The following is a 72,089-nucleotide window of genomic DNA, read 5'->3' on the forward strand; positions in this document are numbered from 1 at the left end:
GGCATGAAATTGGTTTTAATACAAACGGGATTCAGCTGTCATGATGGGTACAAAGTGCCAATGCCAGGGCAAAGAAGCATTGCCAGAGTAATGCTTCCAGAAATAGGAAACAACAAGGAAGTCAACCTCAAGCAAACAAGAAAAAATAATGTACTCTCTTTCCTCAGTATTTTAGTTTCCTGTTACATGCTTACTGGCAAAGGTTAGTAGGAAGCAGCTGACAAAGCAGAAAAGTGGTTTGCAGAGTCCCAGGTGCAGCCTCTCAAGATGAGTAGAGAAGGTTGTGCTTGGAGCTGAAAAACCATAACTTAATAACCAATATATCTTAACAATATAAGTGACTTACACAGCAAGAAAACAGATTAAAGCCGAGACTTTAGCATTCTTTCTGCGTGTACTGAAGTAGCTTCACTTTCCTCTATATCAATGAAAGGAGAACAGAACCTGCAGTTTTTGGCAGCACGTATTATATCAAGTACATGCCAGATTGTGGAACTCAGTCACCTCATCTGCTGAAAGTGTGAGATTGTATCTAAACTTTCTAGACCATACGGAAATAATCCAAAGATAAAATTTTGAAATGAGATAAGCACTACAGAGTATCTTAAGCATAATTTAAATCAAGAGAATTAACAAAATAGGTTTTCCTAAGAGGTCATTTTTACTTCATCTCTTCTCCATACAAATCCTGAAGGCTCCCGTCTGAATTGTGTGGCGGTTGATTAGTAAGATAAGCTGACTTCACCAAGCCTACAAGTGGCATATTACTTTGATCAATGTCTAATATGTGGAATCTTTATTTAAAAGCCTGAAAGAATTCTCAAGAACAAATGTGGTCCTGTCTACTACTTTCAGGAAGGGCATGTGTTATATCACCATTTTAATCAATTAGCACATTTAATTCTTGGAAGGTTATGTAATATGCTTAAAATAGGGCATTACAATTTTTTTTATTTTGTAGGACATAAAATTAAATAATTTAAATTGTCCTTTGTTACCAGTTTTAGATTCTTATTTATTTAACCAGATAAGTTATGTAAGTTACCAATTCATATTTATATCCAAGAAAATCACAAACATGCTTACTTATGCCAATAGTATGCTAGAATCATCTTGTACTGACTTACCATATATGATTGCTAAATTTTCAGAAAATTTTCAGAATGTGTTGAACTCAGATGTTATTAATGGTTAAATTATATAAATTTGCAATTAAATAAATTATATTAAAAACAAAGGTAATAAATACCCAAAACTTAATACTTTCTATTTCTCTGCAGTTTACAATTATCTGTGTTTTTGAGGTAATTACGCCTGTTATATCTGCATGGTGGGATTATTATAAATGATGCGCTACTGAATATCTCTTCCCAGCTCTATATTCAGTAATGTCAAGTTGATAGATTGGCACTCAGCTATGGTGAGAGAATTTACACCTCAGAAATTGGCAAACACTATAAATCAGGACTTGATTTATTATTTTATTGATTATCTAGAGCAGAGGCTGACAAAAAACATCCTGTGGATCAAACATAGTCCAGAACCTCTTCTCACACATCTCTTTTTAACACAGCGATACCCATTTATTTATGTATTATCTAGGGTTACTCTGGAAATAACAAAGATGGAGTTGAGCAGTTGTAACTCTATGGAAACTATCAGATATGCTGACCTAAGGGCTCTACCCTTCCCTTTTCCCTCCATCTAGCATAATTTTGCCCTAGATATTCATGTTGTTATCCTTCATATTCCTCTGCTCAGATGTTATCACTGAGGGTTTTTTTCAGATCATGCTCCCTAAATAATATTATTTTCCCCTTTCTCTGTCCTATTTTTCTGACATATATTTATTTGCATCACAAACAGACATTATTGTATTTGTCAACTATTCTGTATTCTTTTTCCTCACCCACTAGAATGTAATCTCCACAGGAGCAGAGGTTTTTCTGTTTTGTTCTTCACGGTATTTCTCATGCTGATGAAGGCCTGGGAACTAATAGCTGCTCAACAAATTGTTGGAAAGAAGAAACTTAGGAAGTTAGGAATGGAGGAAGGGAGGAAGAAAAATTTTCTTTAATGTTATCTGTCCAATGCTTTTTAACCAAAAAATATATATCATTTTGGAGAGAATCCAGACACATTCTGACTCATCCTTTTAATTCTCATTTTCACATCTTCTTTGTTTCTAATGCTCGGCACTGTGATTATATGTACCCTTGAAGCAATTGAGTTTTTTTATATTCTCAGTTTTTGATGGAAAAATTAAGTTCTTGCCTAAATCAAAACTAAAAAAACATTGCCATTTATCTGCTAGCATCCTTTATATTAGATAAAATATAAGTACTCTAAGATAATTCACACAAGAAACTACTCTTTGGGAGCAGCCAGCTATATTTTCCTGATAATTTTTTAATGCTTACTGTCATGAAGGCTATAGTAATATTGAATATAAAACACTATATTGACAATAATTGTTACTAAAAAATAATTTAGTGGCTTAAATATTGAGATTTACCTCCCTGAAAGCAAAGGTGTATATCTATGATAATCATTGAAGCCCCACTGCCCCGGGGATTCTAATTCCTTGACAACATCTGTGCTTCAATTTGTTGTCTAATGTCAGAAGGATGACCATATCTATGACAAATTTCAAATTAAAATAATTATCCTGGGTAGATTTTCATTCTTTTACATTAGATTGGAAAATATAAAGATGTGGGCATTGATTTATCTATCCCCAGGTAGGCTTAATATTACATCCTTCTAACACAAGCTAACAAATTTATATTGAGTGCCAGATGTTAGGTGTTTTATTAGACACTGGAGTAGTATAATGGTGAATAATGTACAAAAATAGTAGCTAAGATTTATTGAGTACTGTATACCAGTTACCCTTCTAAGTGCTTTGCTTGTATTAATTGATTTAATCTTCAGAAAGGAAAGAAAGCTAGCTTCTCTTTGCTTATTGTGTCTTTTAAGTTTTCAGTTATCTACCTCAAAATTCAATATTTTTCACTATCCAAATTATTCTCCTGATCCTGGATAGCAGAAAACACACACAGATACATTTACTGCTCTCAAAATTATATTATTATTGTTATGTAGGAATCACTTTCTTAATGATCTCAAGGTTATTAAAATCTGATGGTATCACTAGTCTTAAAATTCTGTTGTTATTACCTTCATTAACGAAGCTGTGTAAGGAAATCAAGGCCCAAAGAGAAAGATTAGAATAATAGCAACACCTAGATAGCACTTACTGTGCTCCATCCTCTGTTCTATATTCTTTAGCTATATTAACTCAGTCTTCACTGAATAAACTCATTTGAGTCTCAAAGAAACTGTTTGAGGCAATTACTACTATCATCCCCATTTCTGAGACTGTGAAACTGGGACTGCAGAGAAGTAAAGTAATTTACTTGAGGTTACACAACAAGCGAATGGCAGAGCAGATTGTTGAAGCCAGATAACCTGGCTCCAGGATGAATTGCTTAAGAGAAGATTTTTAATGTACACAGATAATGAGAAGCTAGAATGATAAGGGAGAAAGATAAGAGACTTTAGTTTTATACACACATTGATTTAATCTCACTCATGTACTTTCAAGCTGTGAACTACCCAGCAAGTAGATTAAGCATGCTAGGACTCGATATCTACATATGTAAAAGAGTGACAATTGAGGGTTGTGGTGAGATGAGAAATCACATCTGATAATCCAATACCTGATAACACAATAAATAATTTTAATAATTCACATTACCTTTTTTGGATTTTGCTAGAGGATATTTGTATATATAATAATATACAGAGATTTTCTTTTTGATTTAACTTTAGCTGTTTTTAAAAATATGAAAACAAGTAGAGCTTTTTAATAATAAATTATGAATGAGAACACAGAGATAGTCCATTACCTAACAATATTAATAAAGTTGAAAGTGTGAAGAATTCTTAGAAAGTACCTTTTAATTATGAAGCGGTGTTTCTAAACTTTGAGGAAACTTTGTAGTTTTCTCCTTTTAGAGTTTGTTTCCCAATATGAATAACATGAGATAACTAACCTTAGAACTCATTTAGAAATATTCAAATTGATTAAAAGTCACAAGCAGTTACTTCAACTCTTGTACCGGTGTTTATTCCTGACAACATACAATTCCTTCTCATAGAATATTGGGAATTTGCTCCAAGTAATTTAAGCAGAAGAGAGAGAAAGACAGAGGGGCGTGGGGGAAGAGAAAGAAGGAGGAGAAGGAAAAGGAGGAGAAAGAGAGGAAGAGGAAAAGGAAGAGGAAGGAGAAGGAGGGGAAAAGGAAGAGAAAGAGGTAGGAGGAGGAGAAGAAGAAGAAGGAGAGAAGAGAAGAGAGAAGAGAAAGAAGACAGAGGAGAGAGGAAGAGAGAAATATTGGTTGAGCTCAGTCATGGTATTTAAAGGAGTATGCAGCCATGTAAGAACAAAGAGAAAGCCTGGGGACATGATGTCTGTTAAGTACTTAACCCTGGTTAATTTAATGAGAAAAACCCACAGTCATCTTTTTTTCATCTTCTTCGGTGGTGGAAATTTAGAACATGTTTTGTGTTACATTCTCATTCCACAAAATTTCCTTCATATTTGAAGATAATACAAATGACAAATGCCAGATGAATTTCTCCACATGTGCACTTACCATGTTGTAGTATGCAGCTTTCACTTTGTTACATTCAGATTATTTGCTTCTATTTATATACTATGACAGGATGAAATGAGCCAAAATATAAGAAGTATCTACTATATCTATCATAGTAAATAATGGTTTTACATTGTTAAAGAAAAACATTTATATCCTTGTTGAAGGACGGTAAGGCAGGCTTTATTCAGGACTATGGCCATAGGTATAGGAATTACTGCGATGGGGTTTTGTGTAGGAGAGAGAGATTGGGCTCAACTCTGAATACAACAAAGAAAAGTGGGAATTTATAGCCAAGAAGCAGATTGGGGAGGGTTAGTGGATGGAAAATTACTAAGATGAAACATAGGGTAAGGGAGATTTTGGCCAAACCAACTAACAGAATTCTTGCTGAAGGCAGGCTGGGGTGATCAGATATCACCTGATAGATGGTGGGGGATGAGGAATTTGGTCAGATAGTGAGGGTGAATAGATGTTAAGGGTGGAGGATTCTGCCTAAACCAACTTAGCAAAATTCTCCGGCTCTTAAGGACGTGCCAATAACGGGGCTTAGTTGAAAAAGGGCTCAGAGGAAACTGACTAGAGTTTGGTCAAGGAAATAATTTATTTTAAAGTATTTCTTAATATTTCTCTGTCTTCTTCAATAGCTTCCTTACATCTCAACATAATTTTTGGGAGGAAAATCAGTAATAGTAATTTCTTATCTAAATTCAGTTGACACAGTGTTGCCTCCAATTACCAGCTTCATGAAAGCAGCTTGAAATACAATATTTTTCTGATGATGAACAGAAAAAGCTTCTCAGCAGAAAAGGTTCAGTGCACTTTGCACATTCATACGCACATTTAATGACAATGAAGGTGTCACTTGATTTCAGAATTTTAAGTTATCTTAGAGGCAAGTGGAATGTTTCAATACAAGTTTAGCATTATAGCATATTATTTATTATAAACTCCCAAGAAACAAGCCAGTTTCTCTACTGCTGAAAGAGGAAAAGCAAGCTTAGGATTAAAGCTTCCTTTTCATCTCTCCTCAGATTTGTGTCTATATTTCTTTTACCCTTCCATTTTTCAAGCAGCTTCTTCTAGTCTGTATTTAGAGAAACAGCTGGCCGTTATTTTGTGTCAGTAGCCCCATGAAGTAGCTATGGGGTTTCTAGAAAAAAAAAAAAAGATAAAATTTAAAAAGTAGTTCTAAGTGTGTTTGCCAGGTGACAGCTGAACTGTTTACAAATTAAAATTTTAGGATGGCAAAAATTTATTAAGATTTGAGGGTGGACAGTTTTCCAAGAACTAGTGATGACAGTTACATAAGTATTTAGACATATTCATAGATTTAATATGTTATTTGTAGCTGTCACTCTAGAAAAGTTTACATGCTGGGAAATCATGAGCCTCATGCTAGAACCTGCAAATTTTCTAAGATTAAAGCAAAGCTCTGGATTATTTCTAATTCATCATTCTACCATCTGTTTAATGTGGATTTATCACTAGTTACTGGCTTGGAGTAATTAATCTTTAAAATCTCTATTCAATCTGAACAGTGATCTGTAAAATTTTATCCATCAAGCAGCTGTAGGACTCCTATAACTCATCCAGCATCATACTTAATACAAATTCAAACCAAAAACAAAAAGGATTTATATCCAGTTGTGGCCAAATTGTAGCTCATTGCTATAACTTGTCCTATGAATCTGAGGATTGCAAAAAGAACAGCTGCATGGGCAGTGCTACACTTTTCTTATTAACCATGCTCAGTTAAAAATTTCTGGAGAGGAGGTTTTTATCTTAAGGGGCTGATTGACTATGGCACTGATGTAAATTTACTTAAGTTGCAGATCATGGTTATAACACTAGGCCCCTAGTTGTCTGATAATAAGATCTCAATTTTTTGTTGATACTCAGAGTGTATCATCCCTAATGGTCCTAACAGTTATGAAGTTCTAAGATACTATAATTATTTTTATTTTTCCTCTTTTATATTTTGCTTTGTAGTATGCACACATAAAACAACAGGTTTTCACTTGTCATAAAGTCCATTATGTAAATATACTTATATTTGTATAGTATTCTATCATTCCTGTACATTTTATATTTAGGTGCCCATATTATCTCTGAGGATGTGAACTCATATTTGTTCCTAGGCTAACCAGTTTTAAAAACCAAGGCAGGGACTTCCCTGGTGGTGCAGTGGTTAAGAATCTGCCTGCCAATGTAGGGGACACGGGTTAGAGCCCTGGTCTGGGAAGATCCCACATGTCATGGAGCAACTAAGCCTGTGCGCCACAACTACTGAGCCTGCACTCTAGAGCCCGCGAGCTACAACTACTGAGCCCGCGTGCCACAACTCCTGAAGCCCATGCGCCTAGAGTCTGTGTTCCGCAACAAGAGAAGCCACCACAATGAGAAGCCCACACACCGCAATGAAGAGTAGACCCTGCTTGCTGCAACTAGAGAAAGCCTTCATGCAGCAACGAAGACCCAACCCAGCCAAAGTAAATAAACAAATAAATACATTTTTTTAAAAAGTAAAAATATTGATAGTAATAGACTGAGTATACTTGTTGAGATATATGAAGCTGTGAAAATCAAAGATTGTCAAAGAAGGTAGTAAAAGATACAGAAGGGTTTATTTTTGAAAAGAGATATCATCAGACTGAACCTAAATGTAGAAGGGCAAAACTGAAGGAGGACAAGTTTGAAGTTTTATTAAATAACAAAAGAAACAAGTATACTGCTTAAGAAAATTCTAGTAAAATAAAAAGAGGACGTCACTTGTAACTTATGAAATGAAAGGAGAAATAAATTTCATGACTCCAGTTTTATGGAATGTAAAATATAATTAGATTCTAGAAAAACATAGGTAGACTCAAATATCATAGATATATCTTGTACAATTTAGGAAAGGTAGGACTGTTCATAGGAGGACTTAACATTTCATGTTTGTTACCTCATAAAGACCTTTTCAATCATTGAAAATCCCCTATTCCATCTGATCTACCAGTTTGTCAGTCAAGGTGCCCAGGCAAACTCAATTTAAGGTGTACATGTTGAAAGGATATTTCTATTTCTATGTTAGTTAGGATTATTTTTGTTGAATGCAGAGATAGCTTTAGTAAATCAGGGAATTTCTTAGAAGTTGATGTTTTTTCTTGAAGGATATGTTCTACTAAGGAAAGGGCATCAGTTCTGCTGGACTTCAATAAGACCTGGAACAAGAGATTTGAAAGTTCTCAGCATATTTTCTTCTCTCATCTCTGATTTTCTGTGTGACTCAGACATGTCTATATATTTGAAATGACTATGGTTTCTGAGCTTCAGTCATTGACCTGGAGGAAAAAAACCTCAGGAAAGAGCTCTACATGACCTAATTTTGTCTGGTTTCTGTGCCAAGAAAATGTGGTTAGCAGAGGGTCATTTTACATAAAATGGTGTTTTTATTTGGTAATTATTCAGATGGAGGAGAGTGTGCATTCTCTGAGAACTTTAAATGCCAAAGAGACAAACCTTAAACAATGATGATACAATATATTTTGCAATCAGATAGGAAAACATAAAAATTGAAATTATACACTGGAGGTGATGGTGTGCAGAAATGGATGCTCTTCTAAATCCTAAACCATGGGATAAATTTCTAGCACCATTTCAGTGTTGTCAACACTATATATTACAAGTGAAAATTATCCTCATACAGTTAAAAATTATTAAGAAATCTAATTATAACCCAAAGAATAAATGGGCATAGATTATCAGCAACTCACTATAGAAATGTAAATGAGAGTAAATGCCCCAAATCATTCATGACTAAAGATATGCAAATTAAGACAAAGTGATATATCACTTTTTAATTAAAAAATTAAAAGCCATGGGATATTCTTGTTTGGTCCTCACCAAGCTTGCTCTCGGGAGAGCTGCACTCTAATATTTTGGGGAGTATATTTTTGTTCAACTTTCTGGAGGACATTTACTCTTGTAAACCAAAATGTACTGTTAAAATATATCTTTCAGACAAAATAGCAAAATTTTCATATTTTAAGAAGTGTTATGTTGTTTATAATAGAAAAAAAGCTAAAAGGAAAAAAAGTAGTGGATTTGTGAAATAAATTATGATAGTATTACATGGTGGAATATTATACAATGAAAAGGAGTGTTTACTTTCACTAATATGGAGAAAAGAGAGGGAAAGAGATTAACTCCTTAACCACAAAAATATTTCATTCACTTTGTGATAACACCTAAGACCTTACTTTTTTCCCAGAAACTATACCAGCCTGAAATCCTTTCAAGCTCCCATTATCTGATCATCTTCCCACTACATTCTATAATACCCTCATGACAAATAGTTAACCTCATTGGGAATTCCCAACTGGAATTCCATTGGCTCCATCTCTTTTTAGTATCCACAACTTTGTTTTTATCTTCTTCTTTACCAAATTTAGATTTCAGGGCTCATAATTATAAATGTGCCCTTGCAGATATCCTCAAATATCTCTTCTTTCTCTCATCTCTCCCTCACTCTTTTTCTCTCATCTCCTCTCTTTCTAATTTTATTCACAGGGTGAAATGTCAATCCTGGATTAAATTTTCTATACATTGTCCATGAATTCACCTTAGGAACTGACCTTGCTGAAGTAAATCTCACAACTAGGGCCCAGTGATTTTATTTTAAATTCATTATCTCAACAATATCTAATCTATGTTGGTTGCCTGATAAGCTGACTTCCCTATGATCTGATACGCCTATGTTATAACTTCTCCTTTTTCCTGAAACTTCCAATTATATATATTTTGCCAATAACCTCTACTCATATTTCCTTAAGAAAATGAAAGCTATTACATGGACTTATCTGCATATTCCTAATGTCACATGCAAAAAACCTACTTTTTTCTTTACTTAATTTCTGCCTTCCCTCTTGTTACAGTGGAATATTTTCATGTTCTTATAAATTATGAATTTTTCTCCTTGAGCCATTTCTCACACACTCTTATTCTCTCAAAGACCCCTTCCCTCAGTTATCCTCTCTATCCCCACACAGAGCCAACCTCTTATTTTATACGCCCAAATTCTTATAAATATGTCATCATGTTCTATTAAATCTCATCTTGGAAAACAAAACAGAAAATTTTTATCCCACATATCTCCTATTACTCACTCATTAAGTTGGCTCCCACTCCAGACAAATCTTCAAATAAGCTTTCTGTATTAGCTATCTCTACTTCTTCACATACAGCCATTGTTTCAAAAACAACAAACTGGACTTTTTTTCCACACTTCTTATCACTAAAATTCTTTATTCCAGGTGCCCAGCAACTTCCACAGTGCTAAATATATATATTTATTTAGAATTTACGTATGTATTGAGATTTTCTGCCGCTTTTAATATTGGTGGCTACTCCATTCAATTGAAGGCCTTCTTCATCTGGAACAATACCCTTCTGATATTTATTCTCTCACAATTCCTTTTTGCTCTTTGCTTCCATTATTAGATCTTTCTTCTATTCTTAATTCTGTATATGGAAGCTTTCCAAGGATTTAACCTGGGAACAGTTCTTTTTGTTTTGTCGAAAATATTTTCCTGTGAGATTACTACAAACGCCATTGCTTGAAATAGTGTTAAAAACTGATATTTCTCAAATGTATCTTGAGCCATTATCTCTCATTTTAGTTGCATACTTTTTCATTCAACTATCCATTTGATGTATATTTCTACCTGAAACTGTGTTGAAAATTTCAAAAATAATATATCGAAAACAATATTCCTGATTCTCACAGTTGAAAATGGCACCACCAACCCTCCTGACTCAGCACATAGATTATTTCCATTCCTTCTTTCCCCACCTCTATTTCTTTATTAAGTTCTATTCTTTTTATCCCCAGTATATGTTTTAATACTGATTATCACTGTTGATTTCCACTGACATTAATTATAGCCCAAGTCACCATTATCTATTATTCCTCCAAGTTTATCTTCCTTCTTCCAAGTTGTTTTATGTTTTCCAATAGATTCCTCACAGAACAATAGGAGTAACCTATTAAAACAAAAACAACAGAAACACACTATATAGCTTCATGATTAAATGTGTGCTGTGGCATATCACTGATAAAATCCAAACTCTTTATCATGAATCATAAGACCTTGCTTGCATGATGTGGTTCTGCCTTGCCCTTCAACCTCATGTAATACTGTGTCTCTCTTTACGGCTCTGCTGACACTGGGAGATTCTCTTTTCTTCGAACATGCCAAGACTTTTTGAATTTAGGGCATTTGCATACTGTTTCCTCTAATGCTATTATTCTTCCATTATTTCTTCACAAAGTTGTCTCATTTTTCTCCTTGAAGTCTGTATCATTTACTCTGTTTCTACCTTCAAATAATATAAACTTTGTTCCAACTGGCCTGTAAAATAAGAAAATCGATTAGCCCATATATTGGAAGTTCAAATGGTATGCTGACTTCAGGATATTTTATTCTGGTGGCATTGGCTCTAGTTCTCTGAGGGTTACTTCTGGGGGGTGACTTTGATCTCAGTGTTTAAGAATGGCTACATCATTTCCAGGCTTCATAGCTGCATTCCATAGTATCATACATGGAGACAGGTTCTTTTCTGCTGTTTCTATATTAAGATTTTGTATTTTTAATATCCTCAGAAAGACAACTTTATTCTTTAAAACTAGAATTCGCAATCTTTCCTGAGTCAATGCCTATAGAACAGGAAATAACAGGAGCTATTTTAATTAGTCCTGTATCATCTGTCTCATTCCTAGGTACTGTTAGCATCCCTCCATACATATAAGTTGTGGTTATGCAAATGCAACTCAGAGTATTTTCTAAGTGAAAGAGAGATGGTAACTACCATCTCTTCTGCAAGAACTCGGTTCAAGTATCCTATTTTCAGATACCATCTGTGGTCATTCCAGCTAACACAGCTACCTTTATCTTCCTCACTGCTCAAGAAGATGCATGAAGGTAAAGACTTGTTAACTTCCATAACTTCTTCAATGCCTGGCACATATTAGATGCTATGTAAGTTTTCTATTGCTGCTCTAACAAATTATCACAAACTTAGTGAATTAAAGGGGCACAAATTTATTATCTAACAGTTCTGGAGGGCAAAATCCAAACTGTATCTCACTGGGCTAAAATTAAGGTTTTGGCATGGCTATGGTCCTTTCTGGGGACTCTAGGGGAAAATACCTTTTTTATGTCTTTTCCAGCTTCTAGAAGCTGTCCACATTCCTTTGCAAATGTCTCCCTTCTACATTCAAAGCCAAAAATGGCAGTTGAGTCTTTCTCACAATGCTATACCTCTGGTTCTGACTCTACCTCCCTCCTCTTCCATATTTAAAGGAACCTTGTGATTAAATATGGCCCACCCAGAAAATTCAGGATAATCTGCTTATCTTAAGGTCAGCAATCTTAATTCATCGGCAAACTTAATTCCCTCTTCCTAGGTGACATAGTACACTCACAGTTTCCAGGAATTAGAATGCAGACATTCTTGGAGGGCTATAGTCTGCTTCCCACAAATGGTAAATTAACATGTAAGCTATGTAAATAAACAAAAATTTTAAAAATACTAATATAGTAAGAAATATGTGGTTTAAAGCAAATTAAAAGGTAACAAAAAAAATACTCATAAATTGTCAACTATTAAATTTGTTGCTTAAAATTGTGTTAACAAGGCAACATCACTTATAGAAAAATATATTAAATAATGACTGTATGTTGCAGACAATGCATCTCGAAATTATAAGGTGTTACTTATAATAATCATTGAAAAAGTGAAGTGTACAGTTCTAGGAAAACACCTAAATTAAACAGCTAGATATGCAAAGCTCACTAAAGTGCTATCAGAAAACTAAAGAAGATAACTTTCAGGAAAAAGACTGTCATTTGTTAAATCAAAATTGTGGATAATTTGGTATTATAGATGCCTAAGATGAATATTGACATGCAGATGAGGCAGGGCTTCCGTGGTGGCGCAGTGGTTGAGTTCGCCTGCCGATGCAGGGGACACGGGTTCGTGCCCCGGTCTGGGAAGATCTCACATGCCGTGGAGCGGGTGGGCCCGTGAGCCATGGCCGTTGAGCCTGCGCGTCCGGAGCCTGTGCTCTGCAACAGGAGAGGCCACAACAGTGACAGGCCCGCATACCGCAAAAAAAAAAAAAAAAAAATGAGGCAGAAGCAGAGGCTTAGATTGAGGAAGAGGCAGGAGCTGAGGAAGAGAAGGAGGAGGGAGAAAGAAGAAAAGGGGAGAAAGAAGAAGTGGAGAAAAAGAAGTCACAGAAGCAGCAGTGGTAGAAAGAAGAGTACATGGCAGCATGAATTCTAGAGAAAATGCAAAATAAGGCAAAATCCAAAGATGGCCTTTATGTGTATTTATTTTATATTGAACAATTGACTGAATAATGTGATGGGAAATAGAGGGGAAATGATGAGAAAACTGCATCTTCTTCTAACAACTTTGGGTTAAAAGGTAGGGATTGTAGAGCTAATATCAAAGCAGGTTAATTGTTAAGATACTACAGATTACTTCAACATCAGAATTTATATAGAGGGAGACATGTTCATGGGTTTACTATAAAGCAACTATGAAGACAAAGGCCAGTACAAGTTGAAGAAAGGAGAATCATACCAAGTTCTAATAAATGCTACGCTCAGAGAGAGGAAGATAGAACTATTCACCAGAAGTCTGTGGCTCCTGAATCACAAAGAAAACAGTTATGAGACTAGATGAACTTCAGTTTTCTGTCTCCCCAGATGCACTTCACTTCAGACTTATGTGCATCTATACTGCTGAAAGTTGCCTGTTTCCTTCCCATATGAACAGATTGCCCCATTTTCAGGCTATGGTTAACCTGTTTCAATTCTATATCTCAGGGTCTTTGACACATATTTTTGTTCTTCCTCATATGTTAAACTGTTCTAAATTGTCCATTTTCCTATCAAAATGTATGATCTATTCCAGGTAAAGTCTCTCCCATTGTAGAGGAAACCTAACCAGGAGAGAGTGAGATAATATATTCAAAGTACTGAAAGAAAAAATCCTGCCAAACAAAAGTACTTACCCAGCAAAGCTGTCCTTAAGAAATGGAAGAGACAGAAAGACTTTCCAAGACAAAAATGCTGAGGGAGTTCTAGACCTGCCTTACACGAAATCCTTAGAGGGAGCTCTTCAGTTGAAATGTAGGATTCTAATTAGCAACATTAAAACATATGAGAGAATAAAATTCACTGGTAAAAGTAAGTATATAGTCAAATTCAGAATACTCTAATACTGTAATAATGGTATATACATCAATTTTAACTCCAATATAAAATTTATTTTAAATAAGTTATAAAGTTATTTAAAAAACTATACCTAAAATAATTTGTTAGTGGATATGTCATATAAAAAGATGTAAACTGTGACAGAAATGACAAAGATGTAGCAGATCATCAGCAAATATCATAATTGTACCTAAATTATCACTAATCTAGGTATGCCCAGAGTTTGTATCCTTCTCTTTCATATAGCTCAGCTTCTTACTTACACTTGTAAACTTTCATATGAATGAACAGTCATAACATACTGAATAATGACAATTGGGACATTGTTAGTGAGACAGGAGGTTGAAAATGCATTATTTTAGCAGATGAAAAATAGAGCTCTACTTTAGGAGAGTCATTACCATTATTTAGGACAATATGTTGGCAGGATACATGGAGGTGGAAGATGAGGTCCTGAGACTATTGACTAAAAGAAAAATGTGAACCAAAAGAGTTCACTTTCATGAGGAATTGACACTTAGATGAGGAATGGAAGAGTGCAGAAGAACTCTGTGTGTGTGTGTGTGTGTGTGTGTGTGTAGGGGAGTTGTAGATATGAGAGAGAGAGGTAGGTAACATGAAAGGGGGCAAGAACCAGTAGGTGGAGAACATTGGCAAAATTCACTCCCAGAGATGGTATGACCATGGTATTGGAAGGATGGAGATGTCTAATATGCAATTTTAATTTGCTGCATTTTCTGTAATGTGAACTCTGATTCTCTGAACTCTCAACAAGTCTGATGCTCACAACTGTAGTGACTTGGAGTATAAAGTAATAAGGCAGAAAGAGGAAAAATGAATGGTTTTGTATTCAGCCCTCTAGTTCTGATGACCATGCTGATGAGCATCCTTTTTTCTACAGGGAAAGTACGTCCTGAAGGTTCAGTTCATGACCATCACCAAGGTGAAATTTATCTACCACTGAGCTAAAGAGTTACAATGAAGCTGCAGTTTGGGAGTAATTTAGGATATTATGTGGGTCAGCCTCCTTTTCTCAAATACATTAGGGGGAAGTGAGATTAGAAAAGGAGAAGCTAACATCTGGATTACAGTGATGTAAGCACTTACTTGCAGATGGAGGGTGATTTAATTATTCTAGGAATTCCTATCTCTGTCGATACAGTGCAGTTAAAATTAAAAAAAAAAAACTTCTATGTGATTTAGAATGCCTCATAGAACTTTATTTTTTTTAACATCTTTATTGGAGTATAATTGCTTTAAAATGTTGTGTTAGTTTCTGCTGTATAACAAAGTGAATCAGCTATACGTATACATATATTCCCATATCTCCTCCCTCTTACCTCTCCCTCCCACCCTCCCTATCCCACCCCTCTATTTGGTCACAAAGCACCGAGCTGATCTCCCTGTGCTATGCAGCTGCTTCCCACTAGCTATTTTACATTTGGTAATGTATATATGTCCATGCTACGCTCTCACTTAGTCCCAGCTTACCCTCCCCGTGTCCTCAAGTCCATTCTCTATGTCTGCGTCTTTATTCCTGTTCTGCCCCTAGGTTCTTCAGAACCTTTTTTTTTTTTTTTTTAGATTCCATATATATGTGTTAGCATACGGTATTTGTTTTACGCCTTCTGACTTACTTCACTCTGTATGACGGTCTCTAGGTCCACCCACCTCATTACAAATAACTCCATTTCATTTCTTTTTATGGCTGAGTGATTTTCCATTATATATATGTGTGTCACATCTTCTTTATCCATTCATCTGTTGATGGACACTTAGGTTGCTTCCATATCCTGGCTATTGTAAATAGTGCTGCAGTGAACATTGTGGTACATGACTCTTTTTGAATTATGGTTTTCTCAGGGAATATGCCCAGTAATGGGATTGCTGGGTCATATGGTAGTTCTATTTGTAGTTTTTTAAGGAACCACCATACTGTTCTCCATAGTGGTTGTATCAATTTACATTCCCACCAACAGTGCAAGAGGGTTCCCTTGTCTCCACACCCTCTTCAGCATTTGTTGTTTGTAGATGGCCATTCTGACCGGTGTGAGGTGATACCTCATTGTAGTTTTGATTTGCATTTCTCTAATGATTAGTGATGCTGAGCATCCTTTCATGTGTTTGCTGGCAATCTGTGTATCTTCTTTGGAGAAATGTCTATTTAGGTCTTCTGCCCATTTTTGGATTGGGTTTTTTGATATTGAGCTGCATGAACTAATTGTATATTTTGGAGATTAATTCTTTGTCAGTTGCTTGGTTTGCAAATATTTTCTCTATCACAGTATGTTATAATCCACATGATGTGAACTTTAAATCATGTAACTTTGGGGCAGCAAATAGCAGATTTTATTGAGGGTGATGGAGCAGGCACAAGATAAAAGAGAATGAGGGGTGAGAGTAATATGAAGAGGAGAATATACTTTAAATTTTGAGATTCAGAAAGCAACCAAAAATGAGCAGTCTTTTGAGTCATGTTCTTCTACATGCAATAATCCATCTGTCAGATAATTTTTTTCAGTCATTTAAAGTTTGGCTTGTTTATGAACCCCACCACCTTCCCCAAATGCCCCATCTGCAGTAATACCACTTGCCAAGGGCATTCACAGGCAGAGGGTATCTGAAGAACATGTTTGCCTTCCAAAGTAACACACAGAAAATCATGTCATGTCAAATTCTGACTAATATACAGATATAAGTAGCAACTGTTAAGATGAGAAAAAAATCTCTACTGTTGCTGAGTTCTAAGCAAGTAAATCAGAAAACTTCTGCATCTTAAGACTGATAGGAAATAAAAGGGAAAACTCCAGCATAATTAGGTTATCAAATGCAACAGCAGAAAATACCAGATTAAAATAAAATGTAGGAGACTAAGACAGTGTCTAAGATATATGAGAATAAGAAGCTTAAAAATAAAAATAATAAAATGTTCTTTAAAAAAAAGAATAAAGTAATTTTTTACTACTATACAGAAAGTATCACTGCATCTTCGTTAAGAGACACCAGGGCTTAGCATCAGGTTCACAGCATGGTATTACATATATATTATTTGTATATGTCTTAACACACTCATTTATTGTCTTTTTTTAATAAATTTATTTATTTTATTTATTTATTTTTGGCTGCGCTGGGTCTTCATTGCTGCACATGAGCTCTCTCTAGTTGCGGCGAGCGGGGGCTACTCTTCATTGCAGTGCATGGGCTTCTCATTGCAGTGGCTTCTCTTGTTGTGGAGCACAGGCTCTAGGTATGCGGGCTTCAGTAGTTGTGGCGCACGAGCTCTGGAGCGCAGGCTCAGTAGTTGTGGTGCATGGGCTTAGTTGCTCTGCAGCATGTGGGATCTTCCCAGACCAGGGCTCGAAACCGTGTCCCCTGCATTGGCAGGCAGATTCTTAACCACTGCACCACCAGGGAAGTCTCTCATTTATTGTCTTTATTCATTGTCTAGTCTAAGGATACCTTTAAGTGTTTTTAAGAATAACTTTTTAAGTGGGTAGAATAAACTGGTTCTGAGATCTCTTCCCCAAATGAGTAGAATACTATCTTTACAAGGAGTACTGCAATTTACTGTCACCCTTATATACACAGGAATAATGGCAAGGTGTGAATAGAACAAACACAGCATGTAAAATTGCTTTCAATCTCAGTATTTATTCCTCTTATGAGTAAAAATGTCATTTTTGGAGTTCTTTATTCATTCTAGAGACTACTATGTACCAGGCTCTGTGCTAGTCTGGAAAACAGAGGCAAAGAGAGGGGTCTTTAACAGCATTGATTAAAGAAAGCTTCCTCATGGAGGTGACAAGATAAATCTTCCTGAAAAACAATAATAAACCGGGCAAAGAAAGCATGGTGGTATTTTCAATGGCACTATTCTGGGATGTCACATTAGTGACCCATAAGGAACGAACCATGCCCTCCTTTATCTTTCCTTGTACAGTCCTGTCCACACTGATCTGAACTTAGCTACTTGGCTTCCAACTATAGCCAATGAGATCTTAGCAATGTGATGTAAGCAGAAGTTCATATGTACTGTTTTAAACTGTTTTGTGTCCCCACCCAAATTCATATGTTGAAGCCCTAAACCACAATGTGACTGTATTTAGAGATAGGGCCACTAACAGAAGTAATTAAAGGTTAAATGTGGTCATAGGTTGGGTCACTCATCTGATAGGATTAGTGTCCTTATAAGAAGAGACACTAGAGACCTCACTAGAGAGCTTTCTCTCTCTGAATGCAATCACCAAAGAAAGGCCACGTGAGGACATAGAGAGAGTTTGCCATCTGCAAACCGTGAGGAGAGCCCTCAGCAGAAACTGAATTGGCTGGAACCTTGATCTTGGACTTCTAGACTCCAGAGCTGTAAGAAACAATTTTCTGTTGTTTAAGCCACCCAGTCTGTGGCATTTTGTTATGGTAGTCCAAGCTGACTAAGACATGCATTTTCACATGAGTTGGAATGTGAAATCTGGTACCTACCCACACTTTTATGGAAGTCCAGACTATCTTCTTGTATAGAAAGGCTGCATGGAAAATCCCTGGAGGGTGAGACACCACGTGGAAGAAAATTGAGAATCCAACTCTCTCCCGTATTCACACGCAGCCATATGAATGACTCAGCTGACACAACATGGAGCAAAGGACCCATCAAATTTGCACAAAATAAGTGTAACAAATATTAAATTATTGTTGTTTTAAACCACTGTGTTTTGTGATCATTTGTTTTGCAGCAACTATTAACTCGAACAGGCAAATGGCTTGAAAAAGATGCTGTATTTGGGAACATGCAGATAGTTCAGTTGTGGTAAAAAAAAAAATGTGTAAGGTGAGAAAGAGATGTAGTTCATTAAGGATACTATCAAGAAAACAATTTATAATGGAATTAGAGTATTTAGTATAATAGTATAATAATTTGTTCTTTATTATTAAACTAATACATACAATTTTTGTCTGAATTGTACATTGTTTTGTTAATTCACTATGTTGGAACACAGTGATAAACCAAACATATATAGTCTCTGGCTTTCAAGAAAACTTCGAGGAAATTTGGTTTAAAAGGTGTGACTCTACAGCTTCCTATCTTCCCCCTATGTAGAAAGCTAGAAAGAGTATCTTTCCCACCGTAATAGGAAAAAAGATGGATAATTTACATATCATTATGTTTATATAACCCAACAGAGAGCTAGGGTTACAGGGCAACCAAGTACTATGAAATCTTAAGGAAAGACAGGCACCTCAGAGAGGGGACACATGTGAACACTGGCTTACCTGTAGCAACAGGAGGACAATGGGGCCCCCATAAAGCAGGAAAGAAGAATTCAGCTACAAAGTTTAACAAATTACTAAAGGCCAAGTGTGTTTGTGTGTGAGTATAAACTCCTAGAAGCTGCAAACACAAAGTGAGTACACACACACACACGTACACATACACACACACTGGTCCTTCTCTGTGGACCACTCTGGTATCCCTGAGAAAGCCTTTATTTTACCCTTAGTAAGTGAGTAGACTCCTAAATTTAATTCCAAGTTTATAAAGCTGAAGCTGTGTACAGTGATGACCCTGCCTCTTAGTGTCTCTATTTTTTTTTTCAAGCAGAGATTGGTGTACTGAGTAATAAATGGAACATATAAGCATATATGCCTCATCCCTTCTGATGATGAGAACATGAGTTTCTGCAAGTGATCCAGACTATGGCACCAGCCTAAATACTCTGGTTTGAGTTGGGGAACTGGAGGATCAATTTCAACTTCATCAAATCTCCTCAGGCACTGTCCAGGTATAAATGAGCATGTGTAACAGAACAGTGGTTCAGTGGTGCAAAGTTGGGAACATATGATGGCTGTGGCAGAACTTTGATCTTTTGCTCTTTGTGGATTTTTGCATATCTAATTCACGAGCTGGGGCATTCTTACTTAGAACAGTTTATAGCTGACCAAACTAGTTGTAGTCCTGCTTCGATACCCCATGAATGGCTCTAATGTTTTAATACTGGCTTTTATGCTTATTAACAAACACAGGTTTACATTTTTACAAACTCCTGGACTCCATTCCCAAGCCATGAACACTGATCTGGGACTATTTATAACAGAAGGAAATGGCACATTTTAAATAATTTACACAAAATTTTTTCTCTGTTCTTATTCTCCCTAAGAAGAGGAAAATGTTATATAATTCAATGAATTCCTGACCTATAATGGTTAAGTAGTAAGATACATATTATTATCAGAGAACATAAAATAATTTTGCCTTTAAAGGTTTTGAATATAATCTATGACTAATGTAAAGTATACTGTTTTATTTATTATTTTTCTTTTTGCTATACTTGAGTCTTGATGAAAGGTTAATGAAACAGGTCTTTGTAAATGTATGACCTAACCAAAATCTAACACCAGACCATCCATGTCATCTTTCCTTAGGAGTTTCATAAGTCTTCAGATTTAAGACACACACAAGCCTAAACCACCAGGCTTGGTGTACTATATAAATAAAGTGTTATCAACTAGTAGCAGAAAAACAAAAAGGAACATTACATAAAGAAGTAATAAAGAGTCTTTGTGCAATTGCCCGTATAGTTCACTGATGGAATTGTCACACAAAACTCTAGGACAATAATTTGTGTTCAGAGTTTGAATCTGAAACACATAAATTTAAAATATCAAGCAAATATAAGATCTTCATGTTATAATTTCTTGACTTCAAGAATTTTATCTTGATATCTACCAAAGACTTTTAGTTCATTGTTTTATTTAGATATTCAAGTCTATAACAAATTTATTCATGAAGGGTATTTCGGTATTGCTGAGGCAAAGATGCAGATCACCATTGTTTTCTTTATCTTGTATTTTGAAAAGAAGATTCATGACATATGATTTGACTTTGAATTCTTTGAATGCTAGATGGTAAATGAGCCATAAATTTCTTCATTGTAGGAATCATATTGGAAGGTTATCTACATTTGTTTTGAATTTCCAGTTCAGATTCTCAAATTTGAGCCAAAACTATAATATGAACAGCTGGTAAACAGTTCTGGTATCTCTGATAATTATCAATATAATGGAAAATCTGAGAAATAACAGAATAAATTACCAAAAATTTATACTGATTCTCTGAAAGCACAAATTATTTTGAAGTAATAAGTTAACCCATTTAAGGAGCTTTGTAGTGACCAACTCACTAAATTACTGTTGTCACCTGGAAAAGTACAAATTTAAAATAAGAAAACCTAGGTTTGAATGCTGGCTCAGCAATTTGTTATTTGTTTGTTCAGGATGAAGTTAACAGTATAAATTTCAATTCTCTCATCTACAATAGGGTAGATGAAATTAAATAAATAGATTCTGGACCATCATAGAGCTGAATTATTATTATTTTTTAATTGTAGTATGGTTGATTTACAGTTTTGTATTAGCTTCAGGTATACAGCAACCTGAATTCAGTTTCACATGTATAACTGTGATTCAGTTATACATATATTTATATTTTCAGATTCTTTTCCCTTATAGTTTGTTACAAAATGTTGAATGTAGTTCCCTGTGCTATACAGTAGGTCCTTGTTGATTATCTGTTTTATATATAATAGTGTGTGTATGTTAATCCCAAACTCCTAATTTTTCCCTCTCCACCCCTTACCCTTTGGTAACCATAAGTTTGTTTTCTATGTCTGTGGATCTATTGTTGTTCTGTGTATACATTCATTTGTATCTTTTTTTTAGATTCCACATATAAGTGACACCATATGATATTTGTCTTTTTCTGTCTGGCTTACTTCACTTAGTATGATAATCTCTAGGTCCATACATGTTAGAGCTGAATTATTGTTAGCTTGCATTGTTATTGTGGAGGGAAAACTTTTTTCTGCATTCCACACTTTCTAGGAAAAGTTATTTCCATCTACAATTCTGGCCATTGGATCTACACACAACTATTGCCTAAGGTATTACCTGAGTAGTGGAAGACAAACATTTTTTTAAAATCCTCAATTAGGTGTTGTTAATCTACCAAATATCCTAAATTAGCATATTAATTCTCTTGTCCTTCTCTGTAAACTTAAACTTTCCCTCAGGTGGAGGGTTGGGAATAAGCAAGCATATTCTCATACATTAGCCACGCTTTCTTTCATCTTTATTACTAAAAAAGGTCATATTACATTTCCTGTATGATCTCTCTCTTGTTTTCTGTCTCAATTAGTTTAGAACTACATTTAAATAGAGGGGTAGTGATTATTGGGTCCCATTTGAACAATAATTATCACCCATCTCATGGCACAATTTTGAGGGAAAAGGGATAATCTATGTAAAAATGCTTAGAAAGAGGCATGGCACATATTAAACATTAACTATTATAATTTTTAATACTTTTCAAAAAATCTAAACACTCTCAAGAAGTAATTGAAGTACAAAGAAGATCAAAGGAGTTTATGGCTCTTGCATGTCATTTTAACTAATAACACATTACATGAGTGTAAATGATTTTCCAGTTCACGGCATGAATTAGACTGCATTCCAAGATATTTTATTCTTGAAAAAGATTTGTGTGTGTGTAAATATCACATCTTCTCCTAGTCATCTCAATTAGTCACACTGTACTAGCAAATATCTTAGTGGAACAAAAATTTCAGAATAGGATTAGAAATACATATGATTTCAATAATAAAATAAAGGTAATGATAATACTTTTAGTGCTTGAATAAAGAAGTAGATTCTAACAAATAATATATTTTACTGTCTTTTGAAGAAAATAAACATATTCAAATAACAATTTTGATCCCCGCCATCTTGTCTATTAAGAATTCTAGTATCTTAGGTTTTTACAGTGTAGTAGGAGATGAGCATAAGCATTTAGGTATTAAATAGACAGAAAAAAGCAGTTTGTATTTGGAACAATTTTACAACTTGTTTTTGACATAAAACTAGACTTCAGCTATAACTTTTTGATGACTCTAGACCATGATTCAAAAATGAGTGTCATAAAAATTATGCTAGATCTTGAATGTATCCTATTGATAGAATATATTCAAACATATTAGCAAAATATTTCACATCTGATCTGAGAGTCTTACAAAATATGTAATACTGTGTGGAACATTATACCCTTTGAAAGAATTTCACATCAATGAACTAGCATTTTCATCATACAGATTCTTCAGGTACTATGAAATATTATTATTAATAGACAGAAGAATAGACACTTGGAGAAGTAAAGAAATCCCCCTAACTTGAAGAGGGATTAATAGTAAGATTTTGATGCTGTTCCATTGCCATTAGATCCAGGTATCCCAGCAAGTTTCTCTTTTTAGCACATAGAGAAAATGACTTTTTTTTTTTTTGTACAATGCACTGAGGTAAAAAAAACCAAGGTTTCTCAAACCAGAAGCTACAGCACTGGGCCACCTGTTCTTCCAGCCCAGCTCTCCCAAATGGTGAGGATTTCAATAATCAGCCTTAATAATAAAGTACTGAAATATTTAAACAACCATTAGAAAGCTTTGATAGTATTTTGCATGTTTAGATTTCCTGGTGATGTCAAGAACGTTATTAATTATACACTGTTGTTCACTAATTTTAGTTCATTATTATATAGCATGTATACATCATCTTCAGGCACTGTAAGACTTTAAAAATTGTTTTATAGTATGCCTTAATTACAAATAAACTAGTTATATTAAAAAGCAAACACTTTTTCACCAACCATTCAATTTTGTGCACACAAGAGTAAGAATGTATTTTAGATCACCACCATTGTTCATTTTTACTTTAATTGAAATGTTTAATGAGAATTTTAACGCATATCAAATAGCATTTTGTGATATAGTAGATTGAGTGGTTTAATAATATTGCTTATTGAATTTTTCCTGATTTTTCAGAACACATAATACTGGAGACAATGAACAGAAATAAAGAAATTAAACATGTAATTGACATATTTAAAAACAGAAAAACATAGACTATACTTCTCACTCCAGCTTAATTATTGCCTTGAGACAGACTTTTATAAATCATTCTAAATTAAAACTTAAAAATCATATATTTGACTTTCTGAACTGCCGTAGAAAAAAAGAAAAGTTATTTCAGACCAAATGTTAATAAGGTGGTGGATTACTGGCTATAACACTATGGAATGCTAATTGATGGTAGAGATACTAGCTCTAAAGGAAAGATTTTAACAATAATGTTCTCTGATGATATTGTTAGTGCAAGTTCATGTGCCCGATGCACAGTGAGGCCAAACAAACTGAAACATTGGAGTGTGGAGCAGAGAAAGATTTATTGCAGGGCCACGCAAGGAGATTGGTGGCTCAAACCCTGAGGTCCCCAAGGGTTTTGGCAAAGCTTATATAAAAACCAGGTAGGGAGGGGGTTTGCAGGGTATGTGATCAGCTCCTGCACATTTCTCTGATTGGCTGATGGTGAGGTAACAGGGCAGTGTCACAGGGGTTAACATTATCAGTCCTTTGGCTCCAGGAGGCCTGGGGTCATCAAGTAGATAACATCTTCCATTTGGTGAGGGGTTTTCACATCTGTAAAACAACTCAGGAAAATTGCATCAAATACTGTTATCCAGGTACTTCAAAGAGGAACTAAAGTAGAGGATATGGGGGAAGGGCCTGTCTCAGGGAGGTCCCAGAGGGCCCTGCTTGGTTATAGTATTTAAGCAGGTAATATTTTTATTTTAATATACATACTCAAAGAAAAAAGGTACATAAAATTTTGCTATTATTTCATTAAACTATTACCTAATTAATAGGAGCATAAAATATAAAATTTAACTTTTATAAACCCATTCAAATTCATCCTGCTTAAAAATAATCTCTTTTAAGGGATATTACAGCAGTCATTACTAATTACACATTCAAAAAAGAGACTAGGTCTTTACAATTTAGGAAACCAAATATAAAAACTGAAACATAGTGGTAGCCAGGGTGTCCCTTTAAGTATATTTTATATACTTATTTATTGATGAAACTATACTCATGGAAATGTGTGGATCCAAGTCCATGCTTGTTCTTAGAACAAAAGCCTTCCTTAAAGCTATATCTAATTAAAAATTTTAAAGACTTTATTCATTCAATTTTATATAATTTGTTAAACTAGTCACAATGTGTAGTGGATCCAGCAATTCTAAGACATAATTGTAGATGTGAGATGTGCTTTTATAGATAAATCAAAATGATTTGGAATTCTAAAGAATATTCAGAGGCAGCTTAATTGTGCTTCTTGTATTAGAAATTCCTCTTAGAGAAGATCAAAGTAAATGTACAGTCTATATAAGAAAAGAGTTAACGTTCTGTTTGCCTAGCAAACCAGATTTGGTCTAAAATCTTTGGTTAATGTCTTCAACATATGTTTCATTATGTTTTATGTGCCACATGTCTATTTTTCTAAATATATCCAAGGAAAGCTATTAAATCATAACATTCAGCAAATATTCACATTTCTATAACAAGATTGTATCATTCATTTCTGTACCATAATAGCATTACATCCTATTATGAATCACATTATAGTTTAGAAAAGGTTTTATGAATCTTTGAAGAAAAATTAAGACACCTATTATCTGCATTCTTATATTTTATTATACAAGATATTCAATCTTAAAAAAGTCCTTAATCTTTTAAATCAAAATATTTTTTTAAAAAGGCAAGAATTTGGGTATTAGAGGAATTGTAAATATAAGCTCAATCTAAAAACTTAGGGAGTGAAGAGATTTCCCAAAGCTATCATACTTTATAGAAATGTTACCTCTACCAAATAAAACAGAAGTAACAGTTGTCTACTGACAGTTATGTTCACTGTCAGTGAACTATGGCTCTAGTCAGCAGGAATGTTATGAGTCCCTGTTGCTCATGCAAATCATCAGGACATGTTTTCATTGAGAAGAGAGTGATTAGGGAACTATTTTTATAAAATAAGTCATGTCCTTATGGGACCGCATCATGAGTTAGAAATTTTTGCAATCTAGCTTATGTTTATTTTTCTTTTACCTTCACTTTAAGCCAGAGATAAATTTGGTTTATTCTGCCATTTAATGAATATAAATTATATAAAGGTGCCTACCAAGCATACTATAATAATTCAGATGGCATTTTATTACAGGATGTACCTATGCACAGAACCGCAATCAAAAGCCTAGGGGTTTTGTTTTCTTTTTCTTCCAAATCTCTCCTCATCATTTTTTTTTTTAGCAAGTAATATTTTCATCTTCACTTATTATCATTTGTCTTATTCTCAAGCATGCTTTCTCCATGTATCAATGGAGGTGACTCCGTAGTTTAGGATTTTGTAGCCCTTACTGCCAGTGCTTGCTTCTAGAAGGAAAAAGATTAAGCATCTCTCCTTCAGCATCCATACCAATCTCTAAACATGATATTTATTGGCTAAATGATACTCCCACGCCTGTAACAAGGAATGTGAAACAAGTTGACATATGGCAGGGAAGGCTGTTTCCAAAAGGAAGAGATGCTAAGCTAATGAAAGTAGATGTCTATTACATGATATTTAGAAAGAAAAGAAAATCTCTATTCATAGCTTAAATACAAGTGGTAAAAAGAAGGGAACTGCCTTGAATACTAAGGTTTATATTGTCGTGAGAATGGGAGAAACAGAGGCTTCACTGATGAAAACTGGAAGATATATTATTCTTTTGCAGCCCCAGAACACTTAAGTGGCTGACAAATGGTCAAAAATAGGACTTGAATGAATATATGAGTGTATAAATGAGTTAAAAAAAGGTAAAGTCAAACAGATCATTGAAATACTTGCTATGTATCAAGCCTTGTATTGAAAATGCAAGGAATAAAATGACCCGGTCTTTATCTTCAAGGATTTGAACCCTGTTGGGGAAGATATTATATATATGCATATAATTATGATAAAAATCTCATAGATGGTGATTACCATTTGAAGTATTCCAGAGGTAAAGGCAAGATGATTAATGTCAAGTGGACTAAAAGAGTTGAAAAAGAATCAGGGATAGCTTTTTAAATGAAATTTGTATGCTTGGGCCTTTGATGGTGGATAGGACATTCACTGAGTGTTGGCTGACATAATTTAAGAAAAGGATATATTCCCCATATGACTGAACATGGTTTAAAGCAATCAATAAATAATGATATTCTGGCATATAACAAACATTGCTGAGTTCCTATGATGTTAGCCACACAGTTCTCAGAGCCAGGGGATGAACTGAACATTTCTCATTTCAACTTACATCTTAGTGGAGAGGGCCAAACAAACAGAGGAAGAGTAAAAAAGGAGAAAACAATACATACCAAGAAATGTACAAACATTATGAATATTCATTATCTATTATCCTCCTCAGGTACAAAATTAAGATTAAAATTAGTATTTTCCTTGCAGTTCAGGTAACCAGTGCCATAAAAACATTACAAAAGCAACATGAGCAATATAAAAGCACTATGACCAGAGACTCAATGTAACTGTGGTAATATAAGTCCTGGAGCAAATCAAACCAGCCAAAGAAATTTAACTTGACAATTCCTTTTTCCTCTATAAATTAGGATGTTAAAATTCATGCCAGGAGAATTGAAAGAAATAGTTCATAATTTATGGATGTCAGTTTCATACATTTTTATTATACACATTATTGTCAATAAATACCACTTGGGATTTCAAATAAATGATGACATTAAACTAAATACACTGAGTGAGTCTCTGTAGTGGGCTGATAATATAGACAGTTATTTACAATAGCTACACATTTACAAAGATTATATGTTATTGTTGAAAGCTCTATCTGTAGTTACATTTATTGTATTAATATAACACAGTATATCATATTGGATTTATTTATACATTTAAATCTGGATAATGTGAGATATTTTAATGAAAAAGCTAACCATTACAATATTTCACTGAGAAAATAGCAAAGAGAAATATTTTGTGATCTTTTGAAACAGAAATTACAATATTGCAATGTCAAATTAAGTCTTCCTCTTTACTTGGAAAGTGGCTTATTGGGATTTAAGGGATTTATAATAAACACTTCAATGTGATAAATGAATTTATCCAGCTATTTATTTTAATTTTTTCAGATAAACCCTTTAAAAAGAAATCTCAGAATAGATATAATTTTCATAGTTGTGCTCAAATACATGCAGGGTGAGATTTATCAGAAAGCAGCTGGCTTCCTGGGCAATGCTCCACAGTGGCTTAGAGGAAACTCTCCTGGTGTTAATTGGCAGTTTGTTTTTCACAGGACCACTGTGGCTAAATGATGTCCCTGGAGCTCTAAGGAGGAGAGAAATGAGAGAGAAATGATCCACTTCCCCATTCTGATTCCTTAATTCTAGAAAATTGATGAAACAGACAAATAACAAATATATAATCCAAGCTTCTTTGCCCTTTGTTCCCACTCAATTTTACATTCATTTCAATAATGTAGATTCTGTGCATATTGTTTTATACTCAAGGAAAACTGTTTCTGAACAAATATTTTTCTCTTTTAGAAAGATGGCCTTGACGTCCTGCCTTAATAGCCTGCGGTAATTATCTTATTTTGAAAGAGAGACTTCGTCACATTAGGGAAACCAATATGTACTTATACATTGTCAAGGTTACAGCTCTTATTTTAATAGGAAACCGTTTTGGTCTAAATTTTCACATATATTTAAATAATCCATCACATATCTATCTTTTGATGTGAAAGATTAACTTGATTGTGTAAGACATTCCCCTCACCCCCATTCCATCTTGATATAAAGAGTTACTTTAAAAATATCTTCTATAAAAAAAATCTTCTATAGAAAACATTTGATTTGGGTTTTAGTTAATATTTTAGTATTTCTTCTGGAAATACTGTCTTTTTTATTGTAATGGGGTGGTATTGTTTCTGCCTTAAGGGAAAAAAATCCGGGCCAAATATAATATGATTAACTGAAGATATGGGAATATGTGGAATAATTTTTCTTGCTGTTTCTAGTCCATTTCCTACTCTTCTCCACCCTGTTGAGAGCTTGGGATAGCTGGCCCACCTCACTGGGCAGTCTTGCCCACTAGCTTCTCCTTGGTTTTAATTAATGCTGAGCACTAGCAATATGTCAGGAGAGGGGAGACTGAAACTGAGCTATGTATTCCCTTGACTCCTTCTCTCTGTAATGTCATGAAGTGTGGCTTTTTTACACCACCCAAAGCCAGAGCTTCTATTGATACCACTCGGCTCTCTCTTTTTTTTCTGGCAGGGTAAGTGATCCCTCTTCTCACCCCTTTAGTCATAAGAGGGCCAGTGATGCTGGGGCCATTCATGCTAGCCCCATGACTTGCACTATCTCCCTTGAGTTTCCTCATACCTTTGTTAAATAGAGCCATTATTAAATTCTTTTCAGATTAATTTGCGTGCACCATCTCTTTCTTCCAAGACCCTGAACAATACAGGGAACATTTTTTTTCCCCTGCCACTACTGTTCTTATTCTGATTATGCGTAGCAATTTCATAATATCTATTAGAATTCAGTAGAGTATAACATATATTACAGTAATGTGTGTACTTGCCTTCCATTGTATTAGATTGTAAATATTTTGATAGCTAAGACCTTGTCTAATTCATTTTACCCTCTACAGAACACTTAGCACAGGGATTCACATTGTAGGAACTCAAGTAATATTTTATAAAGGTTGAGTTATTTATGGGTAAATGAAGTCTGGGTGAATTTATTTGTTATTTATTTCCTCTTTTCATGCATGGGAAACAAAACTCTCTTAAATATATATTTCTTTTTCTCTTCAAAGTAAGTTTTATTGAGTGAATAAGCAACTCATTGTCAAAGAAAATAATTCATTTCTTTCTAATTGAGTAGTATGGTATCACCAGAGTTATAAGTAGAAGGTATGAAGAGCTTAACTTTTGTACTTCCTTCACCATTTTTTTTTTAATCCTTGAAATGTAAAACAGATTATTTTCTTTTTTTTTTAACATCTTTATTGGGGTATAATTGCTTTACAATGGTGTGTTAGTTTCTGTTTTATAACAAAGTAAATCAGTTATACATATACATATGTTCCCATATCTCTTCCCTCTTGCATCTCCCTCCTTCCCAACCTCCCTATCCCACCCCTCCAGGTGGTCACAAAGCACCGAGCTGATATCCTTGTGCTATGTGGCTGCTTCCCACTAGCAATCTACCTTACGTTTGGTAGTGTATATATGTACATGCCTCTCTCTCGCTTTGTCACAGCTCACCCTTCCCCCTCCCCATATCCTCAAGTCCGTTCTCCAGTAGGTCTGTGTCTTTATTCCTCTCTTACCCCTAGGTTCTTCATGACATTTTTTTCTTAAATTCCATATATATGTGTTAGCATACAGTATTTGTCTTTCTCTTTCTGACTTACTTCACTCTGTATGACAGACTCTAGGTCTATCCACCTGATTACAAATAGCTCAATTTCGTTTCTTCTTATAGCTGAGTAGTATTCCATTGTATATATGTGCCACATCTTCTTTATCCATTCATCCAATGATGGGCACTTAGGTTGTTTCCATCTCCGGGCTATTGTAAATAGAGCTGCAATGAACATTTTGGTACATGGCTCTTTTTGAATTACGGTTTTCTCAGGGTATATGCCCAGTAGTGGGATTGCTGGGTCATATGGTAGTTCTATTTGTAGTTTTTTAAGGAACCTCTATACTGTTCTCCATAGTGGCTGTACCAATTCACATTCCCACCAGCAGTGCAGGAGTGTTCCCTTTTCTCCACACCCTCTCCAGCATTTATTTTTTGTAGATTTTTTGATGATGGCCATTCTGACTGGTGTGAGATGATATCTCATTGTAGTTTTGATTTGCATTTCCCTAATGATTAGTGATGTTGAGCATTCTTTCATGTGTTTGTTGGCAGTCTGTATATCTTCTTTGGAGAAATGTCTATTTAGGTCTTCTGCCCATTTTTGGATTGAGTTGTTTGTTTTTTTGTTATTGAGCTGCATGAGCTGCTTGTAAATTTTGGAAATTAATCCGTGTCAGTTGCTTCATTTGTAAATATTTTCTCCCATTCTGAGGGTTGTTTTTTTGTCTTGTTTGTGGTTTCCTTTGCTGTGCAAAAGCTTTGAAGTTTCATTAGGTCCCATTTGCTTATTTTTGTTTTTATTTCCATTTCTCTAGGAGGTGGGTCAAAAAGGATCTTGCTGTGATTTATGTCATAGAATGTTCTGCCTGTGTTTTCCTCTAAGAGTTTGATAGTTTCTGGCCTTACATTTAGGTCTTTAATCCATTTTGAGCTTATTTTTGTGTATGGTGTTAGGGAGTGATCTAATCTCATACTTTTACATGTACCTGTCCAGTTTTCCCAGCACCACTTATTGAAGAGGCTGTCCTTTCTCCACTGTACATTCCTGCCTCCTTTATCAAAGATAAGGTGACTATATGTGTGTGGGTTTATCTCTGGGCTTTCTATCCTGTTCCATTGATCTATCTTTCTGTTTTTGTGCCAGTACCATACCGTCTTGATTACTGTAGCTTGGTAGTATAGTCTGAAGTCAGGGAGCCTGATTCCTCCAGCTCTGTTTTTCGTTCTCAAGATTGCTTTGGCTATTCAGGGTCTTTTGTGTTTCCATACAAATTGTGAAAATTTTTGTTCTAGTTCTGTGAAAAATGCCAGTGATAGTTTGATAGGGATTACATTGAATGTGTAGATTGCTTTGGGTAGTAGAGTCATTTTCACAATGTTGATTCTTCCAATCCAAGAATATGGTATATCTCTCCATCTATTTGTATCATCTTTAATTTCTTTCATCAGTGTCTTATAATTTTCTGCATACAGGTCTTTTGTCTCCTTAGGTAGGTTTATTCCTAGATATTTTATTGTTTTTGTTGCAATGGTAAATGGGAGTGTTTTCTTGATTTCACTTTCAGATTTTTCATCATTAGTATATAGGAATGCAAGTGATATCTCTGCATTAATTTTGTATCCTGCAACTTTACCAAATTCATTGATTAGCTCTAGCAGTTTTCAGGTGGTATCTTTAGAATTCTCTATGTATAGTATCATGTCATCTGCAAACAGAGACAGTTTTACTTCTTCTTTTCTGATTTGGATTCCTTTTATTTCCTTTTCTTCTCTGTTTGCTGTGGCTCAAACTTCCAAAACTATATTGAATAAGAGTGGTGAGAGTGGGCAATCTTGTCTTGTTCCTGATCTTAGTGGAAATGCTTTCAGTTTTTCACCATTGAGGACGATATTGGCTGTGGGTTTGTCATATATGGCCTTTATTATGTTGAGGAAAGTTCCCTCTATGCCTACTTTCTTCAGGGTTTTTGTCATAAATGGGTTTTGAATTTTGTCAAAAAGCTTTCTCTGCATCTATTGAGATGATCATATGTTTTTTCTCCTTCAGTTTGTTAAATGGTTTATCACATTGACTGATTTGCGTATATTGAAGAATCCTTGTATTCCTGGAATAAACCCCACTTGATCATGGTGTATGATCCTTTTAATGTGCTGTTGGATTCTGTTTGCTAGTATTTTGTTGAGGATTTTTGCATCTGTGTTCATCAGTGATATTGACCTGTAGTTTTCTTTCTTTGTGACATCCTTGTCTGGTTTTGGTATCAAGGTGATGGTGGCCTCGTAGAATGAATTTGGGAGTGTTCCTCCATCTGCTATATTTTGGAAGAGTTTGAGAAGGATAGGTGTTAGCTCTTCTCTAAATGTTTGATAGAATTCACCTGTGAAGCCATCTGGTCCTGGGCTTTTGTTTGTTGGAAGATTTTTAATCACAGTTTCAATTTCAGTGCTTGTGTTTGGTCTGTTCATGTTCTCTATTTCTTCCTGATTCAGTCTTGGCAGGTTGTGCATTTCTAAGAATTTGTCCATTTCTTCCAGGTTGTCCATTTTATTGGCATAGAGTTACTTGTAGTAATCTCTCATGATCTTTTGTATTTCTGCAGTGTCAGTTGTTACTTCTCCTTTTTCATTCTAATTCTATTGATTTGTGTCTTCTCCCTTTTTTTCTTGATGAGTCTGGCTAATGGTTTATCTATTTTGTTTATCTTCTCAAAGAACAAGGTTTTAGTTTTATTGATCTTTTATTAATTGTTTGCTTCATTTCTTTTTCATTTATTTCTGATCTGATTTTTATGATTTCTTTCCTTCTGCTAACATTGGGGTTTTTTTTGTTCTTCTTTCTCTAATTGCTTTAGGTGCAAGGTTAGGTTGTTTATTCGAGATGTTTCCTGCTTCTTAAGGTGGGCTTGTATTACTATAAACTTCCCTCTTGGAACAGCTTTTGCTGCATCCCATAGGTTTTGGGTCATCGTGTCTCCATTGTCATTTGTTCTAGGTATTTTTTAATTTCTTCAGTGTTCACTTCATTATTAAGTAGTGTATAGTTTAGCCTCCATGTGTTTGTATTTTTACAGATTTTTTCCTGTAATTGATAACTAGTCTCAAGGCATTGTGGTCGGAAAAGATACTTGATACAATTTCAGTTTTCTTAAATTTACCAAGACTTGATTTGTGACCCAAGATATGATCTATCCTGGAGAATGTTCCATGAGCACTTGAGCAAAATGTGTATTCTGTTGTTTTTGGATGGAGTGTCCTATAAATATCAATTAAGTCCATCTTGTTTAATGTATCATTTAAAGCTTGTGTTTCCTTATTTATTTTCATTTTGGATGATCTGTCCATTGGTGAAAGTGGGGTATTAAAGTCCCCTACTATGAATGTGTTACTGTCGATTTCCCCTCTTATGGCTGTTAGTATTTGCCTTATGTATTGAGGTGCTCCTATGTTGCGTGCATAAATATTTACAATTGTTATATCTAGGGCTTCCCTGGTGGTGCAGTCATTGAAAGTCTGCCTGCTGATGCAGGGGACACAGGTTCGTGCCCCGGTCTGGGAGGATCCCACATGCTGCGGAGCGGCTAGTCCCATGAGCCGTGGCCTCTGAGCCTGCGCGTCTGGAGCCTGTGCTACACAGTGGGATAGGCTACAACAGTGAGAGTCCCGCGTACCATAAAAAAAATTGTTATATCTTCTTCTTGGATCGATCCCTTGATCACTATGTAGTGTCCTTCTTTGTGTCTTCTAATAGTCTTTATTTTAAAGTCTATTTTGTCTGATATGAGAATTACTACTCCAGCTTTCTTTTGGTTTCCATTTGCATGGAATATCTTTTTCCATCCCCTTACTTTCAGTCTGTATGTGTCTCTAGGTCTGAAGTGGGTTTCTTGTAGACAGCATATATATGGGTCTTGTTTTTGTATCCATTCAGCCAATCTGTGTCTTTTGGTGACAGCATTTACATTTAAGGTAATTATCGATATGTATGTTCCTATTACTATTTTCTAAATTGTTTTGGGTTCATTATTGTAGGTCTTTTCCTTCTCTTGTGTTTCTTGCCTAGAGAAGTTCCTTTAGCATTTGTTGTAAAGCTGGTTTGGTGGTGCTGAACTCTCTCAGCTTTTGCTTGTCTGCAAAGATTTTAATTTCTCCATCAAATCTGAATGAGATCCTTGCTGGGTAGAGTAATCTTGGTTGCAGGGTTTTCTCCTTCATCACTTTCAGTATGTCCTGCCACTCCCTTCTGGCTTGCAGAATTTCTGCTGAGAAATCAGCTGTTAACTTTATGGAGATTCCCTTTTGTGTTATTTTCCCCTTGCTGCTTTTAATATGCTTTATTTGTATTTAAGTTTTGACAGTTTGATTAACATGTGTCTTGGCGTATTTCTCCTTGAATTTATCCCGTATGGGACTCTTTGTGCTTCCTGGACTTGATTAACTATTTCCTTTCCCATATTAGGGAAGTTTTCAACTATAATCTCTTCAAATATTTTCTCAGTCCCTTTCTTTTTCTCTTCTTCTTCTGGGACCCCTATAATTCGAATGTTGGTGTGTTTAATGTTGTCCCAGAGGTCTCTGAGACTGTCCTCAGTTCTTTCCATTCTTTTTTCTTTATTCTACTCTGCAGTAGTTATTTCCACTATTTTATCTTCCATGTCACTTATCCATTCTTCTGCCTCAGTTATTCTGCTATTGATCCCATCTAGAGTATTTTTAATTTCATTTATGGTGTTGTTCATCATTGTTTGTTTCATCTTAGTTCTTCTAGGTCCTTGTTAAATGTTTCTTGCATTTTGTCTATTCTATTTCCAAGATTTTGAATCATCTTTACTATCATTATTCTGAATTCTTTTTCAGGTAGACTGCCTATTTCCTCTTCATTTGTTAGGTCTGGTGGGTTTTTATCTTGCTCCTTCATCTGCTGTGTGTTTTTCTGTCTTCTCATTTTGCTTATCTTACTGTGTTTGGTTTCTCCTTTTTACAGGCTGCAGGTTCATAGTTCCCATTGTTTTTGATGTCTGTCCCCAGTGGCTAAGGTTGGTTCAGTGGGTTGTGTAGGCTTCCTGGTGGAGGGGACTAGGGCCTGTGTTCTGGTGGATGAGGCTGGATCTTGTCTTTCTGGTGGGCAGGTCCACGTCTGCTGGTGTATTTTGGGGTGTCTATGGACTTATTATGATTTTAGGCAGCCTCTCTGCTAATGGGTGGGGTTGTGTTCCTGTCTTGCTAGTTGTTTGGCATTGGGTGTCCAGCACTGTAGCTTGCTGGTCGTTGAGTGAAGCTGGGTGCTGGTGTTGAGATGGAGATCTCTCGGAGATTTTCGCCATTTGATATTATGTGGAGCTGGGAGGTCTCTTGTTGACCAGTGTCCTGAAGTTGACTCTTCCACCTCAGAGGCACAGCACTGACTCCTGGCTGCAGCACCAAGAGCCTATCATCCACACAGCTCCTCAATTTGGGATGATTCATTGTCTATGCATGTATTCCACAGATGCAAGGTACATCAAGTTGATTGTGGAGCTTTAATCCGCTGCTTCTGAGGTTGCTGGGAGAGATTTCCCTTTCTCTTCTTTGTTCTCACAGCTCCCAGGGGCTCAGCTTTGGATTTGGCCCCGCCTCTGCATGTAGGTCACTGGAGGGCGTCTGTGTTTTGCTCAGACAGGACGGGGTTAAAGGATCCACTAATTCGGGGGCTCTGGCTCACTCAGGCCGGGGGGAGAGAGGGGCGCAGAGTGTGGGGCAAGCCTGCGGCGGCAGAGGCCGGCGTGACGTTGTACCAGCCTGAGGCCTGCTGTGTGTTCTCCCGCGGAAGTTGTCCCTGGATCCCGGGAACCTGGCAGTGGCAGGTGCGCAGGCTCCCCGGAAGAGGGGTGTGGATAGTGACCTGTGCTCGCACACAGGCCCCTTGGTGGTGGCAGCAGCAGCCTTAGCGTCTCCCGCTCGTCTCTGGGGTCTGCGCTTTTAGCTGCGGCTCGCGCCCGTCTCTGGAGTTCCTTTAAGCAGCGCTCTTAATCCCCTCTCCTCACGCACCAGGAAACAAAGAGGGAAGAAAAAGTCTCTTGCCTCTTCGGCAGCTCCAGACCTTTTCCCAGACTCCCTCCCGGCTAGCCGTGGTGCACTAACCGCTTCAGGCTGTGTTCAGGCAGCCAACCCCAGTCCTCTCCCTGCGTTCCGACCAAAGCCCGAGCCTCAGCTCGCAGCCCCGCCTGCCCTGGCGGGCGAGCAGACAAGCATCTCAGCCTGGTGAATGCCAGTCGGCACTGATCCTCTGTGCGGGAATCTCCCCACTTTGCCCTCCGCACCCCTGTTGCTGTGCTCTCCTCCGTGGCTCCGAAGCTCCCCCCTCCGCCACACGCAGTCTCCGCCCATGAAGGGGCCTCCTAGTGTGTGGAAACCTTTCCTCCTTCACAGCTCCCTCCTACTGGTGCAGGTCCCGTCTCTATTCTTTTGTCTCTGTTTTTCCTTTTGCCCTACCCAGGTACGTGGGGAGTTTCTTGCCTTTTGGGAAGTCTGAGGTCTTCTGCCAGCATTCAGTAGGTGTTCTGTAGGAGTTGTTCCACATGTACATGTATTTCTGGTGTATCTGTGGGGAGGAAGGTGATCTCCGTGTCTTACTCTTCCACCATCTTCCCCTCCGGCCTTCTTCACCAATTTTTAGTGAAAGGTAAATTGATCCTAAAAAAAATCATGTGTGAAATGAGAATACAAATATTTATGAGGAAATTTTCATAGTGTATACAGGTTATATAAAGACACAAATGCATATATACCTATGTATGTGTTTCTCTATATGTATAGGAATAATTTTGCACAATGCTTGACAAATATTAAAAGGTCAAAAAAGAGTAGTTATTAGGTGAGCCTTCACTTAGACTAAATATTTACACTACTCTTCTCATTCACCCTGGATATATTTAATGCCTTGAATAAATATAGTTTCTCCCTATACTATGTCTAATTCATTTTCTTAAATTTATATTATAGCTTATAACTGTGACTAACAGTGCATCAATTCTCCAAAATTGTATTTTTTTGTCATTTTATTCTATTTTATTTTATACCACTTTATTAAGGTATGATTGACCTGTGAAAAGCTGTACATATTTAATGTATACAACTCGATGAGTTTGGAAACTAACTTCTGTTTGAATTTCAAGAAATCCACAAACTGTAGTGAAGCATGAGTAAGCACTTTCTTCATTCATTATTTCATATATGGCTTGTATTTACTTGTTGTCTATTTAGGTTGTATGTAAAATTATAGATTCCTCTTAATCTCAGTTAAGTGACAATACAAAAAAAGACTAACATCATGCATCCTCTAAAGATGTGTCACTATTCTCAATAATTTTTCCTTAGCCATTTTACTTCTCACACTATTTTATATTTCTTATAATCTACTTCAAATCTACTGCCTTGCATGTTGGTAACAACCATATCAACAACTTCAGCCTCATCAATCTCTTGAGTTTCAGAATATCCCCACTACTTGTGGGACAATAAAAAACAACTGTACAAGATACTAAGCTTCATATTCTCAAAACACATTATTTCCACTTCTGTGATTTTCTGTGTCAGTGCTGTTTCCAGTTCTAAAAATTTGCATCATCATCTATCAATTTCTCTAGATACTGAACCTAAATTTTTCTTTTTAATTTATCACAAAATTCTATTGTTTCTAAATCTGAATTGCCTCCTAAATAAACCACTGCTCTCCATTTTTCCATACCACTATTACTCATTTTAGTTCTTTGTACAACAGAATAATATCTTTACTGCTTGTAGAGTTCCCTCATTACTATTACACTTCACTTCTGAACTCCTAATGCTGTTGTATTAACCAAAAAAAAAAAAAAACCCCAAAACAAACAAACAAAAAAAATCAAAAACAGAACACAAATCTGATCATGTCACACTTTACATAAAAAAAACCCTTTGGTTACCTTTTGCTACTAAATGAAGTTCCAACTCTGTAACTTGACATTTAGGACCTTCAGATTCAGGTATTTTCAACCTCATCCCCTCTGCTATTCCATCTCATATCATGTTCTGAACTCAGTATACTTCTTGATTATCTTACACTACTTTACATACTCTCACGCATCCGGAGTCTTAGTCAAGATTTTCCTTATACTCAGAATGCACTTTAAAGCCGAAATTAAATCTTACCTGACCTGTGGAGCTTTTCCACTGTATACTTAGAAACAAAATTCAAAAATCATGTTGTTTTTATGTCACATATAGGACATTAGGATTAATCAGTGTAACACTAAAGTATTGGATATCCATTTTTTTCCATCTCAAAATACATGACACTTTCATATTATATTTAGTGTCTCACTGTGACAGTGATTCTTAATTGTGTGTGTGTGTGTGTGTGTGTGTGTGTGTGTGTGTGTGTGTGTGGTGAGGTTAGTTTCTGGGAGCTTGTGGTTGGAAAGAAGCCCCATATGATTCTGTGGTTTTAGTTTTTCTCAGCGTTGACTTCTTAAAGCAGGTTTCCTATTTTGTTAATCCTGATTGATACTTGTCAAATTTTGTTGAGTGTAAATTAAATGAGTGATTTATTACCTTAAATCAGTAGTTCTTGATGGGGGTTGATTTCTCTCTAGGGGACACTTGGCAGTATCTGGAGACATTTTAGGCTGTCAAACTGGGTGGAGAGAGCTGCTGGAATCTAGTGGGTAGAGGCCAAGAACACTGCTAAACATCTTATAATGCACAAGACAGTCCCACAAGTCCCATAATTATCTGACCCAAAATATCAATAGTGCCAAATTTGAGAAATAGCCTTAAATCTCTCACCTAGTGTAGTTTAATACAACTGAAGTTCAATACGTATGTATAGAATTGAATTAAAAATTAGCACTGGGGCTTCCCTGGTGGCGCAGTGGTTGAGAGTCTGCCTGCCAATGCAGGGGACATGGGTTCATGCCCCAGTCCGGGAAGATCCCACATGCTGCAGAGCGGCTAGGCCCGTGAGCCATGGCTGCTGAGCCTGCGCATCCGGAGCCTATGCTCTGCAACGGGAGAGGCCACAACAGTGAGAGGCCCGCGTACCGCAAAAAAAAAAAAAAAAAAACAAAAAAAAACAAAAAAAACACTGTGGTCAATTTTTATAGCATAAACCAGAAATATCAAAAATTAATACATTATTTCAAGACAAGAAAATGTTTACTTTCTGGTGAAAATTAATAAACAATGACCACTCCATAATTAGACATTTTTTTGAGTATGTATCCTTACCCTCATTAAGTTTTAATTCACTTTTCTAGATTGTATGTTCACACATATCCACAGAAATACACATACTTATTGGACAAATTATTCTTTTAGGTTATAGTTTTATAACACCTTTCAAAATGTTGGCATATTTTAAGTATAGTTTCTTTAATCACAAATTGTAGTGATTTTGTAAGTGATAGTGGTATCTTCTTAAGTGTTATCAATCAGTTCATCTGCTTTGTTAACTTGTAACTTATCTAATGTATCCAATTAAATAATAAAATTGAATAATCTATCATCTAACAGCTCTTAATCTTGTTTGCTCAAGTATGGCATGCTAGAACCAAGGAAATTAATATTAAAATGGCATTGTGTAACACTATATTTATTATATCTTCAAGGCTTTAATATAAAAGTTTCTTTGTTTATAAATCAAAAATAACTTTTCTTACTCCATCAGATAAAATTTAATTAAAATTTGCAAGTAAACTCTTGTCATAACTCCCTTTCACTCTCACAAGCAATGAAACTCCTGAATTACTAAATGAGTTCCACTTATTTTAGATCTCAGTTGAATTGATAACAAATCTTCCTTTGTATACCACCTACCACAATGATATCAGAAAATGACTTCTTAGGAGTTACTATTTACATTCATAGATCATAACTGATGAAAAAATTAAATAGATACATTACTGAATTAAAACTATTTTTACTCTAGAAACAATAAATGCTGGAGAGGGTATGGAGAAAAGGGAACTCTCCTGCACTGTTGGTGGGAATGTAAATTGATACAACCACTATGGAGAACAAGATAGAGGTTCCTTAAAAAACTAAAAATAGAACTACCATATGACTCAGCAATCCCACTACTGGGCATATACTGTGAGAAAAACATAATTCAAAAAGAGTCATGTACCACAATGTTCATTGCAGCACTATTTACAATAGCCAGGACATGGAAGCAACCTAAGTGTCCATCAACAGATGAATGGATAAAGAAGATGTGGCATATATATATATATATATATATATATATATATATATATATATATACACACATACAATGGAATATTACTCAGCCATAAAAAGGAACAAAATTGAGTTATTTGTAGTGAAGTGGTTGGACCTAGAGTCTGTCATACAGAGTGAAGTAGTCAGAAAGAGAAAAAACAAATACTGTATGCTAACACATATATGTGGGAGGACAGGAATAAAGATGGAGGAATAAAGATGCAGATGTTGAGAACAAACTCAAGGGCACAGAGGGGGAAGGGAAGGCTGGGACGTAGTGAAAGAGTAGCAATGACATATATACACTACCAAATGTAAAATAGATAGCTAGTGGGAAGCTGCTGCATAGCACAGGAGATCAGCTCGGTGCTTTGTGATGACCTAGAGGGGTGGAATAGAGAAGATGGGAGGGAGGCTCAAGAGGGAGGGGATATGGGGATATATGTATGCATATAGCTGATTCACTGTTGTACAGTAGAAGCTAACACAACATTGTAAAGCAATTATACTCCAATAAAGATGTATTTAAAAAAAAGAAAAAATGCAAAAAAAAACCTATATAAATATATTTTTAATAAAGTTATTTACTTATTTATTTTTACTTTTGCCTGCATTGGGTCTTCGTTGATGCTGCGTGCAGGCTTTCTCTAGTTGTGGCAAGCAGGGGCTACTCTTCATTACGCTGTGCAGGCTTCTAATTGCAGTGGCTTCTCTTGTTGCAGAGTATGGGCTCTAGGCATGCAGGTTTCAGTAGTTGTGGCACGTGGGCTCAGTAGTTGTGGCTCACAGGCTCTAGATCACAGGCTCAGTAATTGTGGTGCACGGGCTTAGTTGTTCCTGGACCAAGGCTCAAACCCGTGTCCCCTGAATTGGCAGGTGGACTCTTAACCATTGCACCAACAGGGGAGCACCAAACCCCTATATTTTAAAAAGTTACCTTGAAGTCAGGTAAAAAGGAAAACTTGTACTATTTTTATGGGTTGTACTTGGAGATGAGGGGGTCTCAGCTTTATATTTAGTGTAGATCTTGAACATGTGTGAGGCAAGACTGTCAGGGTGCTAGTTGCCTGAGATATATGGGAGCAAGGAAAGAATGGAACTCACTTTAAAGAAAATAAGATAGTAAGGAAAAGGAGTTTTTATGCACATAATGGTGAGTGTCACTCAAATTGACCTATCATGCAGGCTTGAAGGAGACTGGACTAGAAGGATTAGAGAAGTATAATTCACTTCGATCTCTGTAAGACAATGAGAACTCAAGACAACAAGGTTTTGTATGTTACAGAGAGTGAGACTGAATGGAGATTATCTTAATGGAGTTACTTTGAAGCATGTTAGGGCATGGAAATCATAGAGTGACCTAAGTGTAAAAGTGGGCTAAACACTATTTAGAGTCTGAAATTGTCCAGTCTACATGTATAGGAACAGAGACCTAGACAGGAAGAGTGAAGGATGCCATATCCTCTCTGATATTTAGCTTGGAAACTTAAATATGCAGTTGAAGAGAACACATGGTCATGAATTGAGAGAAAACCTAACCAACAATATTTGATTATTGTCAAATATTAACCATTTTAATTATATTAATAAAACTTGTGCTTTGCTATAGGGATCTATAGCCTAATTCTGAAATTACATGTTTTGAGGGTCCTTTAGATAAAAATGACAATTCACTGTATATATCTCTATATTTAGAGAGATATGTATAATGTAAATTTCATATATGGATATATATCTACATATATATGCATATGAGTATTCATATGCATATGAAATTTGATTTTCTTTATATCAACATTTTTTATATCACTGGATTAGCTATATTTCTTTCTGTAATTCTCTCTCAATATGTATTTTTCTAGTGGAGAGGTGATAGGTATTTATTTTTTCATAAGTTGTATATGAAAATATTTTAAAATTAAGAGATACAATTAATTGTACATATTTATCAGATGTTCACTGCAAATAAACACTTTAAATGAGTTAGATATCTTTAAAAACTATATAAAAATTTTAATGATATATTTCCATTCTTAGGATATTACAGTACCTTTAAACATTCTAATTCCTATTTTTTAAAATGTAAAACAGCATTTATTCTACCTAAAGAAAATGATTTCATTTACTCTTGTGCAAATTGAAAAGATGCCTAACTCATTCACTGTGACATCTGTAACACAGCATGGATATAGTTCAGTGGTAAGCAAAGTATTTTGTTGTGAAAAAAATATATTCATGAAAATCTTTTAAAATAATAAATGTATATAGTTTCTTGAAGAAAAATAAAATATTTAAAGCTAGTTTACTTTTTTTTAATAGAACACTTCAACAGAAAAAAATGTTATTTTAAAATCATTAAAACATTACTATTTTAGGTTACTTGCAAATAGATTTACAATAACATTTTACCTCTTACATCTGTATAGTATTTTAGAATTCACAAAATGTAGTCACATATCTCATGTGATTATATACTCAAAAAATAAACATAAGATTTGGGTTCTTTGTCATCAGAAAAAATGAAATATTCAACTGAGAATGAAAGAACTATTCTAGGGATATGAGGAGATTAAGAAAATAACAGAGGGTACCAAACCACCTAGATATCAGCAACAACAAGAAGCCATTCTGATTATTAGGGCCCTGAAGGGAGATAAGGGTTGGGTAGTATGTTCATAGACCAGTAGTGAAATGAAAGCCTGGAGAAGATCTCCCTTGGTAGGCACTGTGGTCACTGAGGAATTCAGTCACTTCTGAAAGGTGGCTCAAAGAGGGGAAAAAGCAGAAAGTAAATACCTAGGTATTCTCCCAATGTTAATTAGTAATAAATCTCTGAATTTTAGCTGGGTCCATTGCTGCCAGAAATAAAAATGGTATCTCTCCACTTCCTTGCAGTTAGTTGGTCCTATAACTTAAGTTCTTACCAATGTCACAAAAATAGAAGTGTTGAGGATGATTTCTGGGATGTGTTCTTAAAGGAAGTGGGAAGGGCCTCCTTAATTTCTGGATTATTTCCTGCTGGATGAAGTGTAAGTATATTGTTACAACACAAGCATGTCTCTTTGTGGCAGTATTATGTTGAAGATGGCTGTGCTAGTATCTTGCCTTTGCTCCTCCAGATTGATTCTCCATCCTTCTCAATCTTGTTTGGTGCCCTAGGAGGCTGATCTGCATGGGCTACATTAACAGGCTCATTTGCCCTCAGATTTCCAGTTAGGTTTAGGCAATGGGAAACCAAGCCAGTAGACTGGAGAAAGAATTGAGAGTGAGCTCAGGTTATTATTTGCTACTGGCTCCCTCCCACCTATGTCATGGTGTTCTAAGAGTGCCCCTCAACTAAGAGTCACCACTCCTCTCAACGTTGTCTTCTGTACAAGGCCTTCTCTTCTGGGTTTGGGTAGCTGTTCACCCACTGTCCCTTTTGACTTAAGGTTATTAATGAATCTGCTGCTACTAGCCTTGAGTTTTTAGTATATCTCAACTATATCCTTTAATATAATCATTATATAAATTATTCCCATGTTATCCTAATTTGAGTTATCTCTGTGTTTCCTGTTGGAACTCTAAGGATGGAATGGTGGAACAATAAATTATAAGGAACTTTGGCCCCACGGATTTGGATTTATTTTATCTCACTGACAAATACTAACACAGTGATTATTGTGATTACCTATAATTTTAGGATGACCCAACTGACATTTAGAAAGGGAAATGTTTTTCCCAGGGTATATATAACAGTGAATGAAATAGGTCTACAGTTAGCTCATTTGATTAAGACATTGTTTACAGAGTATCTATTATGATTCAGACACTCTGTAATACATTGAATATAGAGAGAACAATAAAATGTGGCTTTCTAAGTTCCTGTTTTAGACCTCCCACTGTAGGTAGGACTTCCTACTTGAGATGATTAAGGTAGAATGCATCCTGCAGACAGAAGCCACTCTCATTGTTCATGGTCTGGAAGGGGCAATTGTTTAGACATCCAGCAGAATCTTGTTTGAAAGTCATTCTATACAGGTCATCATGACCTCCCTCTTGTACTTCCCCATGTCCCCATTGTTTTGTTTTTTGTTAGTTGGTTGGTTTCCTGCACTTCCTAACTATATAGCTTTAACATGAATTCTTATGTTAAAGCAGATCTCAAGATCTGCTTCTTGGGGAACAAAACTTAAGGTGTTATATCTATTTCTGGATTTTTCCCTTTACATCAATGGACTAGTTTCTCTTCTTTCACCAGAAGTATACTATCTTAATTATGATGACCTGTAAATAAGTCATAAGTATAGGGTCAGCTACTTTTTTCTTCTTTGAGATTTTATTAACTCTTCTTGGACTATTGTATTTCGTATAAACTTTATAATCATCTTGTTTTCCTACAGTAAAAACTTGCTAATATTTTGAATGAAATAACATTATATCTATGGATTAGTTTTGGAGACTTTTTGATATTATAGTATAAAATTTGTCAGAAAACCAGAATATGACATAACTGTCCATTTATGAAGTTATTTAATTTATGTAGATAATATATTGTAGTTTATTTGGTAGACTTCTTTTGCATCATTTATTATAAATTTTAATGCTATTTTAAATGACATTATTTTAAAATTTTATTTTTTGTCTGTTGCTTGTACGTAAAAGTACAATTGATTTTTCCAAACTGACCCCACAGATGAATTCATTGATTCTCGTAGTTTATCTGTAGTCTCACATGGCATAGCAAGGAAAAGAAGCAGAGGGTATCTCAACAACTCACATATAAAAACACATATATCCCTGTATGAATCTTCATTATGCATCTAGTACTGTGGTAATTAATGTCCTGATTTTCTCCTGTAGAAATAGCTGCGGAATACTTGTTATTGTCTTTGTGTCCCAGGATCTATGTTGGCTTGCTCTGTCTGCCCATATGAACTTCTGCAGATAACCTGACTCTTGGATTGCTTCTGATTATCTCTTCCACTTCTATTTGGATAGACACACTTTATAAATGTAGCCTGAACCTTTAAAAAATATAATACATCAGCTCTTTTTTATCTTTATGGATTAATTCCAAAACTTCATTCGTATAGTTATCCATTCTTTCGGCAAATATTTACTGAGTGCTATTTTTCATGCACTGTTCTGGCCACTGGACTAGGGCAATGAACAAAAATTATGTTCTTGTGGAGCTTAATTTTAGTGAGAAAAAAATAACAAATGAATTCCCAAACTCTCACTGGATCATTATAACTGTCTCAAAATATTTCATGTATTTTCAGACTTTCAGCCAATACCAAGATAAATGTATTTAGGGTTCTGACATCCTCTGTGTTGACACATACTATAGCTGCCTGAACTCCTGTTTGGATAGTTAGGCAATGGGCTTGCTATTCTACACCTCTTTATATAAGACTTAAGCTATTGAACTACTTAAAACAACTGGTTTCTATATTTGTTTTCTTTAATAAACTGTGAAATGAACTGGTTCATTGTTCATTTTTCACATGTTTAAACATAAAATAAGAATGTATTCTTATAATAACATTTGTTAATTTTCCTGTATGGGAGAATAAACTGTTTCATTACTTATCATTAGCAGCCTATTTATATAATGGGATGGTGAGAAAGTAATGTCAAAAACAATTGAACTTGTAGGAGAATTTCGGGTTTACAGAATGCAATTAATCACATTTGTGATGACAGTATGGTAATAATTCTGCTTGATGAAAAATACTGAGGAACATTTAAAGCGTCAGAGGTGTGGTTTTGTATTTCTTTCTAAAGATTGTCTACTCAGCAAAAAGGAAGTTGAATTTCTAATTACTTAGATGGAATAAAATTTAACTCCTAAAAACAAACTATTCTTAAACAACTTGTAATCTTACCCTCAAAGCATGCTAGTAAGTTCTTTGAAATATTAGTGATTACTACTCAAGTAATCAAATATATCTTCTACACTATAATTTGAGATAATTATGATGTTTAGCAAAATATTTTAGAAAAGGACTTCATTTCATTATATTTGTTTTTATTTTTACTAGGTCTATAATATTTTACCTGTACTTTTATAGTTTACAATTGTAAGTAATTGGGAAACTGAGTATTTGGTTTTTCAGATCAAATTTTGTGAAATGGCAAGTCTGAAGGTATAATAGGAACATGAATTATATGTAATAGCCAAGTATTGCCCCTTCAGGTTAATATTTTCTCACTGATGGAGACATAAAAACAAATTAGTTTCTTTGATTAGCTAGTACTACTCCTTAACATATCATCATCTTCTTCTAGGCCATCATGATTTTTAAACATGCTATTATCCCTACCTGGAAGATTTTATTAAAGCCCCCTCCTTTACTTCACCTAATAAAAGAAACAACCCTCCCCCAAGAATAAGTTCTAATACCACAGAAGAGATACTCCTTTATCTCAGATAAATATTCCTTTGCATTAGAAAAAGTTATTTTATTGGGGAATGGGAAGTTGTTGAGTGAGATTGGAGCTTAGCATCTGCTGCTAAAGAGCTTGAGATTTATCCTGCAGAGGACAGTATTATAAAATTACAAGAAAGCAGTAATTATTAATTAATTCTACAGTTTTATTGAGGTACATCTGACATTCAATAAACCTGACATTGAAATATTTTTTTTAAATGTAAAGGGAACTATTTGATGAGTTCAACACAGGTATACACACACCTTGAAACCATCACCACAATCAAGATAATAAATATACTTATCTCTAAAAGTTCCATTTTACCCATTAGTAATCCCTTTCTCCTTATACCCAAGCTAAATATATCCTGTGTATTTATTAGTATACCTTTTCTAGAATTTTATATAAACAGAATAAAAATAGTATGTACTCTTTTTGTCTGGATTTTTCCCTTAGCATAATAATTTTGAGATTCATTCAAGTTGTATCTATCAGTACTTTGTTACCTTTTTGGGTGGGAAAATTTGAAAATATTTGAGTTTATGTTAGACTACAGCAAACTTCTTTGTAATATTAGCCTGATATTGTGACCCTGTAGTAGAAGAGTCAACCTTTCTGAAATTAGCAGAAGGAGCATGCAGAAGTTGTGAGGGGTTCCTGCCCCCTCTTTCCCAAATAACACAGTAAGATTTTTTTCTTCTGTGAAAATCCAGGAGACATTTTTAGATTTAGTAAGTCAAAAGCTTAGGCAATTTAAAACTATTTTTACAGCTGAATTTCCTTTTCCTCAATGGTTAATTTCTTATAAATTTATTTTAACCTCATAAAACTATTAATATTTTTGCTCTTTATTTTCCCTTGGGCTTTTATTTATTTTTTTAAATTAATTTTTAGTGGAGTATAGTTGCTTTACAATGTTGTGTTAGTTTTTCTGTACAGCAAAGTGAATCAGCTATACATATACATATATCCCCTCTTTTTTGGATTTCCTTCCCATTTAGGTCACCACAGAGCATTAAGTAGAGTTCCTTGTGCTATACAGCAAGGTCCCATTAGTTACTTTTTTATATATAGTGGTATATATATGTCAATCCCAATTCGTCCCACCCCACCTCCCTATCTTGGTATCCACACATTTGTTCTCTACATCAGTGTCTCTATTTCTGCTTTGCGAATAAGTTCTTCTGTACCATTTTTCTAGATTCCACATATCAGCAATATTATATATTTGTTTTTCTCTTTCTGACTTACTTCACCCTATATGACAGTCTATAAGTCCATCCCTGTCTATGCAAATGGCATGATTTTTTTCCTTTATATGGCTGAGTAATATTCCATTGTGTGTGTGTGTGTGTGTGTGTGTGTGTGTGTGTGTGTGTGTGTGTGTGTATGTGTATGTATATATATACACCACATCTTCTTTATCTATTCATCTGTTGATGGACATTTATGTTGCTTTCATGTCCTGGCTATTGTAAATAGTGTTGCAATGAATATTGGGGTGCATGTCTCTTTTAGAATTATGGTTTTCTGCAGTTATATGCCCAGGAGTGGGATTGCTGGGTCATATGGTATTTCTTTTATGTAGGTATGTATGTATGTGTGTACTTATTTATTTATTGGCTGCGTTGGGTCTTCATTGCTATGTGCAGGCTTTCTCTAGTTGTGGTGAGTGGGGGTTACTCTTCATTGCAGTGCCCAACCTTCTCATTTGTCGGTGGCTTCTCTTGTTGCAGAGAACAGGCTCTAGGCATGTGGGCTTCAGTAGTTGCAGCATGCAGCCTCAGTAGTTTTGGATCATGGGATCTGGAGAAAAGGCTCAGTAGTTGTGGTGCATGGGCTCAGATGCTCTGCAGCATGTGGTATCTTCCTGGACCAGGGATCAAACCCACACCCCCTGCATTAGCAGGCCAGTTCTTAACCACTGTGCCACCAGGGAAGTCCCTCATGTGGTATTTCTACTTTTAGTGTTTTAAGGAACCTCCATACTGTTCTCCATAGTGGCTTTACCAATTTACATTCCCACTAACAGTGTAGGAGAGTTCCTTTTTCTCCACACCCTTTCCAGCATTTATTGTTTGTAGATTTTTGATGATGGCCATTCTGATCGGTGTGAGGTAATACCTCATTGTAGTTCTCATTTGCATTTCTCTAATAATAAGTCATGTTGAGCATCTTTTCATGTGTTTGTTACTTTTTATTAGTACCCTATGGTATGCCTATACTACTATAATGTGTTTATCCATTTACCTGTTGATGAAAGTTTGGGCTCTCTCCAGCTTGGAGGTATTACAAAAAGTTTCTATGATTTGGGGGAATTCAAAAAGCTGTTATGAATAGCTATATATGAGTCTTTGTGTGGACATATGCTTTCATTCACCAAAAAGCCACAATGTGTCTAAGCTTGCATGCATTTAATAATAATGCCCGATTGACAAGTTGAGAGAACTAAAAGGAGTATTAGAAAACTCTACTATCATTGTGAGGGATGAATAATACATATCTCAGTAAATAAGACAAGGAGCAGTAAGTCAATTAGGAAATAGAAGATTTGGACAATCTGACTAACTAAAATGATCTATCCTATCTATCTAATCTATCATCCACATATATCTCACTATAATAAAAAATTAAGTTCTATAGAACATTATATCAATACTAAAGGAATACTCAGAGAGGGGCAGTGGTGAAATCATCCAATGAAATGAACCTAAAGCATTTGGGAAAAGAATTGAAGTAAGGAAGGAAAGTGGTCTGGAAGCACAAATGACCAGCCAGTGGCAAAGAGGCACCTACTGTACTTCACCTTCTGGGCCAGTGTTATGAACAGTGAGAGAGAGCAACCAGTCACCACCGAAGAGAGGTAATGAGAAGGAATGTTATCAGGAAGGAGCTTGTATTCCTAAGAGCAAGAAGGAAATGGAACAGCAAAAAGAATATGAAGACAAAGGGAATTTGGCCTTTGAGAACACAGTGGAAGAATTGCAGGATTTTGGAAATGGAGTCAGATTAGAGGATTTATAGAACTGAGTGGGGGTGAGCCTGTGTGCTGAGGAATTACTTGGATGTCTTAAGATCCTGGAGTTCCTTGGACACTGAGAGGACTGTTCCATAATGGGGAGAAGATGATGAAACTCAGTAGTGGATGGGTAGGAATGGTGGAGGTTTTGTCAGAAATATGTAGAACTCCCAAGTCTTGTCTTAAATTGTTTGTCTTATTTATTTTTAGCACTTTCTGGTAAATCAACCTCTCTATTCTATAATGCCACACTCCTGAACAATCACCCAACAATCTTCAGAATGTGACAGACACTTGTTCATTGTCCACTAGACTCTACAGGCTTCTTTTGAGAGAAGACTCTCAAGACTAAGAAACTTCTATCATTAGCAGATGGGTTGATTTTTTTGTTTTTTGTTTTTGTTTTGTTGGTGACTAATGACTTGTTCCTAGATCACTCTGCTTATCTTCAGGATGAATAAAGTGTAAACTCCTTAATGAACTGGGATCTGCCTAATTATTGAGCCCCATCTCTTGCCACAAACCTATGTTTTAACCATACTGAATAACTACAGTTATGCCTTAACTTCCTATCCTTTACTACACGTGGTTACCTGTCTCTAGGACTTGCCTTATAATTCCATCTTTGCCTCTCTAATGCCATTTCAACTGAAAAGACTTAGTTCACATTGCTTCTAGAATGCCTGATCCTAAATCGTAAAAGTGATTCAGTTGCTAAGACTTAAAGGCTGCCATAGCAACCTGGCTTTGTGGCTATAAACATTACTATACACTAGAATCAACTGCTATACTTTTACATTCCTTCTCAATTTCCCATCATGCGATATTCAGTGTTGGGTATTATTGATAAGGAGAAAAACTTATTTTATTAAAGGGGAAAATACAGATGTTAAGTATAAATTCATAAAATTTATGTGAAAGGTTTGTACAGGAACAGTTATGTGGTTGTCCTTAGAAATACTCAACATATTATACTGTTATAAATAAGATCATGGTTTAGGAGAACAATTCTGAGAAAGAGGCAGGAGCCACATAAAAAATTATTTCCTTTAACTACAAATGTGAGGTGTAAAAAAATCAAACTTAGAATAAGATAGTGAAGGTCCAGCCAAGACTAAGGTAAGCATCACTCAAATTTGTGAGTTTCAAGAGCTTTTTTCCTGAATAATCAAAAAAAATAAAATTAAGAAAAAGGGAAGCAGGTGCAGAGCATGTAATTAGTCAAATCATTTTTTAAGGAGAGATTGTCATGGAGTTTGGGAGAGGTTTTAATATAAGCTAAGAAAGCAGTTATACGGAGGAAGAAAATTTCAAGGGATATTGTGAGCTGAATTGTGTCAACACAAAATTCGTATGTTGAAGTCTTAACCCCAGTACCTCAGAATATGACTGTATTGGAGGTAGGGCAATTAAAGAGGAAATTAAAGTAAAATGAGGTCTTCCGGGTGGACCTTAGTTCAGTATGATCAGTGTCTTTATAAGAAAAGAAGGTTAGAATACAGACACCCACCCCCCCCCACACACACATACGATTACGTGAAGATACCAGAGGAAGCTGGCCATCTGCAAGTCAAGGAGAAAGGCTTTAGAAGAAACCAGTTGTGCCCACTCCTTGATCTCAGACTTGTAGCCTCCAGGACTATGAAGAAATAAATTTCTGTTGTATTAGCTGCCCAATCTGTGTTACTTTGTTATGGCAACCCTAGAAAACTGATACAAGTGGTTAAAAAATGAATATAGTTTCCCGGAAAATGAGTATCCTGACAAAGACAACTGCTTGATAATTTTTGTTGTTGTTGATGATGGTGTGGTTCTAATTAGGGTAGATGAATTAAATGTTTATAAATCCCCATTGCCTTTTCCATTCTAACTGACAGAGACTATTCACTTGGTGGCTTTCCTTCCTTAGAGTTAGAAGATAGTGGCAACTCGGTAAATTGATTGCCTTCTCTTTCTGCTGCTAAAGACTTCTGGGCCGACTCAAAGGAGGAAGAAACAGGGAAATAGAGGTTCATTAGTAATCTAACCAACAGTAGCCTTTTTAATTGATTTAGCTTAAATGTTATTTAACTATATGGATACATATAATAATAGACTCATAATTATTTTTTGCTTTTACACTTAACTCAGTGCTTGTGGTGAATGCCCTAAGAGGGAGGAATTATTGTGAATGAATGGAGGAATTAAATAAAGAAAAGAGAAGATATCACATTGAACACAGAATGCATATTCTTATACCCTTACCAAAATGTTTACAAAGAAAGACTGTGATATTAGGTCAATATATTTGAGAGTGCATTCAAAACAGTGTGAGGTTAAAAGAAAATTTTACATTATTCATTTATAAAATTTGTTTTTTGCTATTTACTCTGTAACAAATGTACCTATTAAATAGGAAGAGTAGAGATCAACTTAGTAGGATAAATATGAGAATCTTTTAATTCATTGCATTTTTTTAGGTAGTATTTTCCTTATTTATTTATTTATTGAATTTTAGTTTTGTTAATTTTTTTTTTTTTGTGGTACGTGGGCCTCTCACTGTTGTGGCCTCTCCCGTTGCAGAGCACAGGCTCCAGATGCACAGGCTCTGCGGCCATGGCTCATGGGCCCAGCCGCTCTGCGGCATGTGGGATCTTCCCGGACCGGAGCACGAACCCGTATGCCCTGCATTGGCAGGCAGACTCCCAACAACTGTGCCACCAGGGAAGCCCCTAGTTTTTTAAATTTTTATACAGCAGGCTTTTATTAGTTATCTATTTTATACATATTAGTGTATATATGTCAATCCCAATCTCCCAGTTCAACCCACCACTACCAACCCCCCTCCGCTTTCCCCCCTTGGTGTCCATACGTTTCCTCTCTACATCTGTGTCTCTATTTCTGCCTTGCAAACTGGTTCATCTGTACCATTTTTCTAGGTTGCACATATATGCGTTAATACATGATATTTGTTTTTCTCTTTCTGACTTACTTCACTCTGTATGACAGTCTCTAGATCCATCCATGTCTCTACAAATGACCCAATTTCGTTCCTTTTTTGGCTGAGTAATATTCTATTGTATATATGTCCCACATCTTCTTTATCCATTCATCTATCAGTGGGCATTTAGGTTGCTTCCATGAGCTGGCTATTGTAAATAGTGCTGCAATGAACATTGGGGTGAATGTGTCCTTTTGAATTATGGTTTTGTTAGAGTATATGCCCAGTAATGGGATTGCTGGGTTATATGGTAATTCTATTTTTAGTTTTTTTTTTCTTTCTACTTTTAGTTTTTTAAGGGAACTCCATACTGTTCTCCATAGTGGCTGTGTCAATTTACATTCCCACCAACAGTGCAAGAGGGTTCCCTTTTCTCCACACCCTCTCCAGCATTTGTTCTTTGTAGATTTTCTGTTGATGCCCATTCTAACTGGTGTGAGGAGATACCTCACTGTAGTTTTGATTTGCATTTCTCTAATAATTAGTGATGTTGAGCAGCTTTACATGTGTCTCTTGGCCATCTATATGTCTTTTTTGGAGAGGTGTCTATTTAGGTCTTCTGCCCTTTTTTTGATTGGGTTGTTTGTTTTTTTAATATTGAACTGCATAGCTGTTTATATGTTTTGGCGATTAATCCCTTTTCTCTTGATTCATTTGCAAATATTTTCTCCCATTCTGTGGGTTGTCTTTTCGTCTTGTTTATGGTTTCCTTTGCTGTGCAAAAGCTTTTAAGTTTCATTATGTCCCATTTGTTTATTTTTGTTTTTATTTCCATTACTCTAGGAGGTGGGTCGAAAAATATCTTGCTGCAATTTATGTCATAGAGTGTTCTGCCTATGTTTTCTTCTAAGAGTTTTATAGTGTCCAGTCTTACATTTAGGTCTCTAATCCATTTTGAGTTTATTTTTGTGTACGATTTTAGGGAGTTGTCCAATTTCATTCTGTAACATGTAACTGTCCAATTTTCTCAGCACCATTTATTGAAGAGACTGTCTTTTCTCCATTGTATATCCTTGCCTCCTTTGTCATAGATTAGTTGACCATAGGTGCGTGGGTTTATCTCTGGGCTTTCTATCCTGTTCCATTGATCTATATTTCTGTTTTTGTGTCAGTACCATACTGTCATGATTACTATAGCTTTATAGTATAGTCTGAAGTCAGGGAGTCTGATTCCTCCAGCTCTGCTTTTTTCCCTCAAGATTGCTTTGGTTATTCAGGGTCTTTTTTCTCTCCATACAAATCTTAAAATTTTTTTGTTCTCGTTCTGTAAAAAATGCCATTGGAAATTTGATAGGGATTGCAATGAATCTGTAGATTGCTTTTCAAGTATAGTCCTTTTCAAAATATTGATTCTTCCAGTCCAAGAATATGGTATATCTCTCCATCTGTTTGTGTCATCTTTGATTTCTTTCATCAGCATCTTATAGTTTTCTGCATACAGGTCTTTTACCTCCAAAGGTAGTTTTATTCCTAAGTATTTTATTCTTTTTGTTGCAATGGTAAATGCGAGTGTTTCCTAATTTCTCTTTCAGATTTTTCATCATTAGTGTATAGGAATGCAAGAGATTTCTATGCATTAATTTTGTATCCTGCAACTTTACCAAAGTCATTGATTAGCTCTAGTAGTTTCCTGGTGGCATCTTTAGGATTCTCTATGTATAGTATCATGTCATCTGCAAACAGAGACAGTTTTACTTCTTCTTTTCCAATTTGTATTCATTTTATTTCTTTTTCTTCTCTGATTGCCATGGCTAGGACTTCCAAAACTATGTTGAATAATAGTGGTGAGAGTGGACATCTTTGTCTTCTTCCTGATTATAGAGGAAATGCTTTCAGTTTTTCAGCATTGAGAATGATGTTTGCTGTGGGTTTGTCATATATGGCCTTTATTATGTTGAGGTAGTTTCCCTCTATACCCATTTTATGGAGAGTTTTTATCATAAGTGGGTTTTGAATTTTGTCAAAAGCTTTTCCTGAATCTATGCAGAAGATCATGTTTTTTTCTTCTTCAATTTGTTAATATGGTGTATTACATTGATTGATTTGCATACATTGAAGAATCCTTGCATTCCTGGGATAAAACCACTTGATTAGGGTGTATGAACATTTAAATATGCTGTTGGATTCTGTTTGCTAGTATTTTGTTGAGGCTTTTTGCATCTATATGCATCAGTGATACTGCCCTGTAGTTTTCTTTCTTTGTGACATCTTTGTCTGTGTTTGGTATCAAGGTGATGGTGGTCTCATAGTATGAGTTTGGGAATGTTCCTCCCTCTGCTATATTTTGGAAGAGTTTGAGAAGGATAGGTGTTAGCTCTTCTCTAAATATTGATAGAATTCACCTGTGAAGCCATCTGGTCCTGGGCTTTTGTTTGTTGGAAGATTTTTATTCATAGTTTCAATTTCAGTGCTTGTTATTGGTTTGTTTCTATTTTCTATTTCTTCCTGGTTCACTCTCAGAAGGTGTGCTTTTCTACGAATTTGTCCATTTCTTCCAGGTTGTCCATTTTATTGGCATATAGTTGCTTGTAGTAATCTCTCATGATCCTTTGTATTTCTGCAGTGTCTGTTACTTCTTTTTCATTTCCAATTCTATTGATTTGAGTCTTCTCCCTTTTTTCTTGATGAGTCTGGCTAATGATTTATCAATTTTGTTTATCTTCTCAAAGAAGCAGTTTTTAGTTTTATTCATCTTTGCTATGGTTTCCTTCATTTCTTTTTCATTTATTTCTGGTCTGATCTTTATGATTTCCTTCCTTCCGCTAACTTTGGGGTTTTTTTGTTCTTATTTCTCTAAGTGCTTTAGGTGTAAGGTTAGGTTTTTTATTTGAGATGTTTCTTGTTTCTTGAGGTAGGATTGTATTGCTATAAACTTCCCTCTTATAACTGCTTTTGTTGTGTCCCACAGGTTTTGGGTCATCCTGTTTTCATTGTCATTTTTTTCTAGGTATTTTTTGATTTCCTCTTTGATTTCTTCCATGATCTCTTGGTTATTTAGTAGTGTATTGTTTAGCCCCCATGTGTTTGTATTTTTTAGTGTTTTTCCTGTAATTGATATCTAGTCTCATAGCGTTGTGGTTGGAACAGGTACTTTATATGATTTCAATTTTCTTAAATTTATGAAGGCTTCATTTGTGACCCATGATATGATCTCTCCTGGAGAATGTTCCATGAGCACTTGAGAAGAAAGTGTATTCTGTTGTTTTTGGATGGAATGTCCTATAAATATCAATTAAGTTCATCTTGTTTATTTTGTCATTTAAAGCTTGTGTTTCCTTATTTATTTTCATTTTGGATGATGTGTTCATTGGTGAGAGGGGGGTGTTAATGTCCCCTACTATGACTGTATTACTGTCGATCTCCCCTTTTATGGTTTTTAGCATTTGCCTTATGTGTTGAAGTGCTCCTATGTTGGGTAAATAAATAAATACAATTGTTATATCTTCTTCTTGGATTGATCCCTTGATGATTATGTAGTGTCCTTCTTTGTCTCTTGTAATAGCCTTTATTTTAAAGTCTATTTTGTCTGTTATGAGAGTTGCTACTACAGCTCTCTTTTGATTTCCATTTCCATGGAATATCTTTTTCCATCCCCTCACTTTCAGTCTGTATGTGTCCCTAGGTCTGAATTGGGTCTCTTGTAGACAAGACATATATGGTTCTTGTTTTTGTATCAGACCTTCTCTGTCTTTTGTTTGGAGCATTTAATCCATTTACACTTAAGGTAATTATCAACATGGGTGTTTCTATTACCATTTTCTTAATTGTTTTAGGTTTGTTATTGTAGGTCTTTTCCTTCTCTTGTATTTCCTGCCTAGAGAAGTTCCTTTAGCATATGTTGTAAAACTGGTTTGGTGGTGCTGAATTCTTTTAGCTTTTGCTTTTCTTAAAGGTTTTAATTTCTCTGCCAAATCTGAATGAGATCCTTGTTGGGTAGATTAATCTTGGTTGTAGGTTTTTCCCTTTCATCACGTTAATTATGTTCTGTCACACCCTTCTGGCTTGCAGAGTTTCTGCTGAAAATTCAGCTGTTAACCTTATGGGGATTCCCTTGTATGTTATTTGTTGCTTTTCCCTTGCTGCTTTTAATATTTTTTCTTTGTATCTAATTTTTGATAGTTTGATTAATATGTGTCTTGTCATGTTTCTCATTGGATTTATCCTGTATGGGACTCTTTGTGCTTCCTGGACTTGATTGACTATTTCCTTTCCCATATTAGGGAAATTTTCATCTGTAATCTCTTCAAATATTTTCTCAGTCTCTTTCTTTTTCTCTTCTTCTTTTGGGACACCTGTAATTCGAATGTTGGTGCAATTAAATGTACCAGAGTTGTCTGAGACTGTCCTCAATTCTTTTCATTCTTTTTTCTTTACTCTCCTCTGTGGTAGTTATTTCCACTATTTTATCTTCCAGATCACTTATCTGTTCTTCTGCCTCAGTTATTCTGCTAGTGATTCCTTCTAGAGAATTTTTAATTTCATTTATTGTGTTGTTCATCATTGTTTGTTTGCTGTTTTGTTCTTCTAGGTCCTTGTTAAACGTTTCTTGTATTTTCTCAATTCTGTGTCCAAGATTTTTGATCATCTTTACTATCATTACTTTGAATTCCTTTTCAGGTGTACTGCCTTTTTCCTCTTCATTTGTTTGGTCTGGTGGGTTTTTACCTTGCTCTTTCATCTGCTGTGTATTTCTCCATCTTCTCATTTTGCTTAACTTACTGTGTTTGGGGTCTCCTTTTCCCAGGCTGCAGGTTCGTAGTTCCTATTTTTTTTTTCCTGTCTGACCCCAGTGGGTAAGTTTGGTTCATTGGGTTGTGTAGGCTTCCTGGTGGAGGGGACTGGTGCCTGTGTTCTGGTGGATGAGGTTGGATCTCATCTTTCTGGTAGGCAGTACCATGTCCAGTGGTGTGTTATGGGATGTCTGTGAACTTAATATGATTTTAGGCAGCCTCTCTGCTAATGGGTCGGGTTGTGTTCCTGTTTTCCTAGTTGTTTGGCATGGGGTGTCCAGTACTGTAGTTTGTTGGTCATTGAGTGGAGCTGCATCTTAGCGTTGAGACTGAGATCTCTGGGAGAGCTCTTGTCAATTGATATTACATGTGGCCAGGAGGTGCCTGGTGGACCAGTGTTCTTAATTTGGCTCTCATACCTCAGAGGCTCAGACCTGACAGCTGGCCAGAGCACCAAGACCCTGTCAGCCACATGACTGGAGAAGATGGGCTATGAGTTGGGTGTCAGCCACTGCCCTTTTGTAGCTCTGTCTCAGCTGTCTCCAAAGGTCACCCAGGTACATTGTGTTATTCCACCATTCCTCAGAACTTGTACAGGCCAGTCTGGGATTTGTAGATGTCCTCTTGATACTCTTCATTGAAATACCTTGCACTCATTGTGGTGAGAGATATGCTAATAGTGTTGGTTCTCTTCAGTTCAGAGACTGGGACAGTTGAGCCTTCATGTGTCTAAGTCAAAAGCAGATGGACAACAGACCCAAAGTGATAACATGTCAGATTCCAAGAAGGCTTTCTGCAGCACCCGAGCAGCAGTCCCAAGCAGCCACTCCACTCAGCTGCAACACTCTGACTGGGGAAGTCGGTGGGACCCTCAAATGAGGATTTCTGCTGGCCCTACACCCTGACTTGCCCACCCAGGCAAGGAGCTGAGGAGAGCGTCTCCTCTCCCTGTCTCACCAGAGGAGGGGACACCTCTCATTTATTTTTAATGTTGAAAAATATTCCATTGTCTGAATATTCCACAGTTTATTTATCTGTTCACCTACTGAAAGACATTTTGGTTGCTTCCAAATTTTGATGATTATGAATACAGCTGCTATAAATGTGTATAGGTTTGCACATAAATTTTCAACTCCTTTGGGTCAATACCAAGGAGCAAAATTGCTAGATCATATGGCAGAGTATGTTTGGTTTCTGTTAAAAACAAAACAAAACAAATACAAAACTCTCTTCCAAAGTGGCTGTACCACTTTGCATTCCTACCAGCCATAAATGAGAGTTACTGTTGCTACACATTCCCACCAGCTTTTGATGTTTTTAATGTTCTTGATATTAGCCAATCTAATAGGTGTGTAGTGGTGTCACATTGTTTTAATTTGTATTTCTCTGATGATATAAAATGTGGAGAATTTTTTCATATACATCTTTACTATCTGAATATTTTCTTTAGTGAGGTGTCTGTTAAAGTCTTTGGCCCATTTTTTAATTGGGTTGTTTTCTTCCTTATTGTTGAGTATTAAATATTTATTTGTTTATTTTGGATAATGGTTCTTTATCAGATATGTTTTTTTTTTTTTTTTGCTCTACACGGGCCTCTCACTGTGTGGCTGCTCCCATTGCGGAGCACAGGCTTAGCGGCCATGGCTCACGGGCCCAGCCGCTCTGCGGCATGTGGGATCCTCCCGGACCGGGGCACGAACCCGTGTCCCCTGCATAGCCAGGCGGACTCTCAACCACTGCGCCACTAGGGAAGCCCCCAGATATGTTTTTGCAAATATTTTATCCTAGTCAGTAGCTTATCTTCTCATTTTCTTGACCTTGTCTTTCACAGACTAGAAGTTTTTAGTTACTGAAGTCTATATTATCAATTATCCTGTCATGAATCATGCTTTTTGTGTTGTATCTAAAAAGTCATTGCCATACCCAAGGTAATCTACATTTTCTCCTGTGTTATCTTCTAGGAGTTTTATAGTTTTGAATTTTCCATTTAGGTCTAAGATCCATTTTGAGTTAATTTTTGTGAAGGGTGTAAGGTCTGTGTCTAAATTTCTTTTTTCTCTTCTTTCTTTCTTTCTTTCTTTCTTTCTTTCTTTCCTTTCTTCTTTCCTTCCTTCTTTTTTTTTTCTTTCCTTTTTTTTTCTTCCTGTTATGGAAGTCCAGTTGTTCCAGCACCATTTGTTGGAAAGACTATCTTTACTTCATGGCATTGTCTTTCCTTCCTTGTCAAAGATAAGTTGACTCTATTATGTGGTTTATTTCTGGGCTCTTTGTTCTGGTCCATTGATCTATTAGTCTATTCTTTTATGAATTCCACACTGTCTTGATTATTGTAGCTCTATAGATTCAGACTGACTATTTCTTATCATAATAAGAGTTTTGATAAATTGTGTCTTTCAAAGAATTTCTCCATTTCACCTAGGTTTTCTAATTTGTGGGCATAGAGTTGTTCATAATATTCTTTATTATCCTTTTAATGTCCATAGGGTCTGTAGTGATGTCCTTTCTTTCATTTCTGATATTAGTAATTTGTGTCCTTTCTTTTTTTCTTTGGTTAGCCTGGCTAGAGTTTTATCAATTTTATTGATCTTTTCAAAGAACCAGGTTTTGATTTTCCCTATTGATTTACTATTTTCAACTTTATTGATTTCTGCTCTAATTCTTATTCTTTCTTTTCTTCTACTTATTTTGTTTTAATTTTCTCTTTTTTTCTAATTTCCTAAAGTATAAAGTTAGATTTCTGATTTTAGATATTTGTCCTTTTCTAATATGTGAATTCAGTGTTGTACATTTCCCTCTAAACATCACTTTTGTTAAACCCCACAAATTTTGTTAAGTTGTGTTTTCAATTTATTTAGTTCAAAATATTTTAAAATTTCTCCTGAGTTTTCTTTTCACCCATGTGTTATTTATGTGTGTTGTTTAATCTCTGTGTATTTTGGGATTTTCCAGTTATCTTTCTGTTATTGATTTCTAGTTTAAATTTCACTATGGCCTGAAAGCACACATGTATGATTTCTATTCTTTAAATGTGTTAAAGAATGTTTTATGATTCAGAATGTGTTCTATATTGGTGAATGTTCCCTGTATGCTTGAGAAGACTATGGATTTTGCTCTTGTTGGATGAAGCTGTCTATAGATATTAGTTATATCTAGTTGATTGATGATATTGTTGACTTCAGCTATGCCCTAATTGAATTCCTGCCTGGTTGGATCTGTCCATTTCTGTTAGAGCTCTCCAACTATGACAGTGGATTCATGTCTTTCTCCTTCCATTTCTATCAGTTTTTGCCTCATGTAGTTTCATGTTCTGTTTTTGAGTGCATATAAATTAAGGACTGTTATATCTTGTTGGAGAATTAACGCCTTTATCATTATGTAATGCCCCTATTTATCCCTGATAGTTTTCCTTAAAGTCCACTCTGTCTGAAATTAATATATTGATAGCTGCTCCTGCTTTCTTTTAATTAGTGTAAGCATGGTATGTTTATCTCCATCATTTACTTTTAACCTATATGTGTCTTTATATTTCAAGTGGATTTCTTGTAGACAACATGTAGTTTGGTAGTGTTTTTTTGATCCACTCTGGCAGTGTCTTTTAATTAGTGCATGTAGGCTACTGACATGCAAAGGGATTATTAAATTTTTGGATTAATATCATATTTGTTACTCTTTTCTATTTGTTGTCCTTGTTCCTATTTTTATCTTCCACTTTTTCTGCATTTTTTGTGGTTTTTAAGTGAACATTTTATATGATTCCATTTTCTCTTCTATCTTAGTATATCAGCTATACTTTTTCTTTCTTTTTTTTTTTTTTTCGCTTTTCCTTAGTGGTTGCCCTAGAATTTGCAATATATACTCACCACTAATCCAAGTCCACTTTGAAATAATATTAACCCACTTCACAGGTAATGTGAGTGCCTTAAAATAACAAAATAATACTAGTTCCTCTCTCCTGTCTCTTGTGTCATTGCTATCATTCATTTCATTTATATACAAGCATACATAAGCTTACTCATACACACATATAAAATACATTGTTGGTATTATTATTTTGAGTGAACTATTATTTTTTAGATCAATTAAGAGTAAGAAAAATATATATGTTTTTAATTTTACCTCAAATATTCCTTTTTTAGTTCTCTTCCTTTTTTAATGTAGATTGGAGTTTCTGACATATTTCATTTTCCTTCTCTCTAAAGAACTTTAAGACTTTTTTTTTTTTCTGAAGAACTTTTAATATTTCTTGCAAGACAGGTATACTGGCAACAAATCCCCTCAATTTTTGTTTGTCTGAGAATGTCTTTATTTCTCCTTCACATTTGAAGGATAATTTTGCAGGGTACAAAATTCTATGTTGGTAGCTTTGTGTTTTTTTTTTTTTTCTCTCAACACTAAATACTTCACTTCACTCTCTTCTTGCTTGCATGCTTTCTGAGGATATGTTGGATAGAATTCAAATCTTTATTCCTCTACAAAGTTTTTTTTTTTCCTTATTTTCTGTAGTTTGAAAATGATATGCCTAGGTATAGTCAAAAAACTATACCTGTTTTTTGTTCCAATTTTCCTGTTTGGTGTTCTCTGTGATTCCTTGATCTGTGGCTTGGTGTCTGACATTAATTTGGAAAATTCTCATTTATTATTATTTCAAATATTTCTTCTTTTTCCTCTTTCTTCTCCTTTTGGTATTCCCATTAGACACATGTTTCTTCTTTTGTTGTTTGTCCCACAGGCCTGGGATATGCTGTTCTTTTTTCTTTTTTTTTTCTTTTTTATTTTAAGTCTTTGTTCTTTCTGCTTTTTAGCTTTAAAAGTTTCTAAGAAGATACTCCCAAGTACAGTATTCTCTCCTCAGCTGTTCTCAGTTTACTAATAAGCCTATCAAAGTCAATCTTATTTCTGTTGCAATAATTTTCATCCTGAGTATATCTTTTTGGTTCTTTCTTAGTTATTCTGTCTCTCTGATTTATTGCTCATTTGTTCTTGCATGCTGTTTACTTTACCCATTAGAGACCTTAGCATATTTACCTGAGTTATTTTAAATCTCTCAGTCCAATAATTCCAACATCTCTGCCATTTCTGCTCTGATGCTTGCTCTGTCTCTTCAGACTGTGTTTTTTGCTTTTTGATATGCCTTGCCATTTTTTCTTGATAGGTATAAATGGTGAAAAGAACTGCTATAAATCAGCCTATAATAATGTGGTGATGTGTGAGGGAGGAGAAGCATTCTACAGTCTAATGATTAGGTCACAGTCTTTTACTGAGCCCTTGCCACTCTGTGAAATTTACAAGTGTTTCTCAGGTTTTTTTTTTTTTTCTTTCCTGTCAGGTGGGAGAAGACAGCTAGAGTGGGCTGGAATTGGGCATTACTCCTCCCCCCAAGTCAGTTAGGCTCTGATAATACTGTAACAGGTTAGGCTGTGGTTAATCAGTTTCTCCTGAGCACAGACCTTTTTAAGAAGAGCAGAGTGCTCTGTTGTATTTCGAAAGTTTCTTTTCCCCTTCTCTTGCCGGAAGCAGGAAGGGATTTTTCTCCAGTATTTATTGTGAGAACCTGGTTCAGCTCCTGGAGGTAAATCTCACAGAAATGTGGAGTTCTTCTCTGACTGAGCTCTCTTGACGTTTTTCTGTCTCAGAATTGTTCACACTGGGCATGCAGCAATTCTTCGATTACAGTTCAGCTTTTCCTGTCTTGGTACTGGTTCCTTGGAGGTTTCTCCTCATGAATCTTTGCTCCAGTAAGGTAAGCCATGACTCCCTGTATTCGCCTGCCTTTCTGGCCTTGGGGGCAGCATTTGCTCTGTGTTTTTACCTCTCTTATGGATGATAGAATGGTTGTTTACTTTTCAATCTGATCTGCTTTTCACCCATTTGGAGGGAACAGTGAATTCCAAGTTCCTTACATGTGGATTGGAACCTGGAAGTCCTTTGATACACTTTATTCACTTTTGTAAATTATATGTATTGTGTACTGTTAAACCTTCCTTGAATTAAATGCCTGATTGCTTAGCTTACCTATCACATGCTTGCTATCCCTCCATCAATGCAATATTAGGTCCAGTGTTTGGGATTTTTCAAATCTAATAACAGCATTACCCAGGCAGTCTTTTTCATTACTGATTGAGTACCGGCTGACCGGAAAACTCGATTGCTAGCTGAAATAGTGCACACTGTACAGCAGGTTTATGAGCATTTTTGCTAATTTGAGGATTATAAAAGGAAATCATGGGCTTTATTTTTATTGCCATGGTCATACTACAGCATTTTATCAAGCAGGAACACATGAGTATGAAAATAAACCTGGTTTAAAATAACAAATTAAGCTAAATTAACCATGAAATATAAACCAGACAGAAATTAAAAACCCTTTCAACTGATTACTTAATTTAAGGCTCATTGAATATTGTTTTCTTCTCTGTGACGATTAATTTTATTGGCCATATCAACAACATGTTTCTAGTCTACTCAGATTTACAATGTCCTAGGCATTTGGTATGGTCAATTTACTTACCTAGTTTTAATTAGGTAATTATAGTACAATCAATACTAAAATGGTAGTGACAGAGCATTTTTACAAACAAAATTTCAAAACAAATTTTATTATTCTTGAAGAAAATTCACCAAATACTCATCAAAAATCATGTGAAAATTTTTTCACTTGTACAAGCAGAAGATGGAGGGATAGCAAGCATGTGATAGGTAAGCTAGGCAATCAGGCATTTAATTCAAGCAGCAGAGACTCTTCAACTTAATTGAAGAGTCAAGTGTTTTTCTAGTATACTCATTAAGTGATGACAGCAATCAGGTGAATTGAGGTCAAACTAATTTTTCTTTGGTGTTAATGATGTAATCTGCCTTCACCTGACTTACTGCCTTACTGTTGCTAACTTTACCATGTTTGTATGTATGTAAAAAAAAAAAATGTAAGGACAAATACAGACAGAAAATAATAAGCTTAATTCTCCTTGTTGAAAATAAGGGAGACATCCTCTTTCTCCTAGAGCCTTTACATTAGGAGACTTGTAATTGTTAATTTTCTCATCTCCTTGAAATGTATGAAGCCCTTTAAAAGCTAATTTTGCCTTTTGCCAACTTTAAGACCCAGAAATGCCTTTCTCAAGGACGTGTAAATCATCTCTCTGAGATAGACAGCACCCCTATTTCCAAGTTTCTCTGGTAGGAGAGGAGCCTAACAAGTGGATGTCAAGTTGTAGAACTACCTCTTGTCATAAATATATAAAAAGTTTATTTTTTCCTTAGTGTAAAACCAAATAATTGACACAAATAGTCACCCCAATTGCCGAGTAAATTTAGAGTAATTTGTTGTGACAAATGGTGCTGTCAAGTTCTCTTACTTGAGGACTAGTTATTGTTTAGCTTGAGAATGTGTATGTAATGGGTTGTAACTTCTTGGCTAAATAAAAGGGTGAAATTTCTTTCTTCAGAAATCCCTTAGCAGATTATCTGTGATGCACATCACAATCTGCTTCAATGCTTATTCAATAATAAAACTGTTTCACTCTCTTTTATGTTTGTAGGAGAGGTTTTCTGAGATGAGATGATATTTTATTTTTAATTATATTGTATTTCCCAACAAATAAAACTATACATTATTTTTAGCAGTTGAAATCAAAAAGAAATTGGAGTATAACTAGCAGAGAGCCCTTAAGTCAGCCAATGAAATAAGATAACATTTTTAAAAACAATGTTACTACTAATTTTAAGATGTCAAGACATATGCAGCTACTTATTTCATGTTTTGAAGTATCAGAACTTCAAAGAATCAAAACCCATAGAAATATAAATTTTTGAAAATAGTTTCAAACAGCCTGTGATAACTTTTAGATTTTATATTATTTTCCCAAAATGCTAAATTGCATTGATTTTTGGAAAATAGTTCTTGATCTTGAACTCATAATTTGAGTGCTTTACAGTTTGATTTTTTTATGATACAAAGCTTACATTTTTCCAAATATACTACTTTTCTGAAGATGGGGAGATGTAGACATTCTGCCATGTTTCTAGATTAGTATTTGATTCTCATACACTAACTCTAATTATCATTCACTAACACTGAAAAAGAAAAACTTGACTATACATTGTAGTTACAGATATTGCAGAACTAAAAAAATCGGTGGACATTTCTTTTTTGTATATTCATGGGTAGAATGTTATATTTCTATGACTCAGCTTCCTTACTTGTGAAATGAAATAATAAGACTATATACCTCATAATTTCATTTAAAACATTAAATGAGATAATAAGGCTTGTGGCTAATATCTGGACATGTAAACATTGAAATGTCAAGTGGTTTGGTAGTTACAGGTGCAAGTAGTGGGGAATCTAAATTAAATAACCATGGCCTAAATATAACCTCAGAGTATGATATGCTGCATATGTAGATGCATGAAGAGACAATTACAACATACCTTATTAAGTAAAATATACAGATTAGTAACTGAAGATATAGAGAAAGTCTCCTACCAAATTAGAAGAGTCAAAAGAAGCTTTTAGATAGAGGTAACATCTTTGAGTCTTAGAAGATGAATAAGAAGCCCAATAAGAAGGTCTGAGGACATAAGTAAAAAGTTGTCAGCATGAAGAAAGAAAAGTAAGAAATTAATTCAATGGGAACTGTAAATGATGCTGCAGAAGTACTTCCCTAATTGTACACCTAATGACAGCCAGCCTGAGCTCTAGCTGCAAATTTAATTAACTACCCCCATCATTCCCCCATTTTCTTGTGTGCTGACTGACCACATTATAGGAACAAAAGAAGAGGGATAAGTAAGGAATCATATTCTATTTCAGAATCATGTCTGTTTATTTGGAGGGCACAACTACAGAAATATGATTATTGTCCACTAGACTGTTTTATCTGTCTACATACATGGAGTTGTCTCAGACAACTTCTTGAAATTGGAAAGTGGGGGAATCACCAACTTTGTGTATGGAAACAAACTCTCTATGTATGTGCCCTCTGACTCTCTGTATTCATCTGACCCCAAGAAATCAGTTTAATTTCAGCCCTGATACCAGGCCCCTCAACTGATATAGATCATTAAATAAACACTTACCTCTCAATCCCCAACTCCAGTTTATTGCAACAAAAATGATAGCTGGGAGAGAAGGTGATGACAATGTAATACCTGGTTTCAGATGGCAAGGCTGATGTGAGAATATTGTGACAGTATGAACACTGTATTTACTTAATGTGGCAGAAAACAAAGTATTGAAAAAGAACCAGAGTTGTTTGCTGTGTTTGTGTTGAAAGAAATACAATTTTGAAATAAGGGCTAAGTGGTGTACTTCAGTAGTGGAGCAAAAAATATTAGTATTAGTTTAAATCAGAAATTCAGAATGGATTTTTTAAAAAGAACTCCAGATTTCAAAGTGTTGTGTACTGAAGTGGTCCTTCAGCTACTCTGTGGACCATAGCAGAATAGCAAACGAAGAGCAGTGTAAAGGAGTTAAACCATGGAGCTGGACAGGTAAGAGGTATGAGTCATAACAAATGAAAGGAAATAATTATAAATTATGAAAAAAATTTAGCCAAACCATTAGCCATAAATTCAAGAAAAAAATGTAGTAGAGGGAAGTATGTAATAGAAAGTGTGTAATATGTCTCTAATATAACAAAATACCACCCTGGGAAAGGGCATTGGGAGTGATAAGTAATGTCTATGTTTGAAGATTTACTAAAGAGATCCTCAGAAGTCTGGCATAAAGAGTAGAAGAAGAGGGCTTCCCTGGTGGCGCAGTGGTTGAGTCCTCCTGCTGATGCAGGGGACACGGGTTCATGCCCCGGTCCGGGAAGATCCCACGTGCCGTAGAGCGGCTGGGCCTGTGAGCCATGGCTGCTGAGCCTGTGCGTCCGGAGCCTGTGCTCTGCAATGGGAGAGGCCACAACAGTGAGAGGCCTGTGTACTTCAAAAAAAAAAAAAAAAAAAAAAAAAAAAAAGTAGAAGAAGAAAACCAGGAAAAAGAAGAAATGGTTTTATGGCTGTACAGGAAAAACAAAGGGTACAAGAGATGTCACACATTCATTCATTTATTTAATAAATAATTCTGGTACTCTTGATAATATAATTCTATACTGGTAGTAGATCCAAGAAAAAGTGGTGGAGTATGACTAAAACTGGATTAGAATAAGGCACAACACTGCTAAATAAAACTGCATTATTTATGACATTCTTTAAGCACTTAGGGAAACAATGGAAAGACTGAGACTAAAAATATGTAAATGCCATTGGAGAAATCATTTTATATATAGGATTGTATTCCTGTCTCATTAATATTATATCTCAATGTTGAAACACATGGAAATAGTTTTCTTTGAAAACATGATACTCAAATTCATTCTACAGAGAAATCTCAAAATTTAGAGATTCTTTAATTTTTTTTATTCTTAATAAACATATTAAAGGTGTCACTGGTGATTTCAAAAGAGAAAATTGAAGGTATAAAAAGATTTCTTTTGAAATAGCACTCAACACATTTTTTCAATACCATATTAACATTTTCAGACCTATTGCAAAGTGAAAAAATTTAAACCCATGTAACAGCACCCAGATTTTATAATTAACATTTTGCTATGCTTGCTTTATCCATAACTATCCACCTATTTTTCCCTCTATCCATCCATCAATTCATCTTAGTTCTTATTCATTTCAGAATAAGTTAGACATTAGTACATGCCCCCTTCACCAAATACCTGCATCATGCATATTATTAAACTAGAACTATTGAAAACTTTTTTGAAAGTAGAAGCAAACTGTTATAAGGAATTAGCCCTTTTTCCAGTAACTTCTTATTTTAATAGATTTAGGCATTTATTCTGTGTTTTTCTGTGTGCCCACCATGGACCATGAACTCTTCTAGGTCAGAGGATATCCTTCTATCTGTTTGTGTTGTCTTCAATTTTTTCATCACTGTCTTATTGTTTCCCAAGTATGGGTCTTTTACTTCCTTAGTTAGATTTATTCCTAGGTATTCTTTTTGGTGTGATGGTAAATGGGATTGTTTCTTTAATTTCTCTTTCTGATAGTTTGTTAGTGTATAGACCTACAAAAGATTTCTGTATATTAATTTTGTATCCTGCAACTTTACCAGATTCATTGATGAGCTCTAGCAGTTTTTTGGTGGCATCTGTAGGATTTTCTATGAGTAGTATCATTTTCATCACTGAGTGTGAAGTTATCTGTGGGCTTTTATAGGGCCTTTATTATGTTGAACCACAACGCATCTCATTGTGGTTCCTTTTTTATATTTTTAGTTGTAGAAGGTCTTTTCTTGTAGGTTCCAGTTTTTCTCTCAATAGGTTCTCTGTAAATATTTGTAATTTTGGTGTGCCCTTGAGTAAAGGTGAGCTTGGGTTCTTCCTGCTTTACCATCTTAGGAAATACAAAGAGGTACTCTTTTTGTGTAAAGATAACTCAATGAAAAAACAAATTTTCCATGATTTTATACACTTAATCTTAGGCTTTGTTTAAATATGTTCATGTTGTGTGTTTGTATGATAAAAATCTATAGCACAACCATTCCAATTTTGGGGGCTTTTTTTGCCTATTAAAGGAGGCAATTTATATTGTTTCATAGTTGGTGTGATTTATTATGAGGAAAAATGAAGTTCACACAAGAGAAAATCTAAAGACTATAAAAATACATGATATAGATCTTCATGTAGGTGCTTTAAACATAGTGATTTCACTGAAATGTTTTTAAAACCATTTGATTTTGAACACTATTTTATGATCAGTCTATTGAAGGAAGTATATAGACTCTATGAAGGGAAAATTTTAATAAATACAGCACCCTCAAGATTAATATCCCATGTTATATGAGTCCTAAAACTAATTGTTGCCCTCATAGAGTAATTTATACTGTAATATAACAGCAAACCTTAAATTGAAATTGCTGAAGAGATGTATTTTTATACCATGATAGTGATATATCAACAGACATGTTTCCAAAAATTAATATGGTTATGCTATGGGGAATAGAGTATAAAAAGCAAATGCTTGAAAGCAAGGACATAATTCTACAAGTGATAGTTCAAGCATAAAAACATAACTCTGCCCTAGGGCATGATCATAAGAATAGGTAAAAGGAATAAATGTGAATGATATTAGAAGGAATAAAAGATGAGTCCAGACTTAGTGAAATTAAATATAGAGAACAAGAAAGGAGAGGTAGGGGCTTCCCAGGTGGCGCAGTGGTTGAGAGTCCACCTGCCGATGCAGGGGACACGGGTTCGTGCTCCGGTCCAGGAGGATCCCACATGCCGCGGAGCGGCTGGGCCCGTGAGCCATGGCCGCTGAGCCTGCACGTCTGGAGCCTGTGCTCCACAACAGGAGAGGCCACAACAGTTAGAGGCCAGCACACCGCAAAAAAAAAAAAAAAAAAAAAAAAAAAGGACAGGTAAGCCAGTGGTTTTTCTTGTTCAAGCCAAAAGGTCTAGAAAAATAAAGATACTATTTGCAGAAATAAAGCTGATTAAGTGAGGAGATATTGAAAATATCTCAAATGTGAGTTCAGTATATTTATTGTGGAATTTCCAGTATCAGTCACACTTTAGAACCCCAATCTTTTTTACACAAAAATTTTATTGGTTCTATTTTTTAGGAATAACTATTTCCTTATTTTAATTTTGTTGAATTTGAATTTAATGTCTGGATAAACATATCCAAAACCATAGAGATGTAAGGAGAGATGTCAAGGAAAACTTATGGAAATGATAATTAAAACCAAGAGGAAAATGGAATAAAATTCTCTACCATATAAGCCTTCATAAAAAGACTAATTCTGCATCCCACCACAAAAGTCAGACTTAGTTAGCATCTTATTCCCACCCCCACAAAAGGAGAGAATGAGATGAGAATTTTGAATGTAGGCTATTCTATCCACTTCCTACACTCTTCTCTTTCTGGAACCCTGACTATTTTGATATTTTTACATTTGATTAAATCCCACAGATCATGTAGGCTTTCTTTTCTCCTTTTCATTCTTTTTTCTTTGTTCTTCCCTGATTGAGTTATCTCAAAGTTCCTCTTCTCTAGATTATTTATTATGTCTTCCACTTCTCTGCTTTACTGCTGATGATGATCTCTGTTGCATTTTTTATTTCTTTTATTGAATTCCTCAGTGCTAGAATTTGTTTGGTTCTTTATTTATGATTTTTCTCTTTGTTAACTTTGTCATTTTATTCATGTATTTTTCCTGATTTATTGAATTTTCTGTGTTTTCTTATTTTAAATGGTTTTCATCTCCATTAATTATGTTTACTCTTTTCACTCAATATTAATTTTTAATATTTATTACCATTGGATAAATTTATTTATGTTTATCATTTTGATGGCTACATTTTAGTTTTATGCATTAATAAATTAAGTATATTTACTCTGTCAGTGAGAAACAGCTTACTTCCATACTTCTCTGTTACAAACTCTGCTGCATCTAACGTGCTTTTTCATGCTTTATGGGGCATGACATATTCAAATATAATAGATATTTCCAAGTTGCTGTTCATGGTGTCTGTGCCTATATTCACACATATCCTGTGCTTTACTGGTCACAATAAATGAGCCACTGAAATAATCATGGATAGATTCTTTTGATATCATAGGAATATGACTCTTCAGAATTTCATTGATACATTAAATACAGTTGGAACAAAAAATCCCCAAAGTATATTACCGAAGTTGAAATATTGAACCTAAAACTCTTTAGGTGGGGAAAAGAATTATAAAATGCAAGAAAGTTTTGAAAGAAAGAAAAATTTGAACCTAAAATTCTTTAGGGGGGAAAGAATTAAAAAATTAAAGAAAGTTTTGAAACAAGGAAAAAATGAATACTAATTATAGCAGATAACAGGCATAAGTTTAATACTGGCTTAAAATTTACTTCTATACCTTGATAATTCTTTATATATCTATTACTTGTATTATTAAATTAATGTGACTTTTTTCATCTTTAAAGAATGATGAAATTGGAACACTTATGTGAATTTCTTATTCTATTTCATTTTTCCAGACAGCTTTGGTTATGAAATATAATTTTCATATTGACAGCTTTACAGTATTACCATTTTATTTTATAACAATAATTACCAATATCATTTTAGTCTAAACTATAGATTTAAATATTTTCTCTATTCACTTATCAATTACATAGAATTCAGCCTCACAGTTTCTTTAAGAAGGGTTTATGAAAACTACAATTGCTGAACTATTTTATGGTTAAAGTGTACTTATTATCCTCATGCTTGAAGGACAATTTGCCTGGGTAGTCAATTCTTTAGCCACAGTTATTTTTTCTTAATTTTTTTTTTTGGAATTGATGTAGAAAACATGATGCAGAGTTTATGATTAGCACTTTTTAATAATAGTAATAATGATACTATTACTACTACTAATATTACTTTACCATTAAAACTATTCTCTTTCCATAGTGCCCAAAGCCTTCTTTCTCATTTTTGGATTCCTG

The sequence above is a fragment of the Tursiops truncatus genome, chromosome 17 (assembly GCF_011762595.2).
Source record: "Tursiops truncatus isolate mTurTru1 chromosome 17, mTurTru1.mat.Y, whole genome shotgun sequence".
NCBI lineage: Eukaryota > Metazoa > Chordata > Mammalia > Artiodactyla > Delphinidae > Tursiops > Tursiops truncatus.